At 36.9% G+C, this 67555-nt stretch overlaps 2 protein-coding genes across 2 annotated transcripts; one reads left to right on the top strand and one right to left on the bottom strand.

The window, feature by feature from the left end:
- Positions 1-35547: 35547 nt before the first annotated feature.
- LOC143628621 (protein FAR1-RELATED SEQUENCE 5-like) lies at positions 35548-37597 on the bottom strand. Its single transcript, XM_077098159.1, has 4 exons — positions 37579-37597; positions 36341-37115; positions 36003-36261; positions 35548-35823 (listed from the first exon to the last, which is right to left on the bottom strand). The coding sequence occupies exons 1-4, from the start codon at positions 37595-37597 to the stop codon at positions 35548-35550; spliced, it is 1329 nt and encodes a 442-aa protein (XP_076954274.1).
- A 1934-nt stretch (positions 37598-39531) lies between these two features.
- LOC143628635 (2-methoxy-6-polyprenyl-1,4-benzoquinol methylase, mitochondrial-like) lies at positions 39532-43336 on the top strand. The gene is made up of 9 exons (XM_077098173.1): positions 39532-39630; positions 40244-40345; positions 40835-40961; positions 41041-41102; positions 41173-41331; positions 42058-42202; positions 42341-42412; positions 42789-42897; positions 43107-43336. The coding sequence occupies exons 2-9, from the start codon at positions 40252-40254 to the stop codon at positions 43206-43208; spliced, it is 870 nt and encodes a 289-aa protein (XP_076954288.1). The 5' UTR covers positions 39532-39630; positions 40244-40251; the 3' UTR covers positions 43209-43336.
- The last annotated feature ends 24219 nt before the right edge of the window (positions 43337-67555 follow it).

Raw genomic sequence — 67555 nt, forward strand, 5'->3', positions numbered from 1 at the left:
TCTCTACAATAAATACCTCATCAAACACCGCAGCGTTCGACTTAGTTAAGTACCTGTATGTATACACATGGTCGTGCTCCCCGTAGGAAAGCGTAATACGACCAGGTGTGGTGCGGTGCTTGCCGAGTATACCACATATGTAAGGATCCAGACAAACATATACTACATCATGAGGGCTAGGCTTATACTCTTGTTTATAAATGTTTTAGAGACACGTAGTCTCATGTAAACCTTTTCATTTAACACATATGACTCGTTTGAAAAACAAGTTGTAAAGTTTGAGGCGTATTCACCTTTTTGATTTGGATCGGCTTCAAACACCGTCCGAGGGTCTTTCCCGTTGCTATCTCACACCTATAGTACGAGTATAACCTTTTGTTAGTCGGATATACAATCCGACTTAAGACCTTTAGTCTTTTTATAATCTTTACCTCGATGAACCATTAGTTCAAATCTCTTTTTTTTTACTTTAAAACCATTAGTTAAAAAGTATTCTTAAATTAAAAGTTTTTCTTTAAATTTATATTATAAACCTTTTGTTTATTTTCATAAAACCTTATGTTTCTTCTTCTCTAAGAAACGTATTCTTTTCTTTTCTTTATTATTTAAGAATAGTTATTATTACTTAAATAATATTTTATAACAAAGAATTCACATATATATAATCACACATATATATATATAATTATTCACAATGTCTTTCTTCTGTTTCTTTGTTATATTTTCTTTTATTTTATCGAGGTATCGAGTATAACATCGACTTAGGGTGTTAAGCCTTTATAATATTTTATTAATATTTTATTTGCCACTATGCCTACCTTGGTTGGCTTATAGTAACTTTTAGACGATCGAGCAGCACTTCGACGCCTTTTATCCCTTTTCAACACTTTCTTGATCAACACTTCACTTTGGCACGTCAAACGAGGCACCAACACTTCTTTTCACACCGGCAGGCCTTACGAGGCAGGTCGTTGGAATGATAATGCCTTCTTGATTGAAACGTCGGTGGTAAGTGGCACGAATACAGAGGAATCGGGAATGGAGATCGAGTATTATGGACACGCTTATCGAGATGGATCGAGGGTATGATTATCGGGTTCTAGAGAGATGTTAGAGGGAGAGAGAGGTGAGTGAAATTTGGGATGAGAAGTGTGAACACCCGAGCTATCTACAGGCAAAATCTGGGGAGGCATCGCGATACGCGATGACCTTAAGCTAGCCCGTCGCGTATTGCGACGTAGCCATGGCCAGTCACCATATAGGTCTTCCATGTGGCACCACATAGCAAACGTTGTGCCACGTGTTGACACGTGGCGGACGATGTGCCACGTGTGGCCACGTGGCGGGACATGTGTCGAATGGTGTGCCACGTGTGGCCACGTGGCATGACACGTGCCTCGTTGTCAGACAACCCATCGCGTTTTCCCTTTTGATCCATCGCGTATCGCGATGGGTTAGGAAACCATAATTTTTATTTTAAACCCTAAGGTTTATATTTTGACATTTTTGGTCCCTTGACTTTAGAAAATTGGTATTTTGAACTCGAAATTTTCATGGTGTTACAACTAACCGACACCCTCAACCATTAGAGTCATGAGATTCGGATGGAACTAGGTATAAGCCGATTGAATGACGAGCTTAGAGGTTACCCTAGCTCGGATCCGGAACGATCGAGACGAAAAGCGGTGAAAAGCGGTGTCGAAACACGTTTTTCCGGCACGACGGCGATGGAAAGGCGCCGTATGACTGGGAATGTAAGGGAATGTCAGAGAATGTTTCTAACATTTTCTTCCCTAACCCTAGGCACGTGTAACGGAGAACTAATAAACGAACCATCATTCGTTTTAAAGGTTCAACTCGTTATAAAGGTCCATTCGTCAAGAAGTAACGAATGAGCCCCATTCTTTAAGGAACTGTATAAGGAATTAGAGTTTGAAATAATGACAGAAAGGTCCCTGGACTTAGGATAAAATGGATTAATTGCAAAGAAGCCCTCGAACTTTATGAGTTAGCAAATAAAATAATAAATTAAGAATTCTAATGAAAATTATGTTAAGGCAGTTAATGGAAATAAAATTTTTCCAAGCTGACCTGGCAGCTCGACCCCAGCTACGGGCTCTGCCCCTTAGACCCCGCTAGGGGTTGCCACCCCTAGACATTGCTGCTAGAGGCGCTGCCCCAGACCCCCGTTCGTTGAGGGTTATAATTAAACTAGAAACACGATATGGGTAGTGATAGTTAATTGATACATGTAATTGTTATACAGTTAGTCGCGCACAGCTAAAGAAAGGAATAACCATTAACGGTGAATGTAACAGGACTTAGGTGAGTTTCTAGCCCCATTTCCTTGTTATGTTTTCGGGGTTGTGTGCATACACGATGTGATTAGTTAATACACTTACCCTAAGTGGTAAGTGTATGCCTTATATGATTTATGTGGTAATGATCGAGGTTATGAATGAATGCTTGTCGGTACGTGAACGATCTTCGGATATTGCATGTATCGCTAGGAAAGGTGAGTTTTACATAAAATGAATAAATGATATATGAATGATTAAGATTATGTATGAATGTATATAATATAATGTACGTGTAAAGAAGTGTATGTATGGTCATATGGAAAGAAGGGACCAGAACCTAAAAATATCTGATATAGAAGGGACAAGACCCTAAAAATATCTTAGATAAAGAAAAAAGGGACCAGACCCTAATAATATCTGAGATAGTGAAGGGACCAAGCTCTAATAATATCTGAGACAGAGAAGAAAGGGACCAGACCCTACAAATATTTGAGATGGTAAAGATAGTTATGTATGTATTATGAAAGTATGAATGTGTGATGGTATGTATGAAGGAATATATGAAAGTATGAAGAAAAAAAAAAGAAAGTTTATATGTACGAATGAAAGAAAGGTAACAGGCTAAGTATGAAATCTGTATTTTTGGATACGTATATATGTAAGTATGTGAATGTATTGTATGTTGCCTTTTTAACATGAACTCAATCAGCGTAGCTGACTTTTAGTATGCACGCAGGTGAGTAGGATGAGTCAGCTAGCTTGAAGAGGGAACATGGTAGGAGAATAAGAAGCTGGCATCTAAATATTTATGATGTTATTATGAATGATGTTTTATTTTGAAAGACAAAATATGTTTACTTAAGACAAGATTTTTAATTAATATGAAATGTTTATTGGAAGTTTTATATTTCGCGAAAAGTTTTTATTCACTCTGATATTTAGAACTGTGTTTATGAGTAAATCCAACGCCAAAGTAGGGTACCGGGATCGGGGCCTTACAGCTTGGCTGAAGAGGCCTTTGATGAAAAAACATTAGTATTGACAGATACCTTTGAGGGTGTTGGGGAAATTTGGCTTGAGGTGGATCTTGATCCGCTTGTTCCATCTTGAGCAGAGAATGTAGTATTGGTGGATGGACTATAACCAGCAATGTTATAAGAGCTAGCGTGATTTATAGCATGTTGTTTGTCATCCATAAATTATGAGTTAATAACGGCCTTCATCACATTAATAGTTAGTCTAGCTAAGTGCTTTGTTTTCTTGATCAATGCCACATTCAGATCCCAGCTTTGAGGAAGAGAATTTAGCAACTTATGATTGACCTCAAGAAGAGTTAGCTCAATCTTAGCAGATCTCATCTTGGTCACGATCTTGGTGAATCTTTGTAGTTGAGCAAAAAGAGATTCACCCAAGACGTGGTTGAACATATTGAAATCATGTTTTAATAGATTTCATCTACTATGATGCATATCCTCATTTCCCTCAAAATTATCTATAATGGTTGCCCATAGCTCTTTAGCTACCTTTGCATCTCGAAGACCAATAGCAATATCTGGGGATAGTGCTAGAGTGAGAGTAGAATAGTGTCACACCCCGACCAAAGGCGGAACATGCCGGGGCGTAACGTATTGATTGGACAGTACCTCAAAAGACACTAATTAAAGTGACAATAATTATTTAATTCATTAATATCAAAACAAGTACACAATTATAATAATCAAAACAATTACATCATATTTATTGTTTGGATAAATATCCTAAGGTAAAAACTAATATCTTCAATCTTGATCAATGTAAATTACTTGTACCCGTAGCATGTATAAAAATAAAGTTTGTCAACACGAATGTTGGTGAGTTTACATATCCCCCTTTTTCATCTTTTAAATTTTGGGGGTTGCATGTATACCCTATTTAAATTACTCATTTTTATTTATTCATCTATTCATAACACAATTCAATATATGTTTATGTGTGATTATTGCATGCTCTATGCTGTCACGCCTCGACCAAAGGTGGAACATGTCGGGGCATAACGTATTGATTGGACAGTAGCTCAAAATACACTAATTAAAGTGACGATAATTATTTAATTCGTTAATATCAAAACAAGTACACAATTATAATTATCAAAAAAATTACATCATATTATTGTTTGGATAAATATCCTATGATAAAAACTAATATCTTCAATCTTGATCAATGTAAAGTACTTATACCTGTAGCATGTATAAAAATAGAGTTTGTCAACACGAATGTTGGTGAGAATACATAAGTTTTTGAGATACATATGTAGATAAAAACCACAATTCATATGTTAATCTTGAGCATCACAATTCCCACGAAAAATGTAAACAACTAAATAGATGTGGACCCGTTTATATTGATACGAAATCAAAGTACTTAGGTAAGTGTATGATCATACTAGATGAGGATAGATGAGGATGAGATACCAACCACCAAACATAAAATGAACAATTAAGCACATAGAGCATTATCATAGAGCATGCAATAATCACACATAAACATATATTGAATTGTGTTATGAATAGATAATTAAATAAAGATAAGTAATTTAAATAGGGTATACATGCCACCCCCAAAATTTAAAAGATGAAAAGGGGGTATGTGAACTCACCTTATAGCGTAGGATAAACGAGGACGAGATAATAAAAGAAAAGGCTATGATGGAAAATGATCAAGCTTCCCGAGATTTGCCAACAATTAATCCTAGTTGTTAACGATAAAGTGAGTTAAATATAAATGACAAAATAATAAGACGGATCTTGGATCTTGATGAGGTTATTAATCTTATTGACATTTTATTATGGTTGTTTATTATCATTAACGTGATTATCATCATCGTCGTCATCATCATCATTATTATTATTATTATTATTATTATTATTATGACTATTATTATATTATTATTATTTTGTTATTGTATTTGTTTTCTTTACGTTAATAAAATAGATGCTTATAAAGCGATATAAAAGTTGGAAAATTAATACATACATGAATCATTAAAATGAATACAATTGGGGTTATTAAACGAGTTATCATTACATATATATATATATATATATATATATATATTCATACATATATATAAAAGATTTATGAAGAAAAACGACAAGTCTAGAGGTTCGGTATATTAAATTTTAAGTTTATTAAATGTTATAACATAAACTAATATACTAGAAATTGATTATAAGAGTTTTCAAAAAATAAAAATCAAAAATCGCGTCCAGGGTGGCTCGAACCCGCGCCTGGCCGGTTCTAAGAGTTTAGACGAACATGCACCTGCCACTGGGCTGGTGCTACAACTTGTTAAAAACACAGCCTCTGATATATATATATATATATATACACAGATATGCCAATGAACCCCAAGATCAATATGAACCATAATTCTGGGTTTGCTTAATTCCTATATTGTTGATTCAAATTGAGTTAGGGCTTTTGTTTGTTGATTAAAAACGACTATGGAGCAAAGATTAATTACCGTAATTGACGATGTAACGAGAAAAAAAATGACCGTTTTAGGGTTTGCGGCTCAAGTGGAGATCAAAACTGATATTAACGAGCTTGTTTGTTATAATTAGGTTGGGGTTTTGATTCGCGAGGTAGAGAGGGATGTGTGAACGAGTTTAATTGAACTATAAGCGTGTTTATATAGAGTTTTATGACCCTTTAAGGCCGCGGTTCGTAATTAACAAATTAGGTCAACAGTTCATAATTTACCATGTTAAGAGTGTCGGTAAGATCGAATTATGGTAAGGATTAATATGGTATGATCAATTACGCGTTAACGAGTCCGAAATTGAAGGGGGGTATGGCGTCGGTGTCGTGAGAGGGTGAAGAGGAGGGAAAAAGGTTGAATAATAATTGCAATTGGGTCCTTGGTCTTGAGGTTGGATGCAAAATGGATCAATTGTTAGTTTAGGGGTAGATATTGCACATGAATTATAGTTTTAATCAAATTAAATAAATAAATAAGTAAAATGATAAACAAAAATGAACTTTATTAATAAAATACCCGAACCCAGGTCAGGTAATGATTTCAAACCGAAAGGAAAAGGAAAACCCGAAATGTTACAGCATTCACAACTTTTTGAAAATTTCGTCCTGAAATTATAGAAAATCAATACATAAGGAAATAAAGTAATTGTCAAGAGATTTATATGTATATATATATATATATATATATATATATATATATATATATATATATATAATAACACAGATCTTTAGGTGACCCAAATAACGCTACAAATGGAAGACATGATAAGGACACTTATATATAAGATGTACCAGCGGCGTATCCACCATGCCCTTATCACATCGATATTTGTACCGTTACCCAAAATCACCCTAGGTTCCGAGTTATAACACACAACCATATTCACATGAGTTCCATGCGAGGATTTTGATAATTATGCGTGTACTCATAATTATTTAGATCGTCGCATGATGCACATGGTTCATCCCGTTGTGTGGGTTTGAAAACAAGGGTAAAAGAAAACCTTTTTAAATCGATATCATTTGATCAATAGTAATGAACTAAAAGTTGATTGAAAATTGATGAACATAATTAACTAAAAAAAATGACGAAATTATTGAAGTTAACCATCGAGAGTAATAAAAACAAAATGAAATAAACAGATAAAGGAAACTTTTGTAATTACATAAGTAACTTACACATACGATGTAGAGAAAATACTTGAGATGACGAGAAAATTCACGTAATAATAAATAGGTTCACACAACAAACAAATCACATGACTTATGAGTATAATAATAGATAAGGTTTGTAACCGAGATTATAAAATAGATGAGATGAGTTAAGAATACCATGAGGATGAGGTGAGTTTAGAGGGTTTGGGTAGCCATGTATTAAAATATCGAAATAAAATTTGTACATGTGACTCCTATTAGATAACTATGTAAAACACATGTTCATAGTCCCAATTTCCAACACGTTTGTAGGAAATCGGTCATAGGTAGTTTATGATACAAATACGGTACTATTAGATAACTATGGACATCACCGTGCACATAGTCCCAGTAAATAACCGGTCATAGACCACTTAAATCATGATAATAAATTGTGTAATTATAAATAGTGCACAAAACAAAAAAAATAGGAATAAATGAGTGATTGAACACCATTATAAATAACCATAATTCTCATTCATAACAAAAATGGAGATTTAATGAAGTCAATACATTAGATTTAAATGAAAAGAACTAAATAAATGAAATGTCTTTTGCGTAGCATGTCTTCATAAAAGGGTTAGCCTTAGACTTGGGAACCGTTGATGTAACACGCATGTCCTTGAGTAGCTTGGTCACTTGAGGTCGATTGGTTGATTGGGGTTTGGTTGACTTGAATTGGTTGAATGGGTTGGGCTTGAATTTCTTGGATGGGTTGAGCTTGGATTGGTTGAAGTTGATTTACTTGGGCTTGGTAAGCTTGATATTGAGCGGTTTGGGTTGGGTAGGATTGAATTTGGTTCATGTGTGCGAGTCTTGGGCATGCATTGCGAAAATGGTTAGGGTCTCCACAATTGTAGCAAGCTCTAATAGTTGAGGGTGATTGAGTAAACGGAAGAGCATAGGGTAAAGTTTGGGGTTGGGTAAGAGGTGAGGTAAATGGTTGCATCAAAAGTTGGTTGCGTTCATGACATGTGGTAAAGAGGTGACCAAATCGATTGTAATGGGTGCATTGTCGACACTTGAGGTCAGGCGAATGGTGAAAGTTACACATATCACATAATGGGTGGGGTCCTGTGTAGGGCTTCTTGGTGGGTTGGGCTTGCGATTGGGCCAAGGCATAGTTTTGGAAATTGGACTTTCTTTTATTGTTGCGGTAGTGGGGAGTGTTGTTGTTGTTGTGCTTGAAAGATTCGGGATTAGAAGACTCGGGTTTGGGAGATTCGGGCTTAGGTTCTTTAGTAGGCTCAGATGCAGGCTTATCATTGGGCTTCTTGGGATTTTTCCGAGTCAAGGTCCCGGACTTAACGTGGTTTTTGGTGAGGGTACCGGCTAAGGTGATGGCATCATGGAGGGTTTGACGGTCACGACTTAGGACGGAATCTTGGATTTGCATAGGCAAAACCAAGATGTACTTGTCGATTGAACGTTCAAGGAGAGTGACCATGTGAGGAATGAGAAGGTTCAGGTCATGGAACCGATCATTGTAGATGTCATTTCCACTTTCTTGTTTCAAATTCCAAAACTCCTCTTCCAACTTCCGAAGCTCATGTTTCGGGCAAAACTTCTTGAGCATGAGTTTCTTGAGGTCATCCCATGGCAAGGCCATGGCAACCTCAGCGCCAAGCATGCGCTTCTTACCGTTCCACCAATTGAGGGCATTCTTCTTGAGCATGCTCGAGGCGTATGTGGTTTCTTGTCCTCAGGACATTCACAATGGAGGAATATGCTCTTCATTTCTTCAAACCATTGGAGGAGAATGGTAGCATCGTCGATACCGAAGTATTCGGGAGGGTTAGCACTCTTGAATTGTTTGAGGGGGTAAGCAATTGGGTTTGAAGTTGTGGATGATGAAGAAGCATTCACAGATTGCAATTGAGAGATGATCGTTGGGAGGGCTTCCACGATGCCTTTAGCAATGCGGGACGACATGCTGCGACCAGAGTTGCCGCTGCGACGTTTACGGTTAAGGCGGGAAGAAGACATGCTACAATGACGACACGTGAAAAATTTATTATGATTTCGGAAAAAGAAAAATTGTATAACTATGTGAAATTTCGAGTTTTGTGAAAATTCATGAGAGTACAAGATAAATTTTTTTTAATAACCTTAACTTAGAATACAAAATAAAATTTTAATACCCTTAACTTAGGGTATTGATGAAATTGATAATTTGGGAAAATATTCATAAAAAAAATATTAAACAAAATCTCATCGTTGATTTAAAAGTGTGATTGTCACATGACCACGTTGATACAATAAGGGTAGTAGATTCGGTTTCGTTTAGTGTGATATGCTTTGGCTTAATAAGTTCCACACCCTTACTAAACACTCTAGGAAGGTAGCCGGGTCTCGCGGTTGATTGAGATTTATGGGCATTGCACTTCCTTAGGCTCGCAAGCCTTGGTGTCAAGTGTTCGATAAACAAGTGTGTCACTCTTACAATTACTAGATATCCGTCACACGAATCTTCCTCAAAAAGAGGGGAGTGAAAAAGCGGGATTTCTTAAGGAATTTCCCATATTTTTTTTCTAAAGTTTGAAAACAATTTTGAGAGTGAGGCGTAGCCTCGGATTAAGTGTGTGATTTTGTGTACAAGAATAATATTAAATAATCAAATATTATTTAAGCTACTGCAATTAATAATATAATTCAGGGTGCAAACACGTAAAGGCATATTACGTATAAGGACCCTAAGAATGCTACTAGGCCGTTATATCTAACCACCTATCTTATAGCCTTCGGCTCTGATACCAATCTGTCCACCCCGACCAAAAACGGAACATGCCGGGGCGTAAAGTATTGATTGGACAGTAGCTCAAAAGACACTAATTAAAGTGACAATAATTAATTAATTCTTAATATAAAAAAAGTACACAATTATAATAATCAAAACAATTACATCATATTTATTGTTTGGATAAATATCTTAAGGTAAAAACTAATATCTTCAATCTTGATTAATGTAATTTACTTGTACCTGTAGCATGTATAAAAATAGAGTCTGTCAACACGAATGTTGGTGAGAATACATAAGTTTTAGTTGAGATACATATATATATATTTATATATAAACCACAATTCATATGTTAATCTTGAGCATCACAATTCCCACGAAAAATGTAAACAACTAAATAGATGTGGACCCGTTCCTATTGATACGAAATCAAAGTACTTGGGTAAGTGTATGATCATACTAGATGAGGATAGATGAGGATGAGATACCAACCACCAAACATAAAATAAACAATTAAGCACATAAAGCATTATCATAGAGCATGCAATAATCACATACAAACATATATTGAATTGTGTTATGAATAGATAAATAAATAAAGATAAGTAATTTAAATTGAGTATACATGCCTCCCCCAAAATTTAAAATATGAAAACATATGTAAACTCACCATATAGCGTAGGATAAACGAGGACGAGATAATAAAAGAAAAGGCTAGGATGGAAAATGATCAAGTTTCCCGAGATTTGCCGACAATTTATCCTAGTTGTTAACGATAAAGTGAGTTAAATATAAACGACAAAATTAAAAGACGGATCTTGGATCTCGATGAGGTTATTAATCTTATTGACATTTTATTATGGTTGTTTATTATCATTAACGAGATTATTATTATTATTATTATTATTATTATTATTATTATTATTTTATTATTGTATTTGCTTTGTTTACGTTAATAAAATAGATGCTTATAAAGCGATATAAAAGTTGGAAAATTAATACGTACATGAATCTTTAAAATGAATACAATTTGGGTTATTAAATGAGTTATCATTACATATATACATATATATATATATATATTCATACATATATATATATAAGATTTATGAAGAAAACGACAAGTCTAGAGGTTCGATATATTAAATTTTAAGTTTATTAAATGTTATAACACAAATTAATGTACTAGAAATTGATTATAAGAGTTTTAAAAAAATAAAAATCGAAAACCACGTCCAGGGCAACTCGAACCCGGGCCTGGCCGGTTCTAAGAGTTTAGACGAACATGCACCAGCCCAATGGCTGGTGCTACAACTTGTTAAAAACACAGCCTCTGATATATATATATATATATATGCCAAAAAAAACCCCAAGATCAATATGAACCCTAATTCTGGGTTTGCTTAATTCCTTTATGGTTGATTCAAATTGAGTTAGGGCTTTTGTTTGTTGATTAAAAACGACCATGGAGCAAAGATTAATTACCGTAATTGATGATGTAACGAGGGAGAACGGCCGTTTTAGGGTTTGCGGCTCAAGTGGAGATCAAAACTGATATTAACGAGCTTGTTTGTTACAATTAGGTTGGGGTTTTGATTCGCGAGGTAGAGAGGGATGTGTGAACGAGTTTAATTGAATTATAAGCGTGTTTATATAGAGTTTTAGGACCCTTTAAGGATGGGGTTCGTAATTAACAAATTAGCTGTCAACAATTCATAATTTACCATGTTAAGAGTGTTGATAAGATCGAATTAAGGTAAGGATTAGTATGGTATGATCAATTACGCGTTTAACGAGTCCGAAATTGAAGGGGGGGGGGGTATGGCGTCGGTGTCGTGAGAGGGTGAAGAGGAGGGAAAAAAGTTGAATAATAATTGCAATTGGGTCCTTGGTCTTTGAGGTTGGATGCAAAATGGATCAATTATTAGTTTTAGTTTAGGGGTAGATATTGCACATGAATTATAGTTTTAATCAAAATAAAATAAATAAATAAGTAAAATGATAAACAACAATGAACTTTATTTATAAAATATCCGAACCCGAACCCGGGTCGGATAATGATTACAAACCGAAAGGAAACGGAAAACCTGAAATGTTACAAATAGGCTCTCTCATCATTTTCTACCAGAGTAAAATCTTCATATGTGAACAAATTTTCTGGTTTGGTATCCACGGTCCTCTCATCATCGTCCAACGTATAGTTCACCACAGCTGGACCTCACAGAATGCTTCTCCAACCCTTGGATTCTTTCATCTTCATGTATCTTTCAAACCTGTACTTCCACTCGTCGTACTCATGAATAGATAACAGACGAGGAACACGAGTAGTGATACCCATAACAGAATCAAGCTCCTGATGAATGTTGGTGCCAACTATGTCATCCTTTGGTTCCATCTTAGCCGGAATCCTACTTTTTAGCCGAAAACACGGTGAGACAAGTATATCTGGCCGAGAACCCTTAACCGAGAACTAGTAACACCGAGAACACACCTAGAACCGTTGAATTTAACCGAAAACCCATACCTGAGTTGCAAACACTTGCTGAAGCGAGAACTCAATTCTGAGATCCTTTGTCATCGAGAAACAAAAATTGCTAGACAACTATGTTTTACCAAGAACCCAGTTTGACTTGACCAATACTTAAAGTTTCGATAAACAAGGGATTTTGATATCTTTGAATGTTTTTTGAAAAGATTTGAGCAAATCTTATCTCAAAATTCCAACTAAAAAACGTAATAGCACAATGAATATCAGTTCTTCGTGTTCTTCGGTTTCTAGCATACTTCAATGATTAACGGAGAAAAACACCCAAAACTTCGATTTTAGCACCTTGAAAAATACAAAAATCTGTTTCTTGAATTTGATGTACTCACAACCGAGCCTAGAATAGGTCTACAGGCTCTTATACCACTAAGTCCCAAATCTAGATCACTACAACGCAATATCAAATAAACACATGATTGGGCTGAAACCAAACACGTGATGAATAAAGAAATAGATGAAAATAACACAAACACAAGATTTAAAGCACACATTTATTATAAATGTCGGGTACTTAATCCCACAATACCAAAACTGATTACACTTTTAGAGAGAATAACAATATATGTGTCTAACCTGATAAATGATGAAACCATAACTTATATAGGTCAGTACAAACCACACAGGCCAAGCCTAATATAAACCCAATACTCGTCAAGCCAGGGATTTCGGTTCACACCCCCTCTAACAAACCAAATATTACAATTTATCCTCTAACAAAGTATAAACCACAAAATATAGCCTAACAATATATATTTGGTATGAATGTATTATTAAATACTTAGAACCATTAATGAGAGACATATTTACGGCTTATTGGTTTTTACAAGTGATTTAACCTTCCTAGCATTAGGGAGAGATTAAAGCAGTTGGAAAAGGAAATGAGTAGGAATTATTTATCATTGATCCTCAAAGTCAAACATGTGAAAAAAAAAGTTCAAAAGATAATTCTACAGAGATTATTGAATCAGTTACCAGAAATGTTCACTGACCTAAATAGAGTGACTAACTAAGTCACATATACCAACTGCTAATGCTTCAATTAATATTAGTGTCCAATATGGGCAATCACATATTGGTGATGAGTCTATGGCACGTCTAAAGCGTGGTAGACGAGTCTATTCCACATGTAAAATTTCCTCAAAAATTGGAGCAAGTAATCAAGATGGCCAAACGAGGTACATTGAAAAGGTCTCTTAAAAGACATTAGACATGATGGTTCTCGAAGAACCTCGGGTACCTTAAAATACAGAGCTCTTAGTACACTATATTCTATCATGTCTACAAAATATATGGAATCGAAATAAAATCAACGTCGTTATACTTTTGTATATAATGTAGCGCTTGAAATTATGAAATCATGAGGATCAAGATTTAAAATCTGCCTATGAATGAAAGCATATAAATGATTGGCTAAAATTGAAAGACGCAAATAAGACAGAGTTAAAATTCTCAAGAGAAAGGAAAAGTTTTTGGATTAACAATCCATACAAATGAAGTTGTAAAATGTGCTAGATACAAATGGGTCTTTTATTTGAGTTATGAAAATTCAATTAAGTAAAATAAGACAGAACTAGTGGCATAAGGATTTTGCAAAGCCTCATGATTGATTATGAGGAGACGCATTCTCCGATGGTGGAAGCAATGACTTCACGATACCTAAATTGTCTGGTAATACAACGAGAGAACTGATATGCGTCTAACAAATGTAGTGATTCGCTTGATATAGAAGGTTTACATGAAAGTATATGAACGATTCAAATTATCAGATCATGTAAAGTAAGTTCTCAAGAGCACCATGACTGGTGTTTAAAGATTCAGATTTGAATACTTCATGATTATTTTATATGCTAAATATAATTGAAACTCCTTAAGAGTTCATAAGGCATGTGAATGCTTAATAGGTTAACTGAAACATCTTAAGGATGTAATTCTTGTACACCAATAAGCACACACAAAAGAAATTATACCTGATGAATATCATATCATAGTAAACAAAGAGTGGTACAATAGGATTTTCGATATATGATATAGTTATTGATGTGTTAAATGAGCAAGTCTATGTAGTTAAACTCATAAAGAGTAAATGCACATCAATAATTGGTTAAGATGGAAAGAAATTTGTGATAATAAATTGTAAATGTGTAAGCATCGATATGAAAACTTCAATAAATGTTCTATGAAGTTATCAAAATACATATGAATTAAAAAATATCCGGTCAAGCACAAATCAAAATATATTTTGACAAAGAGGCATATGAGTTTGATAATAGTTTGTCATATTTTATCAAAATTTTACTCTTAAAGGTTCATATAATCACAGTTTACAGTGATGATGTACACATCATCGAGAAAAACTGCTGAGCTTTTAGAGGGAAAAACTGTGAAAGACCTTGACACGGTATGATTATGCTCGACCTGCAGTTCAAGTGTATATTATATTATATGTTTATCAATCTAACAAAGTACATCTAGAAGATTTTGAAACACTTTATCCTTCACAAATTTCATCATTTAAGTATGTTAAAGGATATCCAACAATGCACTCTATTTCATTTCTTATCACAATCTTAAACATTATTGGTCCGAAAATACCATAATTAAATGTATATGCGCACACATTAATATGTGTTGCTAACTATACATGATTCCCATATTTTTTATTTATATTTATCAGCATGTGTCTAGCTTAGAGACATTAGTATGAGTATATATATTTAAGGTATGAAAAATACGTGTTTGTATTTTACTAATCCATCAAAACAAGTTTGGTTAGTATGAGTATATATATTTCAGGTGTGTGTGTATATATATATAGAGGGCAGTTAACGTATGTTAATCCCTTATCGTACAAACAGTACGCGACACAATCAAGCGTCCGATCAATTTTTTTAAAACACGCGCCTCTTTCTTCAAAAAGGGTAACATCGTCAAATAGTTATCCCTAAAATCACTCTCAATTAAGCGAGCGGTTACCATAAATTAATCTCGGCGACGAAAGCGTACTAATTCAATCAACTAAAAGTATTAACTGTTCCGGCGACAAAGCAAGAAAAGCACACTGCATTCAATCTTAACGAAGATGGATAAAACAAAGAACCCTAAATCATCTTCTTCAACGAAAGAACGAAGATCAAAGCATAAACAAGATAAATCTCAGATTATTAATAAATCAGGTGTTGGTTTATTATTCCTGTAGTCAATTTAGGTTTTAGAGAGCATTTTAATTGTTGTTTTCATGAGCGTTTGACAACAATCAGTGGATGTAATGGTTTAATTTTAAGATAAATTGTATTATTTGTTTTTAATTATTGGTTATTACCTTGTTAATTAACATATGTTCGTAAGCGGATGAAAAGCGATTGGGATTATTTCACCATATTTGTATACCAAGTGTTAAATAACTGCCTTGTGCGTCTGATGAGCGTTTGGTAAGCTTCTTTTTTATAACTTCCTTGTGTGTCTGATGAGCGTTGTAGATAACTGAGTAACATGTACTTAACTGCCTTGTGCGTCTGATGAGCGTTTGGTAAGCTTCTTTTTTATAATTGAATGATAACTGGTTCTGCATATAGTGTTAGGCGTCTGATGAGCGTTTTATGTGTGATCAGTTAAACGAAATGATAAACAAAACAAGTTGATGCCGGAGTCAAAAAACTTAAGAAAAAACATGTTGAAGCAAACTCTGATTCGGACTTTGAAGTTCCAATTAACGCATTTTTATCAAATAAAAGGAAAGAGGTGGAAGAGAGTAGTTCGGATTCAGACTTCCAAAAACCAGCGAATAAAGTTGTTAAAGAAAAGAAGGTTGTTAAAAAAAGGAAGGTTGTTAAAGAAAAGAAGCCAGCTGAGAGGGTACAAAGGAATCCTTTTGTTGAATTTATAGACAGAAAGTTGCGACTCAGATGTGCACCATTTAACATTGTTGAAGCAGTGGCTGAAATGAGCTCTAAAAAGAAAGAACGTTTGAAAGAAATGGGAATTGGTTCAATATTAAACCTGAAAATTAATCAAACTCCATCAATCTTAGGGCATTGGTTGCTGCTGAACTATGATCACCGGTTTAATGAATTGAACACCGGCAGTTGTGTTATTAAGGTAACAGCAGCAAAAGTCCATGAGGTGTTGGGTATACCAATTGGTAAGATACCCGTTTTAGACAGGAGTAGACCAAGGTTGGGGGATGATATAACTACAGATCTGTTCAAGAACCAATTCCCGACTCCAAAAATAAGTATAAAGCATGTGAGACAGAAATTGATGGATGATCAAGTAGTTGGTGACATGTTTAAAATTAATTTTCTTGTGTTGTTCAACACATGTATAGGATTTAAAACAAAATCAACAACAGTCAACCAACGATTCATCACCGCTATCGATAAAATCTCAGATATTCCAGATATGGACTGGTGCAGCTATGTAATTGAAAACCTAAATATGACAAAGAAAGAATGGAAAGATGTCAATGCACAATACAACGGTCCCATCACCTTCCTTACGATGCTTTACACGCATGAGTACCAGAAGAAATATGGTCCATTTGGCTCTCCGGTCACAACACCTGCAGTCAACTACATAACAACAACTCTTGCAAGGATGGAGAAATACTTGTATAATAATGGACCTCCTTTAGATAATTCTTCTGAAAACGAGGTATACGCTCCTGCATATGAGAATGATATTGAAGCTAATGTTGAAACTGCAACTGATACTGCTGATGCTGGTAAAGATGATGTTGCAGCTGCTGGTGAAAATGCAGCTGCTGCTAAGATTGCAACCACCGGTGACAAGATAATTCCTGAAGCTACTGCTGATAATACAGTTGATATTCCTTCTGCTGATAAACATGCAGAAACAGTTGCAAAAGAATCTGAAGGTATTAAACGCTTCTCAAAACACTTAGCTATATTTTTTTTACCAATTTCATGTATCACGCTCACACTTATTGCTTCACAGTTGTCTCACTTGAAGCTCATCTGGACGTGGTGCATCCAAAAGAAGTTGTAATACCTAAAGAAGCTGAAGGTATTAAACGCTTCTTAAACACTTGGTTTTATTTTTTTACCAGTTTCATACATAAAACACTTATGGGATTTGTATTTCTTTTAATGATACATTAACATATGTCAGGGGCAGATGGGGGGAGTGAAACAGAATTAGATAATTCCGATCACAATGCCGAAGGCGAATTTGATGATGATGATGATACGTATTCACATTTGAGTTTGCAAATGCCATTGGGAACACACACACAAGAGTTGGTCAACTTTTATATAACCCCACTTCAGCTGTCTGGAATATCTGCTTACCTACCACCAAAAGAAACAAAGGAAGAAAAGGTGACACATACATAAAATCAGAATATCTTAATTTAATTAAAAACTATATTTTCATTTTACAGTCTTGGAATAAGAAAATGGATAAGAAGATGAAGAAATTTGAAATACTTTGCAAAGAAATCAATAAATTGGTCCGTGAAGGGAAGGAAAAACATCTATCAAATCCACATATCTTTGCTAGGTGTTGTGATTGGGAAGACATTTTCAATCCTAATGTGGTTACCAAAACACAAGAAAGTGAAACAATGAAAAACAACACACTACTTAATTTAGGTAAGAAAAGCAATCTAACTCTTTATCAAAATATATATATATGTCTTTGAAAGTTCCCACTTCTTATACAGCTGCAGCAATTGAGACAGTTCATTCAGATGCAGTAGTTGGTTCAGATATTGTGCTTGGTGAAGAAGAAAGTGGTACGATTCCTGAAGTTTATAATCTATCAGAAGAAAAGAAAAAATCTGGGGAAACTGTTGATGATGTAGGAGTTAGTGGTGCAGGCGTTGGTGATGCAGTGGTAAATACAGAGGTTGAGGAGCACGAAAAAGGTAATAAATTAAAAACTTCTTTTATACAACTTAAAAGAAATATTATTTATAAAAGATTAAATAACAGCTGTCATTGGTAATGAATCTCAACTAAACAAAGATGAAGAAATTAATGTAACAGAGCTAGAAGAGAATAATAAACTTTATTCAATTGTCTCTGCAGTACTTTCATGGGCAAAAGAAGGTATTTTTATTCTTAAATAATAAACTTAAACGCTTGTCAAACGCTCTGTTAGTATGTTTAAACTTAAACGCTTCTTAAACCCTATCTTAAGATTCACAAGTTGGATCGAAAGACAACAAGATGGAACACACTGTTGCAAAAGAAGCTGAAGGTATTAAACGCTTCTTAAACGCTTATCTATATTTTTTTCTTAAACGCTTCTTAAACACTTATCTCACTTGAAGCTCATGTAGTGCATCCAAATGAAGCAGAAATTCCAAAAGAAGCTGAAGGTATTAAACAATTCTTAAACGCTTCTTAAACGCTTATATTTTTTTTACCATTTTCATACATAAACGCTTTTTACACGCTCACACTTATTGCTTCACAGTTATCTCGCTTGAATCTCATGTGGTGCATGTTCATAAAAATGCCCAAGAGTCTAGTTCCCTTGCATCAGAGATGATACAAGGAGGAGAAAACAAAGATGGTGTTGATCCCAAAAACACTGATGCAACTCTCGAAGATATCATAGGTAAGACATAAAAAAATGCATTTGCTTTATAAAAAAAATAGTAACCTGCTTCAGTGCCTTTAACTTGTTGTTTTTCAGTTACTATAATTGAAGAGAAAAACCAAGTGAAAATTTCAAAAGCTGAAGCTGAGATGTCACCAAGTGAAAATTTCATAACACCGACATCAACTTCAAAAGTGATACCCAAAATTACATCTCATGTATCATTAATACAAGAATATAAAGACAAAAAGTTGGTGAGAGAAGAAAGAAAGTGAAAGTTACCTCCTGCATTGAGATCACCATATGTTTTAAGAGAGGTTGAACTAAACACAACAGTCACAGATGATGAGAAAACAATTGCAGGGTATATATTTTTTTGCCTTAAAGACATGTGGGAAGAGGTTTTCAAGAGTACTTACACCGATCATTTAAGGTGATTTTTGAGAGTTTTTGTCCTGGTTTATATATAAGAACAAACGCAATGGATGCATTCTGTGAACTCATGAACTTTGAAGAAAAGAAAAAATCTGCAGAATCACCATTCAGGTTCTTTGGTACAAGCACACTGCTGGTATGCTTTAACTATACATGTTATCTTAAAAACGCTTGTTAAACGCTTGTTAAACTCATTAACATGTATTATGTATCTACGCTTATCAAACGCTTATTTGAATTCTTATGCAGACAAGTGACCATTATAATGAGGAATTTGGTCACACAAACGAACAAAGACTTGATGTGTTTACGGACAATATTGAGAAAGAGCTGATGAGGTCTGATGTCAAAACAATGAAGACAGTTGCTATTTTCTTCGTGCCAATACTAGATAGTGATCACTTCTATGTGGTTGTTTTCAACCTTCAAACCGGAGTGATAGAGTTGCTTGACAACAGTGGACATCAAGAAGTACCGGCTAATAAAAAGTTTAAAAAGCCATAAGACAAACAAATAGAAATCAAAAGACTTTTTATAGAAAGATACAATAAGCATCCCCAAATCCTGGTAAACACTCAACAAACTCTCAACAAAAAATCTATTATAATATTTGTGAATTACTTAACTGCTTTTAATGTATTTTTAGAGAACCGTCTTCTACATGTATCTTAAGAAAATCAATCACCCCATTGCTGAACAAATCAGTAAGGCTCCAATCACAAGATTAAGGATGTTATGCAGAACAACCAAAAATGGGGTAGATTGTGGGATTTTTGCTATGAGACACATGGAGAAGTATGATGGGAAGAAACCATGGACGTGCGGATTTTACAAGGAATGTCCTAGACAAGTGAATCAGCTAAGAAAGTTGAGGACAAAGTATTTGGCAAAAATCCTTCTGTCGGATATAAACAAGAATAGAGATCAACTAATCGAGAAGGCACAAGAATTTATGGAAAATAACGACAAAAAAATGTCGGCAGAGGAGATGGTTGAAGAACTCAAAAGAAGGCAAACACTAATTTGAATTTGTTGTCTATTTTAGTCAATGGCCTTATGTTATAAACAAACAACTAACAACAAACATTGGAATTTTATTATTACCAGACAAAAATACTACGGAGTACATGATTAAAAAAACATTACAAAATGCTCATGAAACTCTCAAACATCACCTACTTGCCTCCTACTCTAATAGTGACTTGCGAAAATCCAACTTCAATTTAATTGAACAGTTTAGCTCGAGAATTGCCTTTGATAAATCTTTGAACTGTTCTAACTCATTCTTCCCTATGTCAACCATAAACAAACCCGCAAGATCCCGGATAACACTGGCAGGCATTTTGACAAGAACGTTCGTAATAACATCCCTGTAATTCATGTTATTATTAAGCATCACAAACTCATATGTTAGCTTGTCACGGCAAGCTTTGTCGACGGCTACCTGCTCAACAGTTTTCATCTTCAACGCTTCCTTGAAAGATGATGAAGATGATGAGGCATCCATTATAACTGATGTTGAGATGGGTGGATATAACTGTGACAAAATATAACATATATATAGGAAAAATATCACAGACCAAATAGTACAAAAAAGGACAAAACAAACGACTGCAGGGTCACGGACCAAAAATAGTGAAAAAAAATAATAATAAAAAGACAAAACGCTTGAACAACGCTCATAAGTGCATGCTTACGGACGCAACACACCAACAGTGTAAGTTCATTATACGCTTTTCAGACGCTAAAACATGGAAAGAAGGATGTAATAAGACGCTCATTATACGCTTTTCAGACGCTAAACCATCAAATCTCGTAAAAAAGAAACTAGTTTCTAATGAAGTTTTGTCAAAAACTTAAAATTACATTTATTACAAACTCATCTGCCAAAATTTATGTCCAAAATAAAAAAATATTTTTGTAATGATAGTCTACATTAAATCACTTTAATTAAAATTACACTATGTCAACAACCAAAACATAGATTAAAAAAAATATATATGACGCTTGTATCATGCTTAACAAATAATAAATGTAGTTTTTGTGATGATCATAGCCTACATCAAATTAAATGACATTGAACAAAATAAACTCTATCTCAACTACCCACAATCAATAGACATCCAAATTATGTCTATATATTTCACATCCATTGTTATTAATCATATCACACAAAAAAATGTTTTCAAGTGATAAAGCAGTGAAAAACATGGTGAATGCAAAACTTGATCTTGAGAAAAAAATACGAGAAGTTTCTCAACGCCCTTCAAGAGAAATCAAAAACTCTTGATGCATAAAAAGAACTCATGCAGCTACCAGACAGTGAGTTCAAGGCACAGACTGCTGAGTTCCTCAAGCAGCAGACTACATGCTACAACTCCATCTATGGTACTTTGGTTGACATGGTTTCAAATTTGTCAGCCAACATGGAGTTCAAGGAAGATGGGCGTGAGAAGATCAAGAAACAGGGAGTGGTGGGGGTTGATGGGGTCTGTTGATGGGGTCTGATGATGGGGTCCGATGGGGTCTGATGTGGAATAACCATTAAAATAAATAAATAAAATGTTTATCTTTTGTTGTACGTTTGTCATAATCTTGTTATACGCTTGTCATAAACTTGTTATACGTTTGTGAAAGCACATCATAAAACACAAAAAAAACTAACTCTTTCTATCTAAAACAATCAATCACATTTGTCATACTCTTTGTCATGCGCTTGTGAAACGCTTGTGTAAAAAAGGTACCTACAAAACACAATCTGAAAACACAAAAAAACTAAAACTTCCTACGAATTTATTGTTGCGGTTGATGCTGCATTGATTTACAAGTTCGGCTGTTGTGGCCAGTTTTGTGACAAATTTGACACTCCCTATAACCCTTCCCAGAGCGACTAATGGCTATCTTATTCCAGTAGGTACACGAACAGTAACTTCTGATGGCTGTTCAAAACCTAAAACAACAGCAAATCTATCCCTTTTACATGGATGTACCCTTTCATACCAAGTTAAGTCTGCTTTTTCAATCATCAAATTCATCTCATCTCTAACTTTAATCAATTCATCAATATCTGCAACATAATTATTGATAAGGTACCCACCGGCATACTTTATTTCTCTTGAAATTTCTTTTATCTTCATGTTCTGATCATTCCCAAACTCTGACATTGGAACTGTTCTGATATTCACCGCAGCCTCTTTCCTCCATCGATCATTGATGTACATAGAAATATACATCTTTTCGGCATCAAATAATCTCTAAAATCTGCAATTTCTATCTAATAACATAGCATAAAAGACTACTTATCATAATAAAACATAATTTCAGGTAATACCAAGCCTCAAACGAAGAAACAAGAAAAAAGACGAAGAAAAACAGAAGAAAACACAAGAAAACAAAGGAACACGCCCCCATGCTTCTGACACAAGAAAAGACAAAATCTGAGAACAAAAGCACGGGGCCGTGCTCAACATACATGGGGCCGTGGACGGGAATGCAGAAAAGACAAAGAAGAATAGAGCACATGTCAATAAAAAAACACGGGGCCGTGCCTGCTAACCATGGGGATGCTGCCACCACACACATAAGATAAAACAAATCTGGCACATGTCATAAAATACACGGGGTCGTGCTCATCATGCACGGGGTCGTGCCTCATCGTCCAGATTGCCTATAAATAGTGGCTCATGTTGCATTCATCAAGTGTGCCTTGAAAAGAGTTCTCTCCGGTTTTCACTTATAAAAACACACACTAACACTCACTTTGAAGATCTAGTGAAGAGTTTGAAGGCTTGGAGGTCATCACCACTAATCATCATCATCAACCATCATTACCATCATTAAGAAGAAGGATTCATCTACACTTGGTTAGATTGTTCTAAGTTTAATCATGTATTTGTTGTTATCAATCATCTTAATGCTTATCACTATGCTCATTATGAGCTAAACTCCTTTACCATCTAAAATCTATGAAGAAGCTTTGTTTTACTTGATAATTAATCAAGACATGTGATGTAGTCTAGTTAAGTACATGGTTATGTTACAATTATCTTTTGATGAGAAATGTTTCACCATCTTAAATCACTAATTTAATGTTGGTGGTTGTCAAATCTTATTGGCAATCGTTCATGATCGATTCATGTTCTTGAAAGATAGAAATACTTTGATACATTATCGAAACATGGATCCTTATATTGTACTTAGAAATGATGAGATATAAGTTATGGTGTATTTTTCTAAACCTTGGTAATCCGAAAATGGCTTTGCTTAGGATATCAAATTAGCTAAAGAAACCATATGTTAACGGAATGTGTAATCATAACCTACTTAAATCAACCAAGGGGAGGTTGTGTGATGAACTACAACCACCCGAAGTTGTTAGAATTGGTATTCGAGAAATTGAAGTCAATCCTAATCTTTCTACTTAACGAAACTACTTGCAAACTTAAATTGACATCATTGATATGGTATGACATTAGGAAAGGGTGGACTTTAAAATGCGCATATCATCTCCTTAGTGCCAAAGATGCTCACTTTGGGTTAAGGAGCTATCTATCATATATTGCTACGGCAAGTCTATCACATGTCTACATATTAATTATCTACGCTAAAAATGGAGTGGATTCTTGATCTTAGATGGTAACCTTCGCATAATTGAACAACCCGTTTAGAATCTCTTGTCTCGGTCACCTATATACTATATATATAAGTATTTATATTTTATAAAAAGTTAAAAATCAACCACAAAATGATTAAAACATCCGATTGAAGTAAAACAACGATTTATTATTAGAAACCTTTGTATCCACGGATCAATATTTGGTTATTACCAATAGTATTCTACATATACGATAGGTACACTTGCCTGTTTTGTGTGTGTTTAGTCTTTGTAGAAATCACTTTTTTAAATTTAAAACACGATCTTGTGCAAAAGTTAAATATCCAATCCTCTCATATTTTAAGACGCACGCGCAAGCACATTAAAGTTTTTGGCGCCGTTGCCGGGGATACACGGTACGTTTCTAAGAACGATCCAAGATTTAATTTAATCATTGTCTATAATTGTACAAATTTTAACTTCTATTTTATCTTATCTTTAATTTTACTAAATATTAAACTATATAATTTTACGGCTAGCCTACTTTTTTACCTTTATTTACCTTACTTTTGAAATAGTTTAACTAACTTAGACATTAGTTTAGTTTAAAAAAGCTTAACTTATAGTTCAACCTAGACTAACTTTAGCTAACTTTTACTTTAGTGTAATTTTGATTTAGCCTCATGTATGACCTCTACTTTTGAGCGTGAGCTTGTTTATCCAATTTCTGAACCGGAACGACTCTTTCGTCGACGAACTCGTAAACGGGCTACAGAAACCGCAGAAGCAATCAAAGACGAATCAGTAGACGCCACCAACTCAGGAGAAAATCAAACCAAATAAATGATGGCGGCCCAAAACAATGAGCCAAACATGAGCCAGTATGCCAAGCCAACTCTCGAAGGCTACGGCAATGGAGTGGCTCCTCCCGAAATCACTGAACATTTCGAAATCAAATATAGCACCATTCATATGGTAGAAAATTCAGTTCAATTTCATGGTCTCCTCGACGAAGACCCTCTTTCTCACATATCTCGATTTCTACGAATTTGCGGAACCTTTAAAATTCAAACTGTTCAGAAGATCAAATCAAGCTCAAACTCTTTCCTTTCTATCATAGATTCCATCGTAAGTTGCTATATGCAAGATTCCTCCATCAATACTCCCTTAGAAACACAAGTCTTAGACAAAACACTCAACAGACCCGTCCTAGAAAATGAAAATTTCAATGACAACTACCACGAAAATTCAGAAACAATATACGAAGTCATTGAAAACAATGAAAAATCAAAACCATCAATCGAAGAACCACCAGCCTTAGAATTAAAAGAACTACCAAAACATCTCGAATACGCCTTTCTAGAGAAAGATTCTCAACTCCCAGTAATTATTTCATCTCACCTTTCTAAAGAAGAGAAAGACGAACTTCTTAAGGTTCTCAAAAACCATAAGAAGGCCATCGCATGGAAGATCATGGATATCAAGGGCATTAGTCCCTCGTTTTGTACTCACAAAATCCTCATGGAGGAAGAATACAAACCCGTGGTCCAACATCAAAGACGTCTCAACCCCATCATGCAAGATGTGGTGAAGAAGGAAGTAATCAAACTGCTTGATGCCGGATTAATCTACCCGATCTCGGATTCACCTTGGGTAGGTCCCGTTAAAGTAGTACCCAAGAAGGGAGGAATGACAGTCGTAATGAACGAGTAGGACGAGCTAATACCGATCAGGACCATCACAGGCTGGCGAGTTTGCATCGATTACCGGAAACTTAATGATGCCACAAGAAAATATCATTTTCCACTTCCTTTCATAGATCAAATGCTCGAACGATTATCTAGAAAAATGTTCTACTGTTTTCTTGATGGATTTTCCGGATACTTTCAGATTCCCATTGCTCTTGAAGATCAGGAGAAAACTACTTTTACATGTCCATACGGAACCTTCGCCTACCGAAGAATGCCATTTGGATTATGTAATGCTCCAGCCACCTTCCAACGCTGCATGGTGGCCATCTTTCATGAAATGATCGAAAACTCTATGGAAGTTTTCATGGACGACTTCTCAGTCTTCGGAGACTCATTCGATCATTGTCTGAAAAACCTAGAAAAAATGTTGGCTAGGTGTGAAGAAGTAAACTTAGTACTCAACTGGGAAAAATGCCACTTTATGGTAAAGGAAGGCATTGTCCTAGGTCACAAGATTTCTCAAAACGGACTAGAAGTCGATATGACCAAAATAGAAACAATATCCAAACTCCCACCACCGACTTCAGTCAAAGCCATTAGAAGTTTTCTAGGTCACGCCGGTTTCTACCACCGCTTCATAAAAGACTTCTCAAAAATCTCAAGACCTATGACCAAACTTCTAGAGAAAGACGCACCATTCGTCTTCTCTGAGGAATGTGTTGAGTCATTCAATACACTGAAAGAGAAACTTGTCAACGCACCAATCATGACCACACCCGACTGGACCCTTCCATTTGAAATCATGTGCGATGCAAGTGACTTTGCAGTTGGAGCCGTACTCGGACAACGCAAAGAAAAACACTTTCACCCAATCTACTACGCCAGTAAAACTCTTAACGATGCACAAGAAAATTATACCACAACTGAAAAAGAATTACTAGCCGAAATTTAGATCCTACTTAGTTCTTTCCAAAACCATAGTTTACACTGATCATGCCGCAATACGATACCTATTCAACAAGCAAGATGCCAAACCTAGACACATCTGATGGATCCTACTACTCCAAGAATTCGACATCGAAGTTAAAGACAAGAAGGGAGCAGAAAATGTAGCCGCATACCATCTTTCACGTTTAGAATGTCCAACTTCCAAGAACTCCACGAGGAAATTATCAATGATAATTTCCCACATGAAGTTCTCATGCACATTCAACAAGTGATAGAGGAAAAAGACGAAAGTCCTTGGTATGCCGATTTCGCTAATTACTTAGCTTGTAGGATCCTCAGAAAAGGACTTACCCACCAACAACGGAAGAAATTTTTCTCCGATCTTAAGTTTTACTTCTGGGAAGATCCATATGTGTTTAGGATAGGTGCGGATCAAGTCATTCGTAGGTGCGTAGCAGGCAAAGAGGCCTTAGACATTCTCAGACACTGCCATGAAGGACCAACAGGCGGACACCACGGTACTGCCACCACGGTCAGGAAAGTGTTTGATGCAAAATTTTTCTGGCCCACTATATACAAAGATACACATGCTTTGATCCAAGCATGCGATGCTTGTCAAAGAGCCGGGAACGTCTCATTGAAAAATGAGATGGCTCAAAAAGGCATTCAAATTTGTGAAATCTTTGATGTATGGGGGATAGATTTCATAGGGCCATTTCCTAACTCATTCGGAAATAAATACATCCTTGTAGAATTCGACTACATGTCTAAATGGGTAGAGGCACAAGCTCTTCCCACCAACGATGCTCGAGTAGTTGTACGATTTCTGAAAAAGTTATTCTCAAGATTCGGTACTCCAAAAGCCCTTATCAGCGACAGAGGTACTCACTTTTGTAACACCCTGATGGACAAGGTCTTAGCACGATATGGGGTTCGCCACCGACTAGCAACACCATATCACCCACAGACCAGGGGTAGGTGGAGGTCTCAAACCGAGGAATTAAGAGAATTTTGGAAAGAAGTGTGGGGATGAATCACAAAAATTGGGCAGAAAAGTTAGATGACGCATTGTGGGCCCTCAGGACGGCCTACAAAACTCCCATAGGAACGACACCCTTCAAGCTCGTTTACGGAAAGGCATGTCATCTACCAGTAGAATTAAAACACAAAGCTTATTGGGCTCTCAGAGCAGTGAATTGTGATCTAACGCCCGCCGGAGCAAACCGGGAAGATCAAATTTCATGAGCTCGAGGAACTGAGAGCTATGGCCTACGAAAATTCCTGGTCCTACAAAGAAAAGACTAAACGAATACACGACGCCCATTTAAAAGGAAACAAGAAATTTCAAGTCGGCGATCGTAAACTGTTATACAACGCCCGTTTACATCTTTTCCCAGGAAAACTGAAATCCCGATTGTCAGACCCATATATAGTTAAGACAGTTTTTGACTATGGAGCCATCGAAATTTCAAATTCAAACGGCCAGAAGTTCAAGGTAAATGGACATCGATTAAAATCATATATCGACGGTCCACTTGAAGAAGTGTTGGAGGTATTAACCCTCCAAACTTCTTGATTAAGAACGTAATGAAATAAGGTCTGGCCAAGACCCTCTAAAAACTAGGCCTTGTAAATATTTTATAAAAAAAAATCAGAAAAACCACGGGGGCGTGCTCCTTAAAGCATTGTCCCGTGCCTAAAAATGCGGGCCGGCATCTACGCTGCAAAAATCTCAGTCAGACTGGTTTGTAACAGAACTGTCAGAGCAAAAACACGGGGGGCGTGCTTCTAAAAGCACGGTGCCGTGCTTGGTCTCCTGTTTGGTTATAAAAGGCACCTTGTGTCATTGCATTCCTTGCACAAACCAAAACCAAAACCAAAAACATCTGATAATTCAGCATGCCAACTGAAGTGAGTGATGCAATTCTTGTTTCCCTACATCCGAGAAACGATGCCCGCCATGTTTCCAAAACCGAGCTTCTCTTGAAACTTCAAGAACTTGTGGGAGAACTCACCTAGATGAGTGTCCTTGACGAGATGCGTCTCATGCAACTCACCGAATCGGTGGAAAACATGAAAATGAAACTCCTAGACTTCAACGAGCAACTCCAGTTTCAAGTTCTCGGTTTCACGTATTTTCCACCACCAGGACCATTCGGAGGAGGAGCGCCTTTCGGAGAGCTCTAGGAAACTTAATTTTATGCTTTTATGTGTTAAAAAGTGCATTAAGCACAATGTGTTAGGACTTCGGGCTTAACCCGATTATTTTCTTTTCTTAGGAAACCCGGGATTATCCCGTAACTGTTCTAGGATTCTTAATTATGGAAAAGTAATTTTTAGATGACCAAACTTCCAAATTATCACAATAAACGTCATTCTAAAAATTTCGGATCGTGAATCATGTTGAAAACTAAAAAAAAATTACTGTGATAAAAAGCCTGGGCCGTGCTTCCCTAAGCACGGGGCCGTGGTCACCCAGAATCTTCAGCATGATACGCGCTGACTCCGTACAATTCTCTGACTCAGAAACATTTATTCTTATAGCAGCACGGGGCCGTGCTTCCAAGAACACGATGTCGTGTTCAACTTTCCAGTCTCTATATAATGCATGCATAAATTCACTATTCCATTCACACCAAACAAAAACTACATAAAAGGAAGAAAAACGGGTTGAATGGAAACCAGTGAAGAAGGGGAAACAACATGAATCTTCCTTCCTTGAGGAACAAATCATGAGACTCCAATGCATCGTAAGAGACCAAGTTGAGAGCAACATGCAAACCGAGGCTCGAGTGGTCGAGCTGATTAACAAAGTCAACCTGCTTAGGTTCGAGAACGTCCATGTTGTGGATGGCCACCACAAAGATGTGACTTCCAAACTTAACTTTCTCAACCGAGAACTCGTCACGCTCAACAAAAAGCTTAACGAACTTTTGGAAGCCAAACGAGCACAACCACACATCCAGGACTTGTTCGGGGGTGGTAGCCGTTGAAGTTCCGACTTCGTTTCGTGTTTAAGTTGTTCCCGCTAGTACTATGTGTTAGGACCCGAGAATTGTTGTTGTACATTTCATTTTATCTATCTTTTAATTATGTCTTTAATTTTATGTTTTAATGAAATCTAGGATTTTTAATTACCATGTAAAAATAACCAGAAAATAAAAGCCAGTTAAAAACGAACCAAGCTCGACAAATAAACAAAATAAACAAAACAGTACTGTCTGCACTTAGCAGCACGGTACCGTGCTTCCTACTGCACGGGGCCGTGTTTTTGGTCAAACAGCAGTTACGAGTTTTAACTTAACAAAATAACTTTCTCCAACCACCAACCCTATTTTTCACTGCATTCTGAACCAAAAACAGCCGACCCTCGACCATTTTACGAATTTCTTCATCAAATCTTCGATTTCAGACCTAAGGTATGTTATTTAACAATTACATTAGTCGAATTCATCATTCTAGGTTTAGATTAACCCTAAAATTGTTCAAAACGACCAAATCGGGTCAAAACCCGAAAAGGGTATGGGTTATTATGCTTGATTTTGATGAGTAGATTGTTGAATGTTTGATGGTTAGGGTTTAATTGAAAGAAACAATGCGGGTTTTGGGTGTTAGAATAAATACCCAACGAACCATTAAACCCAATTGATATAACCAGTTAGAAACGAGGGTTCGAGTCTAAGTAAGTTAGAAATCGTTATTACAAACACGAGCCGTGCCCAAAAACAAAACGAGTCGTGGTCAACAAAAAGTCAAACTTCAAAGAAAACTGAACCAGAAGCAGCAGCACTAGGTCGTGCTTCTGAAAGCACGCCACCGTGCTTTGCACTTTGTTTCAGCAAATTGGAAATTTTTTTTATGAATTTGGACTAATTTAAGTTTAAACTGCAAATGGCCGAGTATGGGGAAGAAGTTCACGCATTTTTAGTCTTCACCAGACATGATGAAAGAGATAGGCAAGCCAACGCAAGACTAAGCTGCTTGAACAAACGAATCCCTGAACCAAATTTCTATGCTTGCCAAAACACACTACGCCTAGTCAATCAGTGGAAGCGATACAACAGGTATGTGACGGGGCCATGGAAGAGGGTTTTTGAGCAAACAGGAGAGGCCGTGATGGAACTGACAAAGGAATTCTTAGCATCCTTTAATATAAAGAACAATTCAGATATGTGGGATAAAGATGCAATTGAATTCAGGTGTGGAGGTGTATGGAGCAGAACGTCTTTCACCCAACTCAGGATTGATATGGGAATTTACACAAAAGAAGAAACAGAACAATTAATCTGGGCCCGCGCAAGGGTAGCATTTGAAAAGGAAGACAATAGCTGGTATGGAGATACACAGACACGAGCATGGGAATTGTTGGGTTTCGAGGATGAAACAAAACACATCAACACATCGAAAAGAACAGCCTTACGAGATCCACTGATGAAATATATTCACCAGCTACTAAGCAGGACGCTAACAGCACGTGGCAGAAATAAAGGAGTGGTGAATTTACGAGATCTGTGGGCACTTTACTGCATAAGGAATGAAATTGATTGCAACATTACTTATCTCTTCTGTCAACTTTTCAGAACTAATGCAACAGCTGCAGATCCTAGGACTCCACTCGTCGGTGGCGCATGGATCTACAAGCTTTACAAAGCTTATGATGTAGACGTGGAAGGGACCGAAAATCCGAAACCTATTGCTCTTGACCTCAACCTCTGTTACGGGTTACAGATAGCCCAAATCCTTAGTGTAGAACCAGAAATTTGGTGGTTCGTGAACAGCCGCGGTCACATTTGGGACACGAAAAGCCAGTCAGAAATGATTATGGAAGACGAACGGAGAAAAAGAAGAGAAGCTGAATACAAACGAACAAGGATCCGTGTAACCTGGACACGGGTAACTGATGACTGACGGCACAGGTAGTTGGGCATGGGCACGGGCATGGGTTGGTGTTACTTCATGAACTTATTATTATTTGTGTTTGAACAATTTACTTTTCGTCGTACTTGTTTATTTTTTTTGTGTTGGTTTGGATACTACTATGGCCATGAGTGCCCAAGACATTTTATTAAGTACTAATTTAGCCCGATAGGGCAAGGGATGGATGATTCCATACCCAACTTTCAGTAGTTATGCTTGGTTGTTTGTGGATGTCTGCAGTTTTATATTACACAGGTACAAAAACGGGAAAACGGACGAAAAACAGGGGACGCTCTGTCGAAATTTCGTTAACCCGTAGGGAAGTAACTCTCCATTTTTACCCATAAATTAGAATTTTTATATTTTCATGAATCTTGTCACATTGAGGACAATATGAGATTCAAGTGTGGGGAGGGGAATCACTTGACCAATTGTTTGTCCAACTAATCATAAAAATTCTCTAAAACAAATATTTTTGCAGCAGACAAAGATTATTCTAAACATAAAATCCAAGAAAATTTTTTGCAAATAACCAATCATTTAAAAGTGAAAAAGTAAGAAAATGTTTTGTAATATTGAGAATAATTTTATGCAAAATATGGCGTTAATACCCAATTCCTCCGTTACTGTGAGATAAACCTCATGCCATATAAATATTTTTTTCGGAAGCTTTGAGTGAGTCATACGTTTCGTGTGATTTAGAACTTGTCCCAATTATTCATTTCAAGACCGCACGAAGCGTTGAATAAAGAAGAAGGTAATAGTTACACAAACCCATTACCAAAACCACAAAACCCAAAAACCCGATCACCCTATCCATTTCCACCGGTAAAATACAACACTAGTCTTTTACCGGCAGACCCTAAAGAACTAGAAATGCATTCTTTCGATTTCAATTTCCTTTGCTGCATACATTTCACAAAACCTAGGTTGCCTCCAGAACTTAGGGAGAGAATCTTTCTCTTTAGCAATGGAGTGAGGAAAAAGTGGCGCCAAAATGAACAAAGGCCACCATTCTGTGGAATTTCAAAAAACGCAATGAAGAGAAGAGCAAAAAGATATGAACGATGCTTAGGTTGCGGAAACTGGTCCCACGAAGGAAGATGTAGAAAAAGTCAAACTCAGTCTCAGCATGAATATACCGAGCTAATGAGGGTGGGGGCTATTAGGCTCAAAGCCGAACGATCCATTAGAGTTGGAAGTTATATTCAGAACATGATTGAGGAAGAATTGATCCACATCCTCGATAAAGCTGGTCTTGACGATCTGACCTTAAAAGAGTCATTAGGCATCTAAAAAAAACTCTCGAAGAAAAAGGAGCTAACCATCGAAGACATCTCAAAACTCCCAACAAACAGTGGAAGTTGTATTTACCATTAACCCTTGAACCACCACAAAATACCAATTCCTACTCACACTAAACCAAAATACCTTCTGATCTATGCGACCCTTCAAAAGGTGGAGATTTGAACTTGTTACAAGCTTATTTATCACAGGTTGCATTTTGGCTAAGAGTGTTCACATACCTACATCACAGGTATAATCAGATATAAAACCGAGTGTGAGTGAACATTGTGAGAACGTGATGTTTTGCATAAACAGAAACTCATAAAAACAGAAGTTTTTCTCTTTTATCACTAACATAAGGATTGGTTATTTTGTTTCATCTTCTTGGAGCTCACTTAAGGAATAGCTATAATCTAAATTTGCTGTTTTTAGAGAACATTTATAAGACGATTGCTTGAGGACAAGCAATGTTCAAGTGTGGGGATATTTGATGTACATAGATATATACATCTTTTCGGCATCAAATAATCTCTAAAAATTGCAATTTCTATCTAATAACATAGCGTAAAAGACTACTTATCATTATAAAACATAATTTCAGGTAAAACCAAGCCTCAAACGAAGAAACAAGCAAAAAGACGAAGAAAAACAGAAGAAAACACAAGAAAACAAAGGAACACGCCCCCATGCCTCAAGAAACACGCCCCTATGCTTCTGACACAAGAAAAGACAAAATCTGAGAACAAAAGCACGGGGCCGTGCTCAGCATGCACGGGGCCGTGGACGGGAATGCAGAAAAGACAAAGAATATTGAGCACATGTCACTAAAAAAACACGGGGCCATGCCTGCTAACCACGAGGCCGTTGCCATCTCACACAAAAGACAAAACAAATCTGGCACATGTCATAAAAATACACGGGGCCGTGCTCATCATGCACGGGGCCATGCCTCATCGTCCAGATTAGCTATAAATAGTGGCTCATGTTGCATTCATCAAGTGTGCCTTGAAAAGAGTTCTCTCCGGTTTTCACTTATAAAAACACACACTAACACTCACTTTGAAGATCTAGTGAAGAGTTTGAAGGCTTGGAGGTCATCACCACTAATCATCATCATCAACCATAATTACCATCATTAAGAAAAAGGATTCATCTACACTTGGTTAGATTGTTCTAAGTTTAATCATGTATTTGTTGTTATCAATCATCTTAATGCTTATCACTATGCTCATTATGAGCTAAACTCCTTTTACCATCTAAAATCTATGAAAAAGCTTTGTTTTACTTGATAATTAATCAAGACATGTGATGTAGTCTAGTTAAGTACATGGTTATGTTACAATTATCTTTTGATGAGAAATGTTTCACCATCTTAAATCACTAATTAAAATTCGGTGGTTGTCAAATCTTATTGGCAATCGTTCATGATCGATTCATGTTCTTGAAAGATAGAAATACTTTGATACATTATCGAAACATGGATCCTTATATTGTACTTAGAAATGATGAGATATAAGTTATGGTGTATTTTTCTAAACCTTGGTAATCCGAAAATGGCTTTGCTTAGGATATCAAATTAGCTAAAGAAACCATATGTTAACGGAATGTGTAATCATAACCTACTTAAATCAACCAAGGGGAGGTTGTGTGATGAACTACAACCACCCGAAGTTGTTAGAATTGGTATTCGAGAAATTGAAGTCAATCATAATCTTTCTACTTAACGAAACTACTTGCCAACTTAAATTGACATCATTGATATGGTATGACATTAGGAAAGGGTGGACTTTAAAATGCGCATATCATCTTCTTAGTGCCAAAGATGCTCACTTTGGGTTAAGGAGCTATCTATCATATATTGCTACGGCAAGTTTATCACATGTCTACATATTAATTATCAACGCTAAAAATGGAGTGGATTCTTGATCTTAGATGGTAACCTTCGCATAATTGAACAACCCGTTTAGAATTTCTTGTCTCGGTCACCTATATACTATATATATAAGTATTTATATTTTATAAAAAGTTAAAAATCAACCTCAAAATGATTAAAACCTCCGATTGAAGTAAAACAACGATTTATTATTAGAAACCTTTGTATCCACGGATCGATACTTGGTTCTTACCAATACTATTCTACATATACGATATGTACACTTGCCTATTTTGTGTGTGTTTAGTCTTTGTAGAAATCACTTTTATAAATTTAAAACACGATCTTGTGAAAAAGTTAAATATCCAATCCTCTCATATTTTAAGACGCACGCGCAAGCACATCAATCATTTATATATCTTTTAGGGAATTTCTTGACTTGATACATATTCATGACGTAGAAAATATGACGACACAACAAACCATATTGTTCGAATCTTTTGCAGGAGCATTTTGCAATAGACTCTTCACCAAACTCACCGTCCTTTTTAAACACAACCTAAAAAAATAAAACGCTTATTAAACGCTTGTTATTTAACTTAATCTTAAAACAACTTTAAACTAAAATGCTTAATAAATGCTCATAATTACCTTCAAAAAAACCTGGAACATACGCATTAAAATCCATTATTTTACACCTCAAAAACCCTCTTTCTTCTTCATATGAAATGAATTGTGAAACACCACCAACAATTTCATTCATTTCATCTTGAAGATCATTAAATATAGCTCTTGTATATATTCTAACCGCTTCTCTTTCGAGATAACTTCTGGTTTATAACTGCGGATACGTGTACCTACTATCATGATCACACCGTCTGCCATTGTATCTCTGTATCTCCATACAAAAATCAAAATGGTTGAAAAACTCAACCAATGTTAATTAAGAATTTGTAGCTTTTTCAAAAAAATGGTTTTCTCTCTCTGATCTTGATGTTGTACGCATCAATCCAGACAAAAGTTCATCTCTATAAAAAACAGGTATCAAGTCAAATCTGATTTCATACATATCAGTAAGCCATTTATTCTTGTCAAGCTCAAACTCAACCATTATAGCCTGCCATTTTTCCTCAAATTCTAAAGGACTAATTGAATCGGTCCACACAATGTTACATAACCTACTCTTAAAATCTTCGTTGTTACATAAATCAGCCCCCACCTGATACACAAAAAACATATTAAAACGCTCGTGTAGACGCTCGTTGATACAATATATAATCATGTCACACTCATAAAACGTTCACATATTAAAACATCAAAAACAAAAAGACGACTGCCATTAAACGTTTGTCAAACGCCCATTATTCAACCAGCCTAAAACACGATTAAGAAAGTTACCTTGTCAGCAACTTTCTTCATGATATGCCACATACATAACCTATGCCTTGTATTTGGAAACACAGCTGCAATAGCTTGCTTCATAGCAGGGTCTTGATCAGTAACAACAACCTTCGGTGCTTGACCAAACGACTTTAGTAACATTTGCAATAACCATGTGTACGATTCAATAGTTTTAGAAGCTAGTAAACCAGCACAGACAGTAACACTATGACAATGGTTATCAATTGCCGTGAACGGGACAAAAACCATCTTGTATCTATACATAGAAAATCATATAAAAATACACACAAAAAACATATACATACACACAATCCTATACATACACACAAACTTACTTGTTAGTTTTAAATGTAGCATCAAAAGATATAATATCCCCAAATGCAAGATAATTACTCTTTAAAGTCTCATCAGCCCAAAACATACGAATTAACTCACGATCATCATTGACATCATATTCAAAAGGATAATCGGATGAAAATGTTTTCTTCGCACACAATCTCTGAACAATCATCTCAGCATCATACTCCCTAATATAACAGTTCAAACCTTGTCTAAAATTCTTACAATCATCTTTAGTTGCACCTACCTTTTCAAACCCACCGTAATGTGTTCTCATAAGGTTAAACGCTTTAACAGGTCCCAAGTTCATATTAGAAAGCTCATAAATAGCTTCCTCTTGGACATGTGTTAACTTCTTCGCAGAACAAACAAACTGCATATCAGAATCTGCAACCATTCTATGATTATGTCCTTCAACAAAATCATCTACCTCAAAAAAACCACCGTCAACAGATTTCAATTGTATATGTGCTCTACAACCACATCTAATTGTCGGCCTCTTCCTCCTTTTGTAATATGGCTTGCTTGATTCATTACAATCACCTTTTAAATCACACATTTTAGCTGGCTTGTAACCTTCTTTACAACATGTAAAGTACTTGGTCTTTAGTACACCACCATGCACATAAGATCCACCTTTACGAGCCCCAAATCCAGCTTTTTTAGCATATTCACAATAAAAATCAAATGCTTGATCAATTGACGAAAACATCATTCCTTTAACAGGTCTGTAAGAAGAAGCAACTTCAGGAATGATATCAACCCCTTCACCTTCAACCAAACACTTGATTCATCTACACAAAACATCAAAAAATCAAAATTATAATCCATAGACGCTCAACACACGCTCAAAATAATAATCAATCCAATTTAACAATCCTAATAGTAACATGCTCATAATACACTCAAAATATAAAACGTTAATCAGATATAGTAACACGCTCATGATACGTTCGTATTATGAAACATCAAAACACAGAGGCAGTCCTAATATGAAAACGCTCGTAAAACACTCACAAACTAGACTAATCAATTATCACATGAATCTCATGAGAACTAACATACAGAATTACTATTACGCTCATAAGACGCTCATATTATAAAACGTTATAATCAGCTTATAATCAGTTATAGTAACACGCTCATTATACGTTCATATTATGAAACATCATAAAATCAAACTAGACTAATCAATTATCTACAGTGACTTAATTCAAAAACAGCAAAAACTTACATTCGCGATCGTCTTCCATTTCAAAACCCTAATATCACAAAATAGCTTGAAAAAACTGAGTCGTAAACTCAATTGATAGTTTTTGGTAAAAAATTTGTTTCGTAAAATAAGAAATTGATTTTGATTAAGCTAAATATCAGGATCGTAACCGTTTATACGCGAATTACCAAATTTAAATGAGGAATCAAAAAGACAATCGTACCCTTCTCGCTTAAAAAAACACGGGATCTCCTCAACCGCTTTCAACTGAATCATAAGTGTAGATCGACGCTTGCTGTTGTCGCATACAATTTTGTACGATAAGGATTTTCGTATTCCATCTTTTCTCTCTCTCTCTCTCTCTCTCTCTCTATATATATATATATATATATATATATATATATATATATATATCTATATCTCATTGTATATTATTGTATAATACGTAAAATCTCTCTCTTTCTTCTACATCTCATTCTCTTTATGTTATAAATATTAGGTTTGTTTCACAACACTTAAATTTTATTTAGGGCCTTGGGATTCCATTTCAGTGGGCTAGTAATGTCAAAGTTTGTGTTTGTTTTTTGAATTAATATAAAACCAAAATCTTACACAAAAAAAATTAATGGAACATCAATACAAAACATCCCCGAGAAAACACCATTACCCCTTTCATAGTTTTTGTCTTCAGAAAATAGCGAAGCACCTGCAAATTCCCAGAAAAAAAACGTGAGCGGTTCTTAAAGGGTGTTTTGGATTTCTTATTAACTAATAACTCATAATATCATGACTTACCAAACAACTTATTAACTTTTTTGAAAAGTTAATAAGTTAATATGAAGCTTAATAAGTAATCCCAATAGGGGTGTTCATTGGGTTAACCCAATCGTGTTTCAGGTTAATCGGGTCAAGTTAGTCGGGGTTTCCTTAAAAAATATCTAACCCGCAACCCGAATCTTTTAAGGCTCGGGTTATTCGGGTTTCCGGTTAGTCGGCTCGGGTTAATCGGGTTAACTATGTTACTTTATAATTTTAAATTGATTTTTGTGTTTATAACATGTAGGATGCAAACACTTATCATTCCCCACAATTTTCAATTTCTTTTACAAGTAATTATCTTACAATTACATATGCGCATGTCCGTGTTCGTTCATTTAACTTTAAACAAACACGAACACTTAATCGAACAAATATATGTGTTCATGTTCGCTAGTTAAAAAATGAGCATGTCCGTGCTCATTTATGTTCATTTATTTAAGATCTAAACAAACAGTTCACGAACATAAATGACATAATTAAACAAAGAAAAACGAACATGATGAAACATATATCTACATACATTAAAAAACAAAGAATGCATAAATAGACATAAATGAACGCATTTAATAAACACAAACAAATATAAAACATATTAAGGTGATGTAATTTCTTAATGCAAATAATATTTAATAATTTTCTATTAATATATAATCAAACACGAACGAACGTAAACAAACTTAAATGAACGATCATAAACGAATGTTCACGAACATAGATGAACGAGTGAAACATGCGTTTCATGTTTGTTCGTATAATTAATGAACACAACATAAATGAACTTTTTGTCGAATGATTAATGACCAAACAGAATAATTAACTCCTCTACAAAACATACATTATTGATTTCTTTATGCTTATTTTACCTTTTCATCATTATATTTGAAGTTAAGTATCACTACTAACCGGGCTAACCAGAAACTCGACTTTTTTCCAATAATGAACTCGAAACCCGACCCTATTAAAAATTCGGGTTAACCCGAATAACCTGATTAGTATTTTTTTGACCCTACTTAACCCAACCCTAATTAACTTATTTAGTTTCAGAGTCACGTTCATTGAGTTTGGGTAATTTGAACACCCAACCCCACCCCCCCCCCCCACCCCCCTTAATAAAATAAAATTAAAAAATATATATATACATAGTTCCAAAAAGAAAAAATAAGTTTGGATCCACCGGATCATACCCAGCTCCGGCCGACAACACACACTTGTTCGTCGTCTTTGTCTCTCAGATGCAGCTCCGGTAATATTGTGGTATAATAATTCTACTTGTTCTTTATTTCTCTTCTAATACATTTTTCATTTTATTTATCTGCTTTTTTAGTTTCTATACATTTTCAAGAACCCTAAATTTATTTTTCATATTTGATCGTTTTATGTTTTGCACGCAAGGTGTTTGATAAAATGTCTCAAAGAGTACATTCATGGAACTTGTTTACAAGTTGTTGTTCGTAGTAATTGTTAACCATTTTGTTGCCCATTTACACTAACACAGTTGTTAATAGTATTTGTTATTTTGATATTTAATATCCAAAATCAAACTTATTGATAGTCACAGGGGATTTTGTGTCCAAGCACTTATTGACTAATAAGATTCGTGTTAAAAGCCGATAAAAAGATTGAAGTCGGGCAGCTTGGTTAACATGTTAAGTGTGGCATTTGGTGAAGTTGGAATATGATTTCTTCGGGATTAATGGAATTAGTATTAGCATCATGTTGCACTATGTTTTTTCTTGTTAGGTTTTTGCATGAAACTTATCAAATTGTGGAGCTTATTCGCTTACTATATAATATATATATATATATATATATATATATATATATATCATTCTTTGATCACTTATTTTACTTGTTGACTTTGATAGAGTTAAAATAATGTCGGTCCGAATGGTTGCTAGGAGATTAGGGAGCAAGTTATTACCCCGGTTCACTCCTGCTGCTGCACTGCATTCCCACGCTACTAGCTTTGGTATGTCAATCTTGCTACCCTGATTTTATTTTTCCTTTTTACAATTTCTGAATAAATCATTATTGAACATGTTTTTATCCTATATAGCTTCGGTATGTGCTGTTCTTCATATAAGTGTTACTTTCAGAGTTTCAGTGATTTAGTTAAATCAGATTTTGCATATAATATGTATATGCTTGTTAAAATTGCAATTAAGCATAGTATTATATTAAAATTCCAATTTTTGAACACAAGTTAAAATCAAGATCATAAGCTTATCATACATGTAACGTAAGGTAGTCATTGTTGATCCTGTCTACCTTATTAAGATTATTTGAAACAGTAAACTACTGTAGAATATAATCATCAAGCATGTAGTTCTAAAAAGGACACTTGAGTGATACTAGTGGCTAAAAGTCAATATCTTATAGGATAATAAAACAAATGAAAAATCTTTGCACTATCTTTATGAAAAAATGACCTTGTGTTGACTTTATAATGATACTGCAGGATTTAAACAAGTAAATGAAGAAGAAAAAAGCCAACTGGTTGGTAATGTCTTCACCAAAGTTGCATCAAACTATGACATCATGAATGATTTGATGAGCGGGGGATTGCATAGGTTATGGAAAGATAGGTAAAGTTTAAAACTTAATTTCATTTCCCACCCGTCACACGTCTACTATCAGTTTCATCAATTCTTTTTCTTTTTCCAGATTGGTTTCAAAACTGAGCCCGTTTCCTGGGATGAAGCATCTTGATGTAGCCGGCGGGACAGGTCAGCTTTTTTTCATTTTATAAAGTAGAAACTTTCTTTCAAAAAATCTGATGTTTATTAAACTTCACAGGTGATGTTGCTTTCAGGATTCTGAAAACTATTAATAGTGTTAACCGCAGAGGCATGGAAGATACACTTGAAAATGATTTGCAGGCAGAAACTCAGATATATGTTTGTGATATTAATCCAAACATGTTAGATGTTGGTAAAAAGCGGGCTTTAGAAAGAGGTAAGTGTTAGGCCCCGTTTGTTTTTTTTAGAGATTTAAGTCTGAATCTGAATACCACATCTGAATGTTAAGAGGTGGTTCAAATGTCTGAAATCTGAATCATTAAGAGGTGGAGGCTAGAGACGAACCTCTAGTCGTCGGAGATGGAGCCTAGTCTCCGGGTTAGAAGTTAATGGAGGCCGGAGACAAACGTATGTTTTTTTTGGGTTAAGAGGTTTTCAGACCCACTAAAAGCTCTTACTGGTTCAGATGCTATTAAGACGCTGAACCTCTTAATGCCAGAAAAAAAACAAACAGCCCCACGTCTGATTACGTCTGACCGAATCAGACGTTTTCCTCTATTCAGAGAAAAGAGGCAAAAACAACAGGGCCTTAATAATCGGTTAAAATACACGCATACATGTGTGTGTGTGTGTTCATGTATGTAGGATCAGGTTCATTTCAGAACTTCCAAATAGCTTAAGAACTTTGAGAACACTTAAGAACCAATCATACTATTTATTTATTTTATACATTTAATACTATTTGAGGGTGGTTTTGTCATTTATTACACGCACTCATAGTATGATTACATATATTGAAATATATAAATTGGTTATTACACATATGTAAACATGTGATTGCATATCTGTAACTACAAAATTACATACGACAAATGACAAAGTTACCTTCAAATAATATTAAATTACATGCAATAAATGACAAAACTACCCTCGACTACTGTAGGGCTTGGAGATCTGAGGTCCCTTGTATGGGTGGAGGGTGATGCAGAAAAGCTTACTTTTAAGGATGATTCAATGGACGGTTACACCATTGCTTTTGGTATAAGGAATGTTACACACATTGAAAAAGTTCTTGCTGAAGCATACAGGTACTTCAGTACCTTGATTAATTTTATATATTAAGCTTTTAATTAATTATTTCTCACTTGACATTAAAATTTACATGATAAGTATTTTGTATTAATAATTAAAAAGTATTCTATGTTAATAGTGTGTTTTTCAATCAGGGTACTCAAAAAGGGAGGGAGATTCCTTTGCCTTGAACTCAGCCATGTAGACACTCCAGTTTTTAAGCAGCTGTAAGCACTCACAAACTTAGAGATGAGTTGTTAAACATATAGTCAACATTTCACTTATTAGCGTCAAACAAATCACATTTACAGTTTTTAACGTCCTTTTGTTTTGCTTCAAGCAAAAGAAATAAGTCTTTTAAGGGGCTGGTGTTGTGGTAAGTTTTGTATCCAGCTTTCGCTGGTTTTCTGCCTATAATCCTCCCGTAAACCACTTGCCTAACTCAGGTTGTGTTTTACTTATCAAATTAAAACTTTGAAAAAGTTATATATTATTTTGAATTTTCAAAGTCAAAACCGGACTCCTTTTTCCAAGAGGGAAATTTATTAATTATATTTCTTTCACACCCTCTTATCATTTTGTTTTGTTATCTTTATTCAACAGGTATGATTACTACTCATTCTCAGTCATTCCAGTTGTAGGAGAGCTTGTTGCGGGAGATCGTGATTCTTATCAGTATTTGGTGGAGAGTGTTAGGCGTTTTCCTCCTCAGGTATGTATTTGGTTGAACCACAAACACTGTGTTCTTTTTTAACAAACAATTATTGTATTAATTATGATCGAAAAAGTATTACTCCACGATAGTAATGAAAATCTGAATAAAACGATTCAGAAAGTTCCATCCATAAAATATTGACTTTTGTAGACTTTCAACCCGTTTGACCCACCTTAAGTTTTACTTTCTGGTTGGTGCTTTTACAGGAGGTTTTTGCTTCAATGATTGCGGATGCTGGATTTCAAAAGGTGGAGTATGAAAATCTTGTGGGAGGAGTGGTTGCAATCCTTTCCGGGTTGAAAATTTGAACAGTTTGCGTGTCGGGATAGCAAGAGAAGTTCATAAATGGAGTCTAAGATGATATTAACTACAGGATACATGGTAGTTAGTTTATATTGTTTGTCTGTTCTCTTGGTCTTTTTAACTGTCTTCAGTCTTAGTTAAGATTTAGTTTTGTAATTTAATAAAACACTTAGGTTTGAAAGAAAATCTAAACCAATACAAAAAATTTAGGTTAATGTAGTTTACCTATTTTATCATTTATTAATAACCTTCTGTTAACTACATTTTTAGTATGGTAAAATATGCGAATTTAAGCAATTTGGTTGAATTAGCCCCTGCTTCCCATGGTGCTAATTCTCTATATGTTGACCCACATGTGCAAGTTGTTCTATATGATGTTGAATGTTTTACTACGCTAAGAACCCTAGATCCAATTTACGAGTTTAACTCGGATCAGGGTCCAAAGCTTTACCAAAGGGATGATGAGGCTGGTTTGTGTAGATTGAAGACTCCATATAAAATTTTGTATGCTCATTATTCTCGTTTAAGAATATAATTGCGTAAATTAGATCCAACCTTTCCATTCATGTCAACGTAATCCCATTTACAGCACACAAAGATTTGCATTGTAAAGTATTTGACATGGTATGCACTGACACATTTTCAAAAGACACCTCAGAAGCTTTAGTGCTCAAAACCTGACTCAAAAATTGGTGATCAATCAATCGACCACATGCAGTTTTACCTTAAGTATATGCATCATGATATATCTATTTATTCTAATAAAAGCCTATCATTTTTGTCACTTGTTAACACCATAGTCCTCACCTTTTTTTCAACCAATTTTCATATATGGTCGATATCATTTAAGTCATTTCAATATATGACATTAAAATTATAGGTTTGTTCCAACTAAATTCATTACTACATATACAAGTCATTTCAATATATGACATTAAAATTATAGGTTTGTTTCAACTAAATTCATTACTACATATAATAAGTATTCTCCATATGGATTGACAATAGACGGTTGGTGAATTTGAAGTGTTAATTAAAGTGTTTTATTATAGTTTATATTTAAAATAATAAACAATAAACATTCGATTCATAATATGTGGAATGAGAACAATCGACTTGGACTAAATTCTGATAACGTCAGCGGCTAAAGCTTAGCATTTAATACCTAAAAATACATATGATTTTAAAACTAAAAGTTTTCGGGTTGACTCGAAACCTAAAATTCGGACCCAAGAACCAACCCGAATTACTTCGGTTCAGGTTCAGATTATTATTTTCTTGGGTTCGAGTTTCTCGAGTCAGGTTGGTTTAGGTTCAGGTACGGGTTTTCTTGGGTTGGGTTTCATGTTACGAGTAAAAGTGGCAGCCCTACTTTCAACGATTTTAAATAAGAATCACTACATTCATTTTATGCAACTTTAAATCATCTAATATTCTTTTACCTCAGAATAATCACTATTATTTTAACATGGTTTTAATGTTAGTATGTATTTTTCATATTTCTGGCAATTACATTCATATGAAATAAACAAATCATTTGTTATATTAAAATTTTCGGTTTTTATCTTGCGTGATTATACAATTTTTAATTGTAAAATATAAAGTCAATTAAAAATTTGTCATACACAGAATATTAATGACAACTTTATCATGATCAATAAATTTCAAATTGTAAATATTCTAAGGATAATTATATCATCAAAGTTCAGGTATATGGATTTTGGGATAATCATGTTTTTTTTAATAAACATGAGGAGATGTTCTCAAATGACATCATATTAATTGATTAAAAACTATGATATTTTATGTGTATGATTATTTTTTTTATTTAGTATCATGGATATATATTATCAATTATCTAGAGTTGGTATGTACTTGTAGAACTTTTTTTGTCACACGGACAACTATATATAGCTATTATCAAGAGTTATAAGCAGGCCTATATGTTACCATATTAAAAGTTACAAGCAGACATGGACTAAAAATTTTGATTTTTGATAAACAATGTATACCTGCTAATACAATCACAAATGTAGTGTAAAAGAAAGTTTTTACCTATTTGTAACATATTTGTGTAATCTTAGTTATGTAATAATTGTAATTGTATCTATCTATAATATATATAAACGAAAACATAAAAATCCTACGTGTCGCGATGTGGTCGCTCCCCCTTTTTTTTGGAGTCACCAGATTTGCTTGATTTTTTAATGTAGTCTTTCATGCATTTGACTCGAATTCATGGGTATGGGTCTCATCAAACCCAGATATTTCTTAAACGGGTTATAACATCTCATTAAATTAAAAACTAATATCACCAAATATTTGATATAAAAATCCTATAAAGTAGGGATATACAAAAAATTAATATATGATTTATTTAAATATATATATATTATTTATAATTAAAAAACCAATTTTATAGTAAAAAAAATGAACGTGTCTTGAGTCTCATCAAACTCATATAGCTTTTAAACCGGGTTATAACATCTCATTTATTTGTGAAACAATTTATTATCAAACCATAAGTATATTATTAACTTGCATACAATACAAAAAATAAAAATTCAAAAACTAAATAAATATTAGAAACAAATAATATAAAACAACCCCTGTAAAATGGGGGATAAAAACTAGTATATTAATATAAAGCTAAGTGAGATAACACTATAAATACCCATACAAGATAATTCAACACTCGAATACAACTCATTAGAAATAACCAACCGGTGTGTAGTACGGGGACATATGGTAGAAATACCCAATATATGGTATAACGGCATGTCTAGTTGGGCCCTTTTATGAAACAAACCTGCTAGCATTTCAAACTCATACAACTAATATATGACGTTCATGTACCGATTGGGTGGTTACTCGCATTTGTTTGTTGAACCTTCAGTTGCACACTTTTTCTCCTATTGGTGTTGACCATCTAAAGTTAACACAACACGGCATACACACCACTACAACCCATGGGTAAAGTTGTTCGTTATCTCAATTCCATGTTGGCTATGCCAATTCAAGATACTTACTCATAATCATCTATTAACATTAACAATGGGGATTAAACCCCTCTTATCCTTGATTCCATAACTCAAGGGTCCATTTGGTGATTACACTCTTTCAAGTTGTATTGTATAACTTAACCCTTCACTTGAAATTAAATATTCTATGTATATAATTCCAAACACACCATTGGTTTATTGACAAGAAGGATGACACTCGAACTGATGGGCAAACCCAATACATTGGGGACGAATATTTGGGTATAGGACCGGGTATGAGTTTAATATTAAAAAATTCAACTAGTATGAGATTACGTGATAAATGATAGGATTATTCTAAAACTATACCCATTGGGGTGGGTTTGGGTTGTTTTAGGTATTTCCAAACCCATATCGATTATTAAAGTCCGTCCCAAACCTGTCGGGCTTTAATCGGGTAATTACCCGTCAAGTTTCGTGTTTTCTATCGGGTTTTGACAAAAATACCCATGGATATACCCAGCCCAAAACTCGTCGGGTTTTTATCAGGTTTTGCCAAAATATAACTAATGGATTACAAACAACGATCACACTATGCAAATAAAATGTAAATAATTGTCACAAACAAGTTTCAACAAATAATATTTAATGTTTAGAACACACTATATAATAGAAAAAAAATAAATGTCGAGTACATTGGGTATATAAATCGGGTAAATTGGTTAATGTTATCGGGTACTTGGGTGTATTACAAATCCAAAACCCATAAAAAAATCAAAACTAATCCCAAACCCATTACAAACCCTAATGGATCGAGTATTACTCGTCTCAATTATGCTAGGTTTCGGGTTTTCCAATTAGGTTTGGACATCACTGTCATCCCTAGGTCATAGGCATCCCTCCGGTCCGAGGGGCTAAAACGTAAGTAATCCACTTTGATATAATAATAATATGTAACATCCCAAAATTTATAAATAAAAATAAAATAAAGTTCATGATTCGAATCGTGTGTTAATATTTAATTAATATTAAATATTGAAAGAAGTATGGAATTGGATAATTAAAATGAATTAAGATGGTGGGATGGGCCTTAGGTCCATGAGCTTTAAGGAGTATAAATACTCCTTTAAACCACCCAAAAACCCTAAATCCTCATTCCATCTTTCCATATTATTTACACACTCAAAAACACACACACCTACACTATTACGCCCGTGAGCTAAAGGAGCAATCCGAGACCAAACCGAGCCTATAACTTGATAGATCTTTGATGTGCTTGCGCGTGCGTCTTAAAATTATAAGAGGTTGGATGATTTGCTTTTGCACAAGATCGTGTTTTAAATTTATAAAAGTGATTTCTACAAAGACTAAACACAAACAAAATAGGCAAGTGTACCTATCGTATATGTAGAATAGTATTGGTAAGAACCAAGTATCGATCCGTGGACACAAAGATTTATAATAATAAATCGTTTTTTTACTTCAATCGGAGGATTTAATCATTTTGGGGTTGATTTTTAAACTTTTTATAAAATATAAATACTTATATATATATAATATATAGGTGACCGAGACAAGAGATTCTAAACGAGTTGTTCAATTATGCGAAGGTTACCATATAAGATCAAGAATCCACTCCATTTTAGCATTGATAATTAATATGTAGACATGTGATAAACTTGCCGTAGCAATATATGATAGATAGCTCCTTAAGCCTTAAGTGAGCATCTTCGGCACTAAGGAGATGGTATGCGCATTTTAAAGTCCACCATTTCCTAATGTCATACCATCTCAATGATATCGATTTGAGTTGACAAGTAGTTTCGTAAAGTAGAAAGATTAGGATTGACTTCGATTTCTCAAATACCAATTCTAACAACTTCGGGTGGTTGTAGTTCATCACACAACCTCCCCTTGGTTGATTTATGTAGGTTATAATTACACATTCCGTTAACATATGGTTTCTTTAACTAATTTGATATCCTAAGCAAAGCCATTTTCGGATTACCAAGGTTTAGAAAAATACACCATAACTTATATCTCATCATTTCTAAGTACAATATAAGGATCCATGTTTCGATAATGTATCAAAGTATTTCTATCTTTCAAGAACATGAATCGATCATGAACGATTGCCAAAGATATTGACAACCACCAACTTTGATTTAGTGATTTAAGATGGTGAAACATTTCTCATCAAAAGATAATTGTAATATAACCATGTACTTTACTAGACTACATCACATGTCTTGGTTAATTATCAAGTAAAACAAAGCATCTTCATAGATTTTAGATGGTAAAAGGAGTTTAGCTAATAATGAGCATAGTGATAAACATTAAGATGATTGACAATAACAAATACATGATTAAACTTCGAACAATATAACCAAATGTAGATGAATCCTTCTTCTTAATGATGGTTGATGATGATGATTAGTGGTGATGACCTCCAAACCTTCAAACTCTTCACTAGATCTTCAAAATGAGTGTTAGTGTGTATTTTTATAAGTAAAAACCGGAGAGAATTCTTTTCAAGGCACACCAAATGAGTGCAACATGAGCCATTATTTATAGGCATTCTGGATGGTGAGGCACGGCCCCGTGCTTTTTTATGACATGTGCCAGATTTGTTTTGTCTTTTCTGTGACGTGGCCACGGCCCCGTGGTTGGTAGGCACGGCCCCGTGATTTTTAGTGACATGTGCTCAATTCTTCTTTGTCTTTTCTGTGTTCTCGTCCACGGCCCCGTGCATGATGAGCACGGCCCCGTGCTTTTGCTTCCAGATTTTGTCTTTTCTTGTGTCAGAAGCATGGGGGCGTGTTTCTTGAGGCATGGGGGCGTGTTTCTTTGTTTTCTTGTGTTTTCTTCTGTTTTTCTTCGTCTTTTTGCTTGTTTCTTCGTTTGAGGCTTGGTTTCACCTGAAATTATGTTTTATTATGATAAGTAGTCTTTTATGCTATGTTATTGGATAGAAATTGCATTTTTTAGAGATTATTTGATGCCGAAAAGATGTATATTTATGTGTAAATCAAACATCCCCACACTTGAACAATGCTTGTCCTCAAGCAATCCTCTTATAAATATCCTCTAAAAACAGCAAATTTAGATCATAGCTACCCCTTAAGTGAGCTTCAAGAAGACGAAACAAAATAACCAATCTTTATGTTAGTGATAAAAGATAGAACTTTTGTTTTTATGAGTTTCCGTTTATGCAAAACGTCACGTTCTCACAATGTTCATTCACACTCGGTTTTGTATCTGATCATACCTGTGATGTAAGTATGTGAACACTCTTAGTCAAAATGCAACCTGTGATAAATAAGCTTGTAACAAGTTCAAATATCTACCTTTTTGAAGGGTTGCATAGATCAGAAGGTAAAAAGGGGTTTTGGTTTAGTGTGAGTCGGAATTGGTATTTTGTGGTGGTTCAAGGGTTAATGGTAAATACAACTTCCACTATTTGTTGGGAGTTTTGAGATGTCTTCGATGGTTATCTCCTTTTTCTCCGAGAGGTTTTTTTTTTTTAAGTACCTAATGACTCTTTTAAGGTCAGATCGTCAAGACCAGTTTTATCAAGGATGTGGATCAATTCTTCCTCAATCATGTTCTGAATATAACTTCCAACTCTAATGGATCGTTCGGCTTTAAGCCTATTAGCCCCCACCCTCATTAGTTCGGTATATTCATGCTGAGACTGAGTTTGACTTTTTCTATATCTTCCTTCGTGGGACCAGTTTCCGTAACCTAAACATCGTTCATATCTTTTTGCTCTTCTTTTCATTGCGTTTTTTGAAATTCCACAGAATGGTGGCCTTTGTTCGTTTTGGCGCCACTTTTTCCTCACCTCATTGCTAAAGAGAAAGATTCTCTCCCTTAGTAATGGAGGCAACCTAGGTTTTGTGAAGTGTATGCAACAAAGGAAATTGAAATCGAAAGAATGCATTTCCAGTTCTTTAGGGTCTGCCAGTAAAAGACCAGTGTTGTATTTTACCGGTGAAAATGGATAAAGTGATCGGTTTTTTTGGGTTTTGTAATTTTGGTAATAGGTTTGATGGAATTGTGTAAATATTACATTCTTCCTTATACAACTCTTCGTTCGGTCTTGAAATGAATAATTACGACTAGTTCTAAATCACATGAAACATATGACTCACTCAAAGCTTCCGAAAAAATATTTATACGGCATGAGGTTTATCTCACAGTAACGGAGGAATTGGGTATTAACGCCATATTTTGTATAAATTTATTCTCAATATTACAAAACTTTTTCTTACTTTTTCACTTTTAAATGATTGGTTATTTGCAAAAAATTTTCTTGGATTTCTTTTTAGGTTTAGAATAATCTTTGTCTGCTGCAAAAATATTTGTTTTAGAGAATTTTTATAATTAGTTGGACAAACAATTGGTCAAGTGTAACATCCCGAAATTTCAAAGGTAATATTAATTATATTACTTATTAATAGATGGGAAGTTTACTCGGGTTATCAGGAAATAAATAAAAGAATAGGAGTTGGTATGGGTCGGGCTAGTGTCGGGTAATGGAAGTGGGTTATGGACTTGGGTTAATTGAGATAGGTTAAATGAGAATGGGATTTCAGGGATATAAATACCCCCAAAATCCCAAAATATCTCATTTCTCACCAAACTCCCTAACACACACTCCTTACACCCTCAAAACACACATTCTAACCGATCTAGATTCGAAGCCGAGACCCGAGATTTGTTGATAGATCTGAGTTGGTAAGGTAAGAACTAATCTAACAAAGCTATTATTACTGAAAATGGTTAGGATTGGATGGGTTAACCGGACCCGAAACCCAACTGCCCAAATCGGACCCCTAAAACGTCGATTTTAGGCCGATTTGATGGTTGGGGTTTGTAGGCGCCGATCATACGGTTCCGTGGGTACCAAAATCGAGTTATTTGGCTAAGAAACGAAGGAGTTATGGGCAAACAGATCTGCAGCGCGACAACTTCGCCTGCAAGATTAAGTTCGCCTGATGAACTTCGCCTTCAAGCGTAACTTCGCCTTCAAGCGTAACTTCGCCTAAGGATAACTTCGCCTGAAGCCAAGTTCGCCTAAGGTTTAACTTCGCCTGAAGCCAAGTTCGCCTAAGGTTTAACTTCGCCTGAAGCCAAGTTCGCCTAAGGTATAACTTCGCCTGAAGCCAAGTTCGCCTAAGGTTTAACTTCGCCTGAAGCCAAGTTCGCCTAAGGTATAACTTCGCCTGAAGCCAAGTTCGCCTAAGGTTTAACTTCGCCTGAAGCCAAGTTCGCCTAAGGTATAACTTCGCCTGAAGCCAAGTTCGCCTAAGGTTTAACTTCGCCTGAAGCCAAGTTCGCCCGAGGTTTAACTTCGCCTGAAGTGAGGTTCGTTTTGAAATAAATTAAAAACCTAATGGAAAATGTGTTAAGGCAGTTATTGGAAATAAAATGTAAGAAGTTTTCCTTTTATAGGGAATAAGTTAGGTTTCGGGGACGAAACCTCTTTAAGGGGGGAAGACTTGTAACATCCCGAAATTTCAAAGGTAATATTAATTATATTACTTATTAATAGATGGGAAGTTTACTCGGGTTATCAGGAAATAAATAAAAGAATAGGAGTTGGTATGGGTCGGGCTAGTGTCGGGTAATGGAAGTGGGTTATGGACTTGGGTTAATTGAGATAGGTTAAATGAGAATGGGATTTCAGGGATATAAATACCCCCAAAATCCCAAAATATCTCATTTCTCACCAAACTCCCTAACACACACTCCTTACACCCTCAAAACACACATTCTAACCGATCTAGATTCGAAGCCGAGACCCGAGATTTGTTGATAGATCTGAGTTGGTAAGGTAAGAACTAATCTAACAAAGCTATTATTACTGAAAATGGTTAGGATTGGATGGGTTAACCGGACCCGAAACCCAACTGCCCAAATCGGACCCCTAAAACGTCGATTTTAGGCCGATTTGATGGTTGGGGTTTGTAGGCGCCGATCATACGGTTCCGTGGGTACCAAAATCGAGTTATTTGGCTAAGAAACGAAGGAGTTATGGGCAAACAGATCTGCAGCGCGACAACTTCGCCTGCAAGATTAAGTTCGCCTGATGAACTTCGCCTTCAAGCGTAACTTCGCCTTCAAGCGTAACTTCGCCTAAGGATAACTTCGCCTGAAGCCAAGTTCGCCTAAGGTTTAACTTCGCCTGAAGCCAAGTTCGCCTAAGGTTTAACTTCGCCTGAAGCCAAGTTCGCCTAAGGTATAACTTCGCCTGAAGCCAAGTTCGCCTAAGGTTTAACTTCGCCTGAAGCCAAGTTCGCCTAAGGTATAACTTCGCCTGAAGCCAAGTTCGCCTAAGGTTTAACTTCGCCTGAAGCCAAGTTCGCCTAAGGTATAACTTCGCCTGAAGCCAAGTTCGCCTAAGGTTTAACTTCGCCTGAAGCCAAGTTCGCCCGAGGTTTAACTTCGCCTGAAGTGAGGTTCGTTTTGAAATAAATTAAAAACCTAATGGAAAATGTGTTAAGGCAGTTATTGGAAATAAAATGTAAGAAGTTTTCCTTTTATAGGGAATAAGTTAGGTTTCGGGGACGAAACCTCTTTAAGGGGGGAAGACTTGTAACATCCCGAAATTTCAAAGGTAATATTAATTATATTACTTATTAATAGATGGGAAGTTTACTCGGGTTATCAGGAAATAAATAAAAGAATAGGAGTTGGTATGGGTCGGGCTAGTGTCGGGTAATGGAAGTGGGTTATGGACTTGGGTTAATTGAGATAGGTTAAATGAGAATGGGATTTCAGGGATATAAATACACCCAAAATCCCAAAATATCTCATTTCTCACCAAACTCCCTAACACACACTCCTTACACCCTCAAAACACACATTCTAACCGATCTAGATTCGAAGCCGAGACCCGAGATTTGTTGATAGATCTGAGTTGGTAAGGTAAGAACTAATCTAACAAAGCTATTATTACTGAAAATGGTTAGGATTGGATGGGTTAACCGGACCCGAAACCCAACTGCCCAAATCGGACCCCTAAAACGTCGATTTTAGGCCGATTTGATGGTTGGGGTTTGTAGGCGCCGATCATACGGTTCCGTGGGTACCAAAATCGAGTTATTTGGCTAAGAAACGAAGGAGTTATGGGCAAACAGATCTGCAGCGCGACAACTTCGCCTGCAAGATTAAGTTCGCCTGATGAACTTCGCCTTCAAGCGTAACTTCGCCTTCAAGCGTAACTTCGCCTAAGGATAACTTCGCCTGAAGCCAAGTTCGCCTAAGGTTTAACTTCGCCTGAAGCCAAGTTCGCCTAAGGTTTAACTTCGCCTGAAGCCAAGTTCGCCTAAGGTATAACTTCGCCTGAAGCCAAGTTCGCCTAAGGTTTAACTTCGCCTGAAGCCAAGTTCGCCTAAGGTATAACTTCGCCTGAAGCCAAGTTCGCCTAAGGTTTAACTTCGCCTGAAGCCAAGTTCGCCTAAGGTATAACTTCGCCTGAAGCCAAGTTCGCCTAAGGTTTAACTTCGCCTGAAGCCAAGTTCGCCCGAGGTTTAACTTCGCCTGAAGTGAGGTTCGTTTTGAAATAAATTAAAAACCTAATGGAAAATGTGTTAAGGCAGTTATTGGAAATAAAATGTAAGAAGTTTTCCTTTTATAGGGAATAAGTTAGGTTTCGGGGACGAAACCTCTTTAAGGGGGGAAGACTTGTAACATCCCGAAATTTCAAAGGTAATATTAATTATATTACTTATTAATAGATGGGAAGTTTACTCGGGTTATCAGGAAATAAATAAAAGAATAGGAGTTGGTATGGGTCGGGCTAGTGTCGGGTAATGGAAGTGGGTTATGGACTTGGGTTAATTGAGATAGGTTAAATGAGAATGGGATTTCAGGGATATAAATACCCCCAAAATCCCAAAATATCTCATTTCTCACCAAACTCCCTAACACACACTCCTTACACCCTCAAAACACACATTCTAACCGATCTAGATTCGAAGCCGAGACCCGAGATTTGTTGATAGATCTGAGTTGGTAAGGTAAGAACTAATCTAACAAAGCTATTATTACTGAAAATGGTTAGGATTGGATGGGTTAACCGGACCCGAAACCCAACTGCCCAAATCGGACCCCTAAAACGTCGATTTTAGGCCGATTTGATGGTTGGGGTTTGTAGGCGCCGATCATACGGTTCCGTGGGTACCAAAATCGAGTTATTTGGCTAAGAAACGAAGGAGTTATGGGCAAACAGATCTGCAGCGCGACAACTTCGCCTGCAAGATTAAGTTCGCCTGATGAACTTCGCCTTCAAGCGTAACTTCGCCTTCAAGCGTAACTTCGCCTAAGGATAACTTCGCCTGAAGCCAAGTTCGCCTAAGGTTTAACTTCGCCTGAAGCCAAGTTCGCCTAAGGTTTAACTTCGCCTGAAGCCAAGTTCGCCTAAGGTATAACTTCGCCTGAAGCCAAGTTCGCCTAAGGTTTAACTTCGCCTGAAGCCAAGTTCGCCTAAGGTATAACTTCGCCTGAAGCCAAGTTCGCCTAAGGTTTAACTTCGCCTGAAGCCAAGTTCGCCTAAGGTATAACTTCGCCTGAAGCCAAGTTCGCCTAAGGTTTAACTTCGCCTGAAGCCAAGTTCGCCCGAGGTTTAACTTCGCCTGAAGTGAGGTTCGTTTTGAAATAAATTAAAAACCTAATGGAAAATGTGTTAAGGCAGTTATTGGAAATAAAATGTAAGAAGTTTTCCTTTTATAGGGAATAAGTTAGGTTTCGGGGACGAAACCTCTTTAAGGGGGGAAGACTTGTAACATCCCGAAATTTCAAAGGTAATATTAATTATATTACTTATTAATAGATGGGAAGTTTACTCGGGTTATCAGGAAATAAATAAAAGAATAGGAGTTGGTATGGGTCGGGCTAGTGTCGGGTAATGGAAGTGGGTTATGGACTTGGGTTAATTGAGATAGGTTAAATGAGAATGGGATTTCAGGGATATAAATACCCCCAAAATCCCAAAATATCTCATTTCTCACCAAACTCCCTAACACACACTCCTTACACCCTCAAAACACACATTCTAACCGATCTAGATTCGAAGCCGAGACCCGAGATTTGTTGATAGATCTGAGTTGGTAAGGTAAGAACTAATCTAACAAAGCTATTATTACTGAAAATGGTTAGGATTGGATGGGTTAACCGGACCCGAAACCCAACTGCCCAAATCGGACCCCTAAAACGTCGATTTTAGGCCGATTTGATGGTTGGGGTTTGTAGGCGCCGATCATACGGTTCCGTGGGTACCAAAATCGAGTTATTTGGCTAAGAAACGAAGGAGTTATGGGCAAACAGATCTGCAGCGCGACAACTTCGCCTGCAAGATTAAGTTCGCCTGATGAACTTCGCCTTCAAGCGTAACTTCGCCTTCAAGCGTAACTTCGCCTAAGGATAACTTCGCCTGAAGCCAAGTTCGCCTAAGGTTTAACTTCGCCTGAAGCCAAGTTCGCCTAAGGTTTAACTTCGCCTGAAGCCAAGTTCGCCTAAGGTATAACTTCGCCTGAAGCCAAGTTCGCCTAAGGTTTAACTTCGCCTGAAGCCAAGTTCGCCTAAGGTATAACTTCGCCTGAAGCCAAGTTCGCCTAAGGTTTAACTTCGCCTGAAGCCAAGTTCGCCTAAGGTATAACTTCGCCTGAAGCCAAGTTCGCCTAAGGTTTAACTTCGCCTGAAGCCAAGTTCGCCCGAGGTTTAACTTCGCCTGAAGTGAGGTTCGTTTTGAAATAAATTAAAAACCTAATGGAAAATGTGTTAAGGCAGTTATTGGAAATAAAATGTAAGAAGTTTTCCTTTTATAGGGAATAAGTTAGGTTTCGGGGACGAAACCTCTTTAAGGGGGGAAGACTTGTAACATCCCGAAATTTCAAAGGTAATATTAATTATATTACTTATTAATAGATGGGAAGTTTACTCGGGTTATCAGGAAATAAATAAAAGAATAGGAGTTGGTATGGGTCGGGCTAGTGTCGGGTAATGGAAGTGGGTTATGGACTTGGGTTAATTGAGATAGGTTAAATGAGAATGGGATTTCAGGGATATAAATACCCCCAAAATCCCAAAATATCTCATTTCTCACCAAACTCCCTAACACACACTCCTTACACCCTCAAAACACACATTCTAACCGATCTAGATTCGAAGCCGAGACCCGAGATTTGTTGATAGATCTGAGTTGGTAAGGTAAGAACTAATCTAACAAAGCTATTATTACTGAAAATGGTTAGGATTGGATGGGTTAACCGGACCCGAAACCCAACTGCCCAAATCGGACCCCTAAAACGTCGATTTTAGGCCGATTTGATGGTTGGGGTTTGTAGGCGCCGATCATACGGTTCCGTGGGTACCAAAATCGAGTTATTTGGCTAAGAAACGAAGGAGTTATGGGCAAACAGATCTGCAGCGCGACAACTTCGCCTGCAAGATTAAGTTCGCCTGATGAACTTCGCCTTCAAGCGTAACTTCGCCTTCAAGCGTAACTTCGCCTAAGGATAACTTCGCCTGAAGCCAAGTTCGCCTAAGGTTTAACTTCGCCTGAAGCCAAGTTCGCCTAAGGTTTAACTTCGCCTGAAGCCAAGTTCGCCTAAGGTATAACTTCGCCTGAAGCCAAGTTCGCCTAAGGTTTAACTTCGCCTGAAGCCAAGTTCGCCTAAGGTATAACTTCGCCTGAAGCCAAGTTCGCCTAAGGTTTAACTTCGCCTGAAGCCAAGTTCGCCTAAGGTATAACTTCGCCTGAAGCCAAGTTCGCCTAAGGTTTAACTTCGCCTGAAGCCAAGTTCGCCCGAGGTTTAACTTCGCCTGAAGTGAGGTTCGTTTTGAAATAAATTAAAAACCTAATGGAAAATGTGTTAAGGCAGTTATTGGAAATAAAATGTAAGAAGTTTTCCTTTTATAGGGAATAAGTTAGGTTTCGGGGACGAAACCTCTTTAAGGGGGGAAGACTTGTAACATCCCGAAATTTCAAAGGTAATATTAATTATATTACTTATTAATAGATGGGAAGTTTACTCGGGTTATCAGGAAATAAATAAAAGAATAGGAGTTGGTATGGGTCGGGCTAGTGTCGGGTAATGGAAGTGGGTTATGGACTTGGGTTAATTGAGATAGGTTAAATGAGAATGGGATTTCAGGGATATAAATACCCCCAAAATCCCAAAATATCTCATTTCTCACCAAACTCCCTAACACACACTCCTTACACCCTCAAAACACACATTCTAACCGATCTAGATTCGAAGCCGAGACCCGAGATTTGTTGATAGATCTGAGTTGGTAAGGTAAGAACTAATCTAACAAAGCTATTATTACTGAAAATGGTTAGGATTGGATGGGTTAACCGGACCCGAAACCCAACTGCCCAAATCGGACCCCTAAAACGTCGATTTTAGGCCGATTTGATGGTTGGGGTTTGTAGGCGCCGATCATACGGTTCCGTGGGTACCAAAATCGAGTTATTTGGCTAAGAAACGAAGGAGTTATGGGCAAACAGATCTGCAGCGCGACAACTTCGCCTGCAAGATTAAGTTCGCCTGATGAACTTCGCCTTCAAGCGTAACTTCGCCTTCAAGCGTAACTTCGCCTAAGGATAACTTCGCCTGAAGCCAAGTTCGCCTAAGGTTTAACTTCGCCTGAAGCCAAGTTCGCCTAAGGTTTAACTTCGCCTGAAGCCAAGTTCGCCTAAGGTATAACTTCGCCTGAAGCCAAGTTCGCCTAAGGTTTAACTTCGCCTGAAGCCAAGTTCGCCTAAGGTATAACTTCGCCTGAAGCCAAGTTCGCCTAAGGTTTAACTTCGCCTGAAGCCAAGTTCGCCTAAGGTATAACTTCGCCTGAAGCCAAGTTCGCCTAAGGTTTAACTTCGCCTGAAGCCAAGTTCGCCCGAGGTTTAACTTCGCCTGAAGTGAGGTTCGTTTTGAAATAAATTAAAAACCTAATGGAAAATGTGTTAAGGCAGTTATTGGAAATAAAATGTAAGAAGTTTTCCTTTTATAGGGAATAAGTTAGGTTTCGGGGACGAAACCTCTTTAAGGGGGGAAGACTTGTAACATCCCGAAATTTCAAAGGTAATATTAATTATATTACTTATTAATAGATGGGAAGTTTACTCGGGTTATCAGGAAATAAATAAAAGAATAGGAGTTGGTATGGGTCGGGCTAGTGTCGGGTAATGGAAGTGGGTTATGGACTTGGGTTAATTGAGATAGGTTAAATGAGAATGGGATTTCAGGGATATAAATACCCCCAAAATCCCAAAATATCTCATTTCTCACCAAACTCCCTAACACACACTCCTTACACCCTCAAAACACACATTCTAACCGATCTAGATTCGAAGCCGAGACCCGAGATTTGTTGATAGATCTGAGTTGGTAAGGTAAGAACTAATCTAACAAAGCTATTATTACTGAAAATGGTTAGGATTGGATGGGTTAACCGGACCCGAAACCCAACTGCCCAAATCGGACCCCTAAAACGTCGATTTTAGGCCGATTTGATGGTTGGGGTTTGTAGGCGCCGATCATACGGTTCCGTGGGTACCAAAATCGAGTTATTTGGCTAAGAAACGAAGGAGTTATGGGCAAACAGATCTGCAGCGCGACAACTTCGCCTGCAAGATTAAGTTCGCCTGATGAACTTCGCCTTCAAGCGTAACTTCGCCTTCAAGCGTAACTTCGCCTAAGGATAACTTCGCCTGAAGCCAAGTTCGCCTAAGGTTTAACTTCGCCTGAAGCCAAGTTCGCCTAAGGTTTAACTTCGCCTGAAGCCAAGTTCGCCTAAGGTATAACTTCGCCTGAAGCCAAGTTCGCCTAAGGTTTAACTTCGCCTGAAGCCAAGTTCGCCTAAGGTATAACTTCGCCTGAAGCCAAGTTCGCCTAAGGTTTAACTTCGCCTGAAGCCAAGTTCGCCTAAGGTATAACTTCGCCTGAAGCCAAGTTCGCCTAAGGTTTAACTTCGCCTGAAGCCAAGTTCGCCCGAGGTTTAACTTCGCCTGAAGTGAGGTTCGTTTTGAAATAAATTAAAAACCTAATGGAAAATGTGTTAAGGCAGTTATTGGAAATAAAATGTAAGAAGTTTTCCTTTTATAGGGAATAAGTTAGGTTTCGGGGACGAAACCTCTTTAAGGGGGGAAGACTTGTAACATCCCGAAATTTCAAAGGTAATATTAATTATATTACTTATTAATAGATGGGAAGTTTACTCGGGTTATCAGGAAATAAATAAAAGAATAGGAGTTGGTATGGGTCGGGCTAGTGTCGGGTAATGGAAGTGGGTTATGGACTTGGGTTAATTGAGATAGGTTAAATGAGAATGGGATTTCAGGGATATAAATACCCCCAAAATCCCAAAATATCTCATTTCTCACCAAACTCCCTAACACACACTCCTTACACCCTCAAAACACACATTCTAACCGATCTAGATTCGAAGCCGAGACCCGAGATTTGTTGATAGATCTGAGTTGGTAAGGTAAGAACTAATCTAACAAAGCTATTATTACTGAAAATGGTTAGGATTGGATGGGTTAACCGGACCCGAAACCCAACTGCCCAAATCGGACCCCTAAAACGTCGATTTTAGGCCGATTTGATGGTTGGGGTTTGTAGGCGCCGATCATACGGTTCCGTGGGTACCAAAATCGAGTTATTTGGCTAAGAAACGAAGGAGTTATGGGCAAACAGATCTGCAGCGCGACAACTTCGCCTGCAAGATTAAGTTCGCCTGATGAACTTCGCCTTCAAGCGTAACTTCGCCTTCAAGCGTAACTTCGCCTAAGGATAACTTCGCCTGAAGCCAAGTTCGCCTAAGGTTTAACTTCGCCTGAAGCCAAGTTCGCCTAAGGTTTAACTTCGCCTGAAGCCAAGTTCGCCTAAGGTATAACTTCGCCTGAAGCCAAGTTCGCCTAAGGTTTAACTTCGCCTGAAGCCAAGTTCGCCTAAGGTATAACTTCGCCTGAAGCCAAGTTCGCCTAAGGTTTAACTTCGCCTGAAGCCAAGTTCGCCTAAGGTATAACTTCGCCTGAAGCCAAGTTCGCCTAAGGTTTAACTTCGCCTGAAGCCAAGTTCGCCCGAGGTTTAACTTCGCCTGAAGTGAGGTTCGTTTTGAAATAAATTAAAAACCTAATGGAAAATGTGTTAAGGCAGTTATTGGAAATAAAATTTTTCCAAGCTGACCTGGCAGCTCGACCCCAGCCAGGGGCTCTGCCCCTTGGACCCTGCTAGGGGCTGCCGCCCCTAGACCCCGCTGCCAGGGGCGCTGCCCCCGGACCCCCGTTCGTTGTGGGTCATATAAAGATAGAAACGCAACATAAGTAGTAGTAGCTAATTGATACGTGTAAATATTATACAGTTAGCCGTGCACAGCTCAAGAGGGGAATAACTATTAACGGAGAGCGTAACAGTATTCAGGTGAGTTTCTAGCCCCATTTATGTGTTATGTTTTCGGGGCTGTGTGCATACTCGATGTGTCGTTAATACATTTATCCTAAGTGATAAGTGTATGCCATATGTGATATATGTGATGGATATGAATGGTTGCTTGTCGGTACGCGAACGATCTTCGGATATTGCGCGTACTGTCAGGTCAAAAATAAAGGCACGAATATTATACATCGAAGATGTATGAACATTACAAATGAATACTTGTCGGGGCGGGAACGATCTTCGGATATTGCACGTATCGACAAGAGGTATGGTTGTTAAATGAATGATGTAAAGAACGCCTAGGGTGTTCTTATGCTATGATGTAATTATTGTATATGTGAAGTAGGTGTATACAGGTACACGAATGGTATGTGAGTTCTACGTTCGACATAGTAAGTTAGGATGGCAAATCCCTCTAGCTTTTGTCGGACATAGACTCGGCTGGTGATGGCGTAGTTAAGGACTGCGGGCCTTATACGTAAAGTAGATGATAGATGTAAACGTAGTTAAGGACTGCGGGCCTTATACGTAAAGTAGATGATAGATGTAAACGTAGATAGGGACGGTGGGCCTTATACGTGTTACAGATAATAGACGACAACGTAGTTAAGGACTGCGGACCTTATACGTATTATAGATAGGCATCAGCATAGGAAAGGACTGTGGACCTTATACGTGCTGTAGTTGTATTGTGATAGCATAGGGGAGGACTGCGGACCTCGTACGTGCTATGGTTTAGGTTGCAACATAGGGGAGGACTGTGGACCTTGTACGTGTTGTGGATGTAGGATGGTATAGGGAAGGACTGCGGACCTTGCACGTACCATAAAGGGTGAACATAGGTAAGGACTGCGGACCTTTGTACGTGTTCACGACCTTGAGTACAAGTATAGACGGTGAACTATGAACGTACTCTCGGTAGACTGAGGTTAGTGATTGTAGATATGTATGTATGTATGGTAGCAAGTATGTAAGTAGAACAGAAGGGTGACTAGTGAAGAATGGATATGTATCTACGGATATGTATGTATGTGTATGTATTGTATGGCGTTCGATTAACTAGAACTCACTCAGCGTAGCTGACTTTTAGTATGCACGCAGGTGAGCTGATTACAGAGTTAGCATGAGGATGACACACGGCATGGATTGAACGGCTGGCATCTGAAGAAAGAAGTAAAGGTGTTTTAAATATAAAGTTTTGTGTTATGGTATCAAAGAAAAGGTTTAACGTTTTGTAACAAATGATTGATGTTTTATATTCCGCGAAAAGTTTTAATAAACTCTGATTTGAAGAACTGTGTTTATGAGTAAATCCGACGCTAAAGTAGGGCTACCGGGTTCGGGGCCTTACATCAAGTAATTCCCCTCCCCACACTTGAATCTCACATTGTCCTCAATGTGACAAGATTCATGAAAATATAAAAATTCTAATTGAGTATGGTGGGTAAAAATGGAGAGTTACTTCCCTTCGGGTTAAAGAAATTTTGACAGAGCGTCCCCTGTTTTTCGTCTGTTTTCCTGTTTTTTGTACCTGTATAATATAAAACTGCAAACATCCACAAACAACCAAGCATAAACTGCTGAAAATTGGGTATGGAATCATCCATCCCTTGCCCTTTCGGGCTAAATTAGTACCTAGCATAATGTCTTTGGCACTCATGGCCATAATAGTGTCCAAACCAACATAAACACAAATAAACAAGTACGATGAAAAGTAAATTGTTCAAAATACACATAATAATAAGTTCATAAAATAACGCCAACCCGTGCCCGTGCCCATGCCCAACGTACCTGTGCCGCCAATCGTCAGTTACCTGTGTCCAGGTCAAACGGATCCTTGTTCGTGCGTACTCAGCTTCTATTCTTTTTCTCCGTTCGTCTTCCATCATCATTTCCGACTGGCTTTTCGGGTCCCAAATGTGGCCGCGGCTGTTGACGAACCTCCAAATTTCTGGTCTTGCACTAAGGATTTGAGCTATCTGCAACTTGTAACATAGTTTGAGGTTAAGAGCAATAGGTTTCGGATTTTCGGTCCCTTCCACGTCTACATCATAAGCTTCGTAAATCTTGTAGATCCATGCGCCACCGAAGAGTGGAGTTCTTGGACATTCTGCTGTTGCATTAGTTCTGAAAAGTTGACAGAAGAGATAAGTAATGTTGCAATCAATTTCATTTCTTATGTAGTAAAGTGCCCACAAATCCCGTAAATTCACCACTCCTTTATTTTTGCTACGTGTTGTTAGCGTCTTGCTTAGTAGCCGGTGAATATATTTCATCAATGGATCTCGTAAGGCTGTTCTTTTCGACGCATTGATGTGGTTTGTTTCATCCTCGAAGCCCAACAATTCCCATGCTCGTGTCTGTGTATCTTCAAACCAGTTATTGTCTTCCTTTTCAAATGCTACCCTTGAGTGGGTCCAGATTACTTGTTCTGTTTCTTCTTTTGTGTAAATTCCCATATCAATCCCGAGTTGGGTGAAAGACGTTCTGCGCCACGCACCTCCACACCTGAACTCAATTGCATCTTTATCCCACATATCTAAATTCTTCTTTATGTTAAAGGATGCTAAGAATTCCTTTCTTAGTTCCGTTATGGCCTCTCCTGTTTGCTCAAAAACCCTCTTCCACGGCCCCGTCACAAACATGTTGTATCGGTTCCATTGATTAACTTGGCGTAGGGTGTCTTGGCAAGCATAGAAATTTGGTTCAGGGATTCGCCTGTTCAAGTGGCTTAGTCTTGCATTGGCTTGCCTATCTCTTGCATCATTTCCGGTGAAGACTAAAAATGCATGAACTTCTTCCCCATACTCGGCCATCTGCAATTTAAACCTAAATTAGTCAGAACTTATGAAAAATTTTCAATTTGCTGAAACAGAAGGAAAAACACGGCGGCGTGCTTTCAGGAGCACGGTACCGTGCTGCTGCTTCAGGTTCAATTCCTTTGATGTTGACTTTTGGTTGACCACGGCTCGTGTTGTTTTGTGCATGGCTCGTATTTTTAATACCGATTTCTAACTTACTTAGACTCGAACCCTCGTTTCTAACCGGTTTTATCAATAGGGTTTAATGGTTCGTCGGGTATTTATTCTAACACCCAAAACCCGAATTGTTTCTTTCAATTAAACCCTAACCATCAAACGTTCAACCATCTATTCATCATCATCAAGCATAAGAACCCATACACTTTTTGGGTTTTGACCCGATTTGGTCGATTTGAACAACTTTAGGGTTAATCTAAACCTAGAATGACGAATCTGAGTAATGCACTTGTTAAATTAACATACCTTAGGTTTAGGATTGAAGATTAGATGAAGAAATTTGCAAAATGGTTGAAGGTCGGCGGTTCTCGGTTTAGAATGCAGTGAAATTAGGGTTGGATGTGTTAGAAAGTTATTTTATCAAAGTTAAAACTCATAACTGCCCTGACACCAAAAACACGGCCCCGTGCTTTTGGAGCACGGTACCGTGCTGCTTAATGCAGACAGTACTGTTTTGTTTATTTTGTCGAGCTGGTTTGCTTTTAACTGGTTTTTATTTTTTTGGTTATTTGATATGGTAATTAAAAATCCTAAATTTCATTAAAACATAAAATTAAAGACATAATTTAAAGATAGATAAAATGAAAAGTACAACAACAACTCTCGAATCCTAACACATTGTACTAGCGGGAACAACTTCAACACGAAACAAAGTCAGAACTTCAATGGCCACCACCCCCGAATAAGTCCTGGATGTGTGGTGGTGCTCGTTTGGCTTCCAAAAGTTCGTCAAGCTTTTTGTTGAGCGTGACGAGTTCTCGGTTGAGAAAGTTAAGTTTGGAAGTCACATCTTTGTGGTGGCCATCCACAACTTTGTTAATCAACTCGACTACTCGAGCCTCGGTTTGCATGTTGCTCTCAACTTGGTCTCTTACGATGCATTGGAGTCTCATGATTTGTTCCTCAAGGAAGGAAGATTCATGTTGTTTCCCCTTCTTCACTGGCTTCCATTCAACCCATTTTCCTTCCATTTAGGTAGTTTTTGTTTGGTGTGAATGGAATAGTGAATTTATGCATGCATTATATAGAGACTGGAAAGTTGAACACGGCACCGGGTTTATTGGATCATGGCCCCGTGCTACTAGAAGAATAAATGTTTCTGAGTCAGAGAATTGTACGGAGTCAGCGCGTATCATGCTGAAGATTCTGGGGTGACCACAGCCTCGTGCTTAGGAAAGTACGGCCCGTGCTTTTTTTCACAGTGTATTTCTTTCAATTTTCAACATGATTCAAGATCTGGAATTTTTTAGAATGACGATTATTGTGATAATTTTGGAAGTTCGGTCATCTAAAAATTACTTTTCATTAATTGAGATCCTAGAACAATCACGGGATAAGCCCGGGTTTCCTAAGAAAAAGAAAATAATCGGGTTAAGCCCGAAGTCCTAACACATTGTGCTTAATGCACTTTTTAACACATAAAAACATAAAATTAAGTTTCCTAGAGCTCTCCGAAAGGCTCTCCTCCTCCGAACGGTCATGGTGGTGGAAAATACGTAAAACCGAGAACTTGAAACTGGAGTTGTTCGTTGATGTCTCGGAGTTCCATTTTCATGTTTTCCACCTATTCGGTGAGTTGCACGAGAGGCATCTCAGCAAGGACATTCATTTCGGTGAGTTCTCTCACGAGCTCTTGAAGTTTCAAAAGAAGCTCGGTTTTGGAAACATGGCGGGCATTGTTTCTCGGATGTCGGGAAACGGAAATTGCTTCATTCATCTCAGTTGGCATGCTGAATTCTCAGAGGTTTTTGGTTTTGGTTTGTGCAAGGAATTCAATGACACAAGGTGCCTTTTATAACCAAACAGGAGACCGAGCACGGTACCGTGCTTTTGGAATCACGCCCCCCGTGTTTTCACTATGACAATTCTGTTACAAACCAGTCTGACTGAGATTTTTGCAGCGTAGATGCCGACCCGCACTTTTAGGCACGGGGCCGTGCTTTAAGGAGCACGCCCCCGTGGTTTTCTGAAATATTTTATATTTAATTTTTTTTTATCAAGTAAAACAATATTTACAAGGCCTACTTTTGTGAAGGTCTTGGCCAGACCTTGTTTCCTTAATGTCTTATTTAAAAAGTTTGGTTAGTACCTCCAAAACTTCTTTAAGTGGACCGTCGATGTATGGTTTTAATCGATGTCCATTGACTTTGAACTTTTGGCCGTTTGAACTTGAAATTTCGATGGTTCCATAGTCAAAAACTGTTTCAACTACGTATGGACCTGTCTATCGGGATTTCAGTTTTCCTGGGAAAAGACGTAAACGAGCGTTGTATAACAGTACATGATCGCTGTCTTGAAATTTCTTGTTTCCTTTTAAATGAACGTCGTGTATTCGTTTAGTCTTTTCCTTGTAGGACCAGGAATTTTCGTAGGCCATTGTTCTGAGTTCCTCGAGCTCACGAATTTGATCTTCCCGCTTTGCTACGGCGGATGTTAGATCAAAATTCACTGCTCTGAGAGCCCAATAAGCTTTGTGTTTTAATTCCACTGGTAGATAACATGCCTTCCCAAAACTAGCTTGAAGGGTGTCGTTCCTATGGGAGTTTTGTAGGCCGTCCTGAGGGCCCACAATGCGTCATCTAACTTTTCTGTCCAATTTTTGTGATTCATCCCCACACTTCTTTCTAAAATCCTCTTAATTCCTCGGTTTGAGACCTCCACCTGCCCACTGGTCTGCGGGTGATATGGTGTTGCTAGTCGGTGGTGAACTACATATCGTGCTAAGACCATGTTCATTAGGGTGTTACACAAGTGAGTACCTCTGTCGCTGATGAGGGCTTTTGGAGTACCGAATCTTGAGAATAACTTTTTCAGAAATCGTACAACTACTCGAGCATCGTTGGTGGGAAGAGCTTGTGCTTCTACCCATTTAGACACGTAGTCGACTGCTACAAGAATGTATTTATTTCCGAATGAGTTAGGAAATGGGCCCATGAAATCTATCCCCCATACATCAAAGATTTCACAAATTTGAATGTTTTGAGTCATCTCATTTTTTGATGAGATGTTCCCAGCTCTTTGACAAGCATCGCATGCTTGGATCAAAGTATGTGTATCTTTGTATATAGTGGGCCAGAAAAATCCTGCATCAAACACTTTCCTGACTGTGGTGGCAGTACCGTGGTGTCCACCTGGTTGTCCTTCATGGCAATGTTTAAGAATGTCTAAGGCCTCCTTGCCTGCTACGCACCTACGAATGACTTGATCCGCACCTATCCTAAATACGTATGGATCTTCCCAGAAGTAAAACTTAAGATCGGAGAAGAATTTTTTTCGCTATTGATGGGTAAGTCCTTTTCTGAGGATCCTACAAGCTAAGTAATTGGCGAAGTCGGCATACCAAGGACTTTCGTCCTTTTCTTTCAATCACTCCTTGAATGTGCATGAGAACCTCATGTGGGAAATTATCGTTGATAATTTCTTCTTGAAGCACTTCGGGAGTTGGATATTCTAATCGTGAAACATGGTCTGCGGCTACATTTTTTGCTCCCTTCTTGTCTTTAACTTCGATGTCAAATTCTTGGAGTAGTAGGATCCATCGGATGAGTCTAGGTTTGGCATCTTGTTTGTTGAATAGGTATCGTATTGCGGCATGATCGGTGTAAACTATGGTTTTGGAAAGAACTAGGTATGATCTAAAATTTTCAAAGGCAAATACTACTGCTAGTAACTCTTTTTCAGTTGTGGTGTAATTCTCTCGTGCATCGTTAAGAGTTTTACTTGCATAGTAAATTGGGTGGAAATGTTTTTCTTTGCGTTGTCCGAGTACGGCTCCAACTGCAAAGTCACTTGCCTCGCACATGATTTCGAATGGAAGGGTCCAGTCGGGTGTGGTCATGATTGGTGCGTTGACAAGTTTGTCTTTCAGTGTATTGAATGACTC

This window comes from Bidens hawaiensis, unplaced genomic scaffold, assembly GCF_021521415.1.
Source record: "Bidens hawaiensis isolate Kalapana, Puna unplaced genomic scaffold, B.hawaiensis_p1.1 tig00005035_1, whole genome shotgun sequence".
NCBI classification, from domain to species: domain Eukaryota; kingdom Viridiplantae; phylum Streptophyta; class Magnoliopsida; order Asterales; family Asteraceae; genus Bidens; species Bidens hawaiensis.

What these genes read in the sequence shown, in the direction of transcription:
- LOC143628621 (XM_077098159.1), bottom strand. An exon ending in GCTACATTTAAAACTAACAA is followed by an intron (nt 36,262 to 36,340) that starts GTAAGTTTGTGT and finishes TTCTATGTATAG; the next exon opens with ATACAAGATGGTTTTTGTCC. An exon ending in TGAAGAAAGTTGCTGACAAG is followed by an intron (nt 35,824 to 36,002) that starts GTAACTTTCTTA and finishes TTTGTGTATCAG; the next exon opens with GTGGGGGCTGATTTATGTAA.
- LOC143628635 (XM_077098173.1), top strand. Translation starts at nt 40,252, where the DNA reads ATGTCGGTCCGAATGGTTGCTAGGAGATTAGGGAGCAAGTTATTACCC. An exon ending in TTCCCACGCTACTAGCTTTG is followed by an intron (nt 40,346 to 40,834) that starts GTATGTCAATCT and finishes ATGATACTGCAG; the next exon opens with GATTTAAACAAGTAAATGAA. An exon ending in TTAGGCGTTTTCCTCCTCAG is followed by an intron (nt 42,898 to 43,106) that starts GTATGTATTTGG and finishes GTGCTTTTACAG; the next exon opens with GAGGTTTTTGCTTCAATGAT.